The 60,948-nt window shown below is 38.6% G+C and overlaps 6 protein-coding genes across 6 annotated transcripts; all 6 read left to right on the forward strand.

Annotated features, from left to right (window-relative positions):
* The first annotated feature begins 4,375 nt into the window (after positions 1-4,375).
* On the forward strand, positions 4,376-5,329 carry LOC113704941 (probable LRR receptor-like serine/threonine-protein kinase At3g47570). Its single transcript, XM_027226807.1, has 3 exons — positions 4,376-4,580; positions 4,681-5,018; positions 5,198-5,329. Exons 1-3 carry the CDS (start codon positions 4,376-4,378, stop codon positions 5,327-5,329), a joined length of 675 nt encoding a protein of 224 aa, XP_027082608.1.
* A 2,929-nt stretch (positions 5,330-8,258) lies between these two features.
* Positions 8,259-13,183, forward strand: LOC113704942 (uncharacterized). Its single transcript, XM_072060881.1, has 5 exons — positions 8,259-9,114; positions 9,402-9,473; positions 10,087-10,230; positions 10,398-12,395; positions 12,498-13,183. The coding sequence occupies exons 1-5, from the start codon at positions 8,331-8,333 to the stop codon at positions 12,845-12,847; spliced, it is 3,348 nt and encodes a 1,115-aa protein (XP_071916982.1). The 5' UTR covers positions 8,259-8,330; the 3' UTR covers positions 12,848-13,183.
* Positions 13,184-32,350: 19,167 nt separating this feature from the next.
* Positions 32,351-33,514, forward strand: LOC140012822 (uncharacterized). Its single transcript, XM_072061143.1, has one exon. It carries the CDS (start codon positions 32,351-32,353, stop codon positions 33,512-33,514), a length of 1,164 nt encoding a protein of 387 aa, XP_071917244.1.
* A 566-nt stretch (positions 33,515-34,080) lies between these two features.
* On the forward strand, positions 34,081-34,691 carry LOC113704946 (uncharacterized). Its single transcript, XM_027226812.1, has 2 exons — positions 34,081-34,258; positions 34,402-34,691. The coding sequence occupies exons 1-2, from the start codon at positions 34,081-34,083 to the stop codon at positions 34,689-34,691; spliced, it is 468 nt and encodes a 155-aa protein (XP_027082613.1).
* A 5,138-nt stretch (positions 34,692-39,829) lies between these two features.
* Positions 39,830-42,513, forward strand: LOC113704947 (uncharacterized). The gene is made up of 6 exons (XM_027226813.1): positions 39,830-40,513; positions 40,682-40,852; positions 40,972-41,298; positions 41,423-41,621; positions 41,906-42,260; positions 42,354-42,513. The coding sequence occupies exons 1-6, from the start codon at positions 39,830-39,832 to the stop codon at positions 42,511-42,513; spliced, it is 1,896 nt and encodes a 631-aa protein (XP_027082614.1).
* A 16-nt stretch (positions 42,514-42,529) lies between these two features.
* On the forward strand, positions 42,530-43,486 carry LOC140012823 (uncharacterized). The gene has a single exon (XM_072061144.1). It carries the CDS (start codon positions 42,530-42,532, stop codon positions 43,484-43,486), a length of 957 nt encoding a protein of 318 aa, XP_071917245.1.
* The last annotated feature ends 17,462 nt before the right edge of the window (positions 43,487-60,948 follow it).

Raw genomic sequence — 60,948 nt, forward strand, 5'->3', positions numbered from 1 at the left:
AACCTACTCGAGAAAAATACAGATTTTGTATATAGCGGTGAGTAGGGTCGAATCCACAGGGACTGGGGATAATTCGTTTCTTCTAGAATCCAAAGTATGGGGGGTTCTTGGATTAAATGCTAACTAAAGAAATTAAATGCAGAAAATAATTAATTAGAAGAAATAACTTAGAGAAACTCTAGCCAAGGATACACTTCAGAAATGGTTCACGCACTGATCATTGATTCAAAGATAATTCCAACATTTATTACTAGAGTGGTTATAGTTGTCATACACGCGATAAACAACCAACCTTTCCTTACTTTCTCGATAGTTAAGGTACGACCGTTAACTATTTCTCTAACCCAAAAATAATCCTAGGTACGACCGTAGGATTTAATTTCTAGATTGCATTAATAATTAGAAAAGCCCAATCCTAACTAACAAACACGCTACGAGGGTTTGTTTAAGTTAGATCGTATGTTTCCCTGACATAAACCCAATTACGCCAGTTGCTACTGAGATAGAGATAACGAACAATTACGGATTCAATTACCCCTATTTAGCAAAATAGCCTATGTGAATAATTAAATATTGCGCACTAATCAATCATCCACACGAGCTATAACGGTTAAAAGCAGGAAACATATGAATACCAATAAATGAAGGAAGCAATTAAAATAAATTAGATCTCACAGTAATTGTTGAACCATATCTTCAGTTGTCCCCTTGACTAGAATTGAGAAGCTAGTTCTCCATTAATGGAGAACCAGCTGTGCAAAAGAGCTATTTGAAGTTTACAAGATTGTTCCTGGCCAAAATCGGCCAACTAGCCCCGGAATTAAAAAGTAATAAGAACAAAGCTCTTTTATTTCTGCCGTGAAAAGAAGATCCGAATTTGTTGCTGGCTGAAGTCTTTATCACGCGGGATCCGGCTCTTTCTCTTCTTTGTATTTCGTTCCTCCCAAATTAGCCAAAGCCCAAATACAAAGGTCCACCACCGTGGCTTTCTCTCGATGGTCCCCACCTAGCAAAGCCAAACGGAAATTCATGCCAAGCCAAGCAGACCTACTAGGAGTCTAATACTTCCCTCTTTTTCCTTTTGCTAGCCACGAAATTGAAGGAATTGATTTTCCTAATTTTTAGCTTTTTGAAACCAAATAGACTTCCTCCTACTGTTCCGTTAATAATCCACGTAGACTCCCTTTTGAATTAGAAAACTCTTGAAAAATCACATCTTTTATCTCTTTTTGCTCCACCTTCCTACAATTAGTACCAAATACCAAATATAAGTAAAATCAATCAATTAAAATAATGTTTGGCTAAAATCTAGGGAAAAATAATTATAAATTTAGCAACAAATTATGGCCTATCAATTTACCTAAATCATGCTTGTCCTCAAGCATGAAAACAACAAATCAAATAATCAAATTCAAACAATGGTATTATTCAAATCTTCTATTGCCAAGATACAATTAAAACACATGTTAAGTATTAGTGGCAATTTTCAAGAAATATCTCTCCAACTAGCTTTCAAGATCAAGGATTCTTTCAATTTATGACTAACTAATCTAAGAATATAAAATATTCAACCAGCATCCATAAGCAAATGGTTCAACTATTAAGCAAAATCTCAACATTAAAATCTTTTCGAAGGGCGGTTCGAAGGGGTCAATTACACTCCACTAGCTATCTGTGGTTTTATTCTCGATGATGTACGAAATCTTTTCTATCTGAAGTTCCCGAGAGTCTCTTGGGCCCTTCCGACATGGCATGCATTCTACGATTCCCTCGGTTCTCGTCGCGGTCAGGAGTCTTTCAGACTGGTCAAGTGGTCGAGGCCGCTAATGTGAGAGCTTAAACTCAACATGGATGGCTGCTCCAGGGGCAATCCAGGACGGGCAGGAGGTAGTGGTATCATACGGAATGGTGAGAGCAAGCTCCTGCTCGCCTTTTCCACATTTGTTGGGACCTGTACTAGCATCCAGGCTGAGGCAAGGGCCCTTCTCTTTGGGATAAACTTGTGCATTTCTTGTGGCTATGTGAGAGTGCACGTGGAGATGGATTATCTGGTTCTCGTTAAAATATTGCAGCAACAAATTCGATGCCCGTGGAGTATTGATATGGAAATCCGGTCCCTCCTTCAGCTGATGCCCCATGTCGCTAGCATCACTCATTGCTTCCGAGAGGGTAATCAAGTGGCTGATAGACTATCTAATATTGGTTGTGACGAAGGTTGTAACAGAACTTATCATCATCTTTCCGAGCTCCCTACTCAAGCCCGAGGGGCATTTAGACTAGACAAGTTTGGTCTCCCTTCCCTTCGAAAATGCTAGGTTCCCCATTCATTTATTACATGTAATGTCCTCTTGGGATGTTCGGTCTTTTCCCCCTCTAGAACTGGCAAATTGCTTGAAGGAATAAAATCAATATAAAAAAAAACTCCTTGACAGGTAAATACATCTTTTTTGTTGAAGTAAATCGAAATCGGTTAACTAAACGCTTACATCCATTCGATTTTTTTTTTTATTTATAATTAGTTTCTTCAGAGAATTTTACAGCCTAATGATTGATATGCTTCCTTTGAAAATGAAATCTGGTACGCAGGTACAATACCACCAGAGATGGGTAACCTTTACCAACTCGAGAATCTTCAGTTACCTTATAATGGCTTGAATGGCTCCATTCCCCCTGGGCTCTTCAACCTCTCAGCATTGCAGAATATTGACCTTGCATTTAATCTTCTATCAGGAAATCTTCCGCGGGATCTAGGATACAGACTGCCCAAGTTATTATTCATAGAGCTTGATGGGAATAACCTTGGTGGAGTTATACCGGTGTCCATTACAAATTGTTCCCAATTAAAAATTCTAGATTTTTCAATTAACGGATTCACTGGTTCCATTCCTGACGCCCTCGAGGACCTTAGGCTGCTGCGGTATATACTTCTGAACAGCAACAATTTAACAAGTGATCCTACATCTACGAAGCTGAGCTTCATCACTTCATTAACAAAATGCAAAAACTTGGTTTGTTTAGAGCTGGGCCCAAATCCGTTAAATGGACTTCTCCCGGCTTCCACTGGGAATCTCTTTGCTACTCTACAGAAATTGTATATAGGAACTAGTGGAATCAAAGGCACCATACCAAGTCAAACTGGCTGACCAATTTGATATTGCTTGCTCTACAATCGAATCAGTTGACTGGAGGCATCCCAGCAGCATTCAAAGATCAACAAAACATGCAAAATTTGGGTATGGAAGATAATAATCTAAATGGCACTTTAGAAAACCTTTGCAATTTGCAGAGGTTGGCTTATGCATACCTGACTGCGAACCGATTTTCCGGGTCCATACCAGAATGCTTTGGCAATATGACTTCTCTTCGGGATCTTGATCTAGGAAACAACTTTTTAGTCACTGCCATACCTAATAGTTTTTGGAACCTCAAAGATCTCTTGTAGTTGAACTTATACTCAAACTCCCTTAATGGTTCCTTACCACTTGAAGTTGGAAATTTGAAAGCTATTACATCTAAAGACGTATCAGCGAATCAATTCTCCGGTGACATTCCTAGCACAACAGGTGATTTACAATACCTGTTGATTTTAAATTTATCCCAAAACCAATTTCATGGATCTATCCCAGAGTCATTTGGCAATATGCTTAGCTTACAAGGACTTTACCTATCGCATAACAATCTTTCTGGCTTCGTACCAAAGTCATTGGAGGCACTTCAGTACCTTGAAGAGATTGACGTTTCTTATAACCATTTAAGTGGTGAAATTCCTTCTGGTGGTCGCTTTAGGAACTTTACCGCTGAATCTTTTCTGTTCAACGATGCATTGTGCGGGGATTCCAGGTTTCACGTGCCGCCTTGCCCAAGAACTAATTCAATTCACAGGTCCAGAACAAAAAAGGTGCTTCTATTTGTATTTGTTCCTCTGGGACTCGCTTCTGTGGTTGTCGCAGCCTTAGCAATTGTCTTCAGAAGATATTGGAAGAAATATCAGGATTCTAAAGGAACAAACATGGTATTGGTGCCAACGCAAGAAAGAGTTTCGTACTACGAACTTCTTCGAGCAACTGATGGGTACAGCGAAAGCAATTTGCTTGGCATTGGGTGTTTTGGATCTGTTTACAAGGGGATTCTGAATGATGGAAGGTCTATTGCTGTAAAGGTTTTCAATTTGGAACTGGAAGGAGTACTCAAGAGCTTTGATGTTGAGTGTGAAGTCCTGAAGAACCTTCGCCATCGAAATCTTGTGAAGGTCGTCAGCGGTTGTTGGAACCGGGATTTTAGGGCCTTGGTGCTTGAATACATGTGCAATGGAAGCCTTGAGAAGTGGTTGTATTCTGACAACTATTTCTTAGATACTCTATAGAGATTGAATGTAATGATAGATGTGGCAAGTGCAGTGCAATATCTCCACGAAGAATATTCGACGCCTGTGATTCACTGTGATTTGAAGCCCAATAATGTCTTACTTGATGTGGATATGGTTGCCCATGTCAGCGACTTTGGTATTGCAAAAATGCTGGAAAAGGAGGAAAGCTTTGCATGGACCAGGACCTTAGCTACAATTGGATACATTGCTCCAGGTAATGATTCTTCAATCTTAATCCTAAATGTTTGTATAGCATTTAGTTTCTTTTTGCCTTCTTTTATGTGATACTTGTTCAATTTGAATGTTGGTTGTAGAGTATGGATCTGAGGGTTTGATATCAGCAAAATGTGATGTTTACAGCTATGGAATCATGCTGATGGAAGTTTTTTCAAGAAGAAAGCCTAATGATGAAATGTTTGTGGGAAATTTGAACTTGAAGAGTTGGATAAATGATTCTCTGCCTAATTCGATTCTTCAAGTTATTGATGCTAAGTTGTTGAAGCATGAGGATGAAAATTTCACTGAGAAGTTGGAGGGTTTTACATCCATCTTGGAATTAGCCTTAAAATGCGTTCTTGAATCTCCAACTGATAGACTCAGTATGAAAGTTGTTCTTGAAACACTGAAGAAGATCAAACTCAAATTCTTGCAAGTAATGTAGGCTGATGAATAGTTCGGATCGAATATGTATCATCTTTTATAATCATCCGAAAAATTAGGGAAAAGAGGCAATTTGTTGATGCCAAATAAATCAAAGCACATGAGCTATGAAAGACGTTGTATTACTGCAAATCAAATTGTATGATTAAAATTTGGAATTTCTGAATGTAGAGAGAAGCAGGGAATGGAGCAGTGTTCAAACATAACCTCCTCAATGTCATGACGCTGCAGTTGTTTTCACTGATGATATCCGCTTCAATTCTTCGCCAGTTTCTTAGACACAGGAATCATATAGATCAGTGAAAACCATATCCCTTGCTTATGGCTTAGATTATAAAACAATTCCAAAAAAGACAATATCTGATTCATCCAACAATTTGGCTGACTAAAGTGCAGAGTTGGTTCATCCTTAGTGTAGGTGGAGGTTTCAAACTTGAAATCTCTCATTTACATTCTCTCCCTTCATACCATCCAACCCATCCCTTCTCCTGTTGACTGTAGAATTGAAAAAACGAAATAAAAAAAGGCACTTGATTGTATTCTAATATAAATCAATCTCTCAATCTAATTTTACCTCTAAGTTTCAAATATGTCCATCCTAAAAATACCATTGCGATTTTTCAAAATCTCAAGTATGTACACTTGAGTGAGTCTAAAAGAAAAGGATATAAACATCTTGTAATTTCTTAGAATCTCTAAATGAAAAGGATATAAATAAATTGTTAGGATGTCACAAATTTGTGTCTCATTGATCATGAAAATCTTTGGCTCGACCACTGTAGAACACCCCTCCAAAAATTGATTATGTGCACATGATACGATTCAAATCCTCTCGCATATACTAAAATAAAAAGGACATTGTTAACTGAAAAGTCCCATGAAGTCCTGTAAAGAAAAAGTATGGTTCTGCCAATAATAGAAGTCAATTGAAAATGCCTTGTACATCCTGACCCATTAATGGCTAGCGAAGAAAAAGTCTAAATATTAAACGTTCATATAGAATGGCTAACAAAATTTCCAACGTCCTTTGCACGCTGAAGACTTGGTGCATGCGGTTGTTGTCATCTCACTATCTCAGATGTTGTAGAACTATTAAGGGAAACTTGCAGAATAGATCCACATCAAATTAATGAAGGTGAGAAAAAAAGATTATTAGGACGTTCAGAAATTCATGACTTAGACTAGTACAAGATTGCGTGCACGAATACTCCCACTGTGAATCAGTTGGATCTTAATATTGCTTGACTGGATTACCACCTAGCAAAACTTACCTACCAAACTTCCCTATGTGTCTTCAGCGACTACAATGTTATGAATTCTTTGCAGATTGTTATTTGAGTTAAAGAGACAAACGATGTCAACAATAGGAAGCAAAATACGAACAAATTAGTGGAAAAGCTAAAAAGGTTCATGGATTTTTCAAAGGCAACGTTGGAATAACTTGGAGAGATAAATGCTAAAGTCTATCACCATATGCGGTCATTGGAACACGTAAAAGATTTATACATGACACTACACGTCTTTCCAAAAGATACTCCCTCTATCCCATTTTAATAGTTCTAATTTTTTTTCATACAGTTTAAGAAAAAGCAGTTAATTTTATTGGAAAAATAAATTTAGATTGCTATTTTTCTAAAATACCCTTAAATTAAATAGAGTACAACTTTATATTAATTATTTATGAAAACTTGAATTAATGGTTTATGAGAATTTGAATTGATGGTCAAGAAACAATCTACATTAAATAGAGTAGTTTTTACTAATAACAACCTACATTAAATAAAGGTCGTTTAGAGAAATTAAAAGATAATTATATTTTTCAATTAAAAAATGGACTACAATTTAGGATAGACGAAAAAAGAAAATAGAACTATCAAAGTAGGAAGGAGAGATCAGTATGATCTCACCCTCGGGTAAACAATATGTACATATACAATGTTGGACTAAGAACAGTCTAAACTGTTCACGGTCAACAAGACACAAATTTAAAATGTACTATTGAAACAATGTCATGTAACTCCGACAAAATAATTATGTATGTACTCATATGAACAGTAATTAAATAGTGCAACATTTATGTTACTATAAATTTGAACAAATCATTACCTTGAATTATATTATATTGAAGAGGAAAGACAGACCTCCCCGTATCATAATCTCATTCTCCATGCACGAGAGCTGATACAGAGGAATTGGGAGTGTCAATTGAACCGCATATGAAGGGAGGGAAATTAGTGTGCTGATTGGTTAGCTAAACACAGCTTCCATGCATGGCTCAGCAGATTATTGATGAAATCCCAGCATAGATGACAGAACTATTGATAGCTGATGTGTTTGGAGTTCCATTTACTCGTTCTATTGCAATTTAAGGGGTTATGATGACCTCCTCCAATGTATCCAAAAAAAAAAAAAAAAAATTACATCATATTCAAATGGTATTACACTGTTTAGAAGGAGTTGCATTTCCTCGCTTTGTTGCAATTTAAGGGGTTATGACCTCTTCCAATGTACCCAAAAAATTATATCATATTGAAACGGTAGTATACTATTAGGAATGGATTTCAATACAACTGTTTCTGTCCTATAAAAATATCGACATTGACTGTTTATTCTATGTCTTCTTATATTACTTTAATTTATATATAATCTCAAACAACTAAAATCAATAACTTTTGAAGCCGTTGATCCTAACAGGACGTAACCAATTTAAGTGAAACTGTTACTAATATCGTAGGTGATATAGTATTTTTTTTTTAATTTAATGTAACTTATGAGTCAAATGTTGGTACCTCACAATTTAGATTGAACGATTAATCAAATTACTAGATATTTGAATCTAGTCCTATTGGTACGAATGGATTTTGGTGACTAAACAAGCCAAACATGAAAAGCATGTTATATGTATAGTAAACTTTCAAACTCAACTCATCTTCAACTTGATTCAATTAGTAGTAAAACTTGAAATTTATCGATAGATTTTTCAACCTACATGTACAAAGCTCAAGCTCAATTTGACAAAAGCTCGTTTGAGTTTGACATAATAAATATCAAGTCAAACTTGGATAAAATTTTAAACTCATTAAAGTAAACAAACAAGTTTAAATACTGGAGTGTCGAGGTTGATTAAGTTCATTTACACCTCTAATCCCAACTAATATAATCTTAACCAACTTTGGGATTTGTCCACACAATAATGCTGTCTATAAAATCCCCACATTTAAGACGTATATATGCTTCTTACATTGGCGTCTAATTTCCTAGATCCATCACCAATTTGGACTATTGATCATATAGCTAGGTTGATATGAAGAAACACTTTTATTTCTACCCTATTGCAGTATTTGTTTTGCTGCACTATCTAATGATGACCAGTTGCACAGCCATGAAAAGATTAAGTTTAGGCACTGATCAATCTGCTCTTTTAGCCCTGAAAGCCCATATCACTTCAGAACAGCAAGAATTCTTGTCAAAAAACTGGTCTTCTACAGCTGCTGCATCCTCTGTCTGCGACTGGATAGGAGTCCAATGCAGCTCTCGACACCAAAGAGTGACTGCTTTAAATATTTCAAACATGGGACTCACCGGAACATTACCTCCGGATTTGGGAAACCTCTCCTTTCTTGTTTCTCTTGATCTGAGAAGTAACTCCTTCCACGGAAATCCGCCCGAAGAGTTGTCACATCTACGCCGCCTGAGGTTCATCTTGTTTTCCAACAACAGATTCACTGGGGAGATTTCAATGTGGTTTGGTCACTTTCCCGAACTCCGGTTCTTGTTTCTTGACAACAATGGTTTCGGTGGTTTTATTCCTTCTTCAATCTCAAACTCGTCAAAAGTGGAAGCTTTAACTCTAAGAGGCAATTTTCTGGAGGGTAATATTCCAGAAAAGATGGAAAATCTTTCAGTCCTCAAGGATCTGTCTCTATCTGGGAATTATTTAGTTGGTCAAATACCATTGAGTTTATGCAAGTTTTCTAAACTTCAATCGCTAGACTTGTCATTCAACAGGTTTAGCGGGTACATACCCAAAGAAATTGGAAATCTGGAGAAGCTTACGTATTTATCCCTCATGAATAACAACTTCACAGGTAATGCTTTTGCTTTGCCTTTTTGCATACGAACTGCAATCAATGGTCATTTTTCCCTGTTTGGAACTGGGATTCAACACTATGTACTGTTTTACCAGCATGGCTTCGATGGCTGGTTTTGTTTTTTTTTTTTTTTTTTTAGTTACTATTGTAACACCTCTGCTTCTTTATTCCAGAAAATTAAAAGCATAGTTACCAACACAAATTCCCGCTTTGCAAGTAAGATAGTTCTCAATATATCTCTAAAATGAATATGATTAGTTCTATCTTTGCATAAAATTGTTTAGGTGTAATTCCGCGAGAGATTGGCAAACTGCGTGGTTTGAAGGTTCTCGTGTTGGGCCGTAACAATTTGACAGGTAATCAGGTCTATGAATAGCTTCACCACTACTTATGGTCTATTTACAATCATGCAACTAGCAAATATTTGGAGCAAGTTCTGGGTGAAATGAATTCATGTCATGTCTATTTGAATGTCCATAAACTTAATCAGATACTCCTACTTACTATGGAAAACATCCACCCAAAAAAAAAAACAAAACTGGAAGTTTTGAAGAGTTATATATTCCTTGGATGTAACTAAAGGTATCAATAACAACTTGATTATGTTGATTCGCCCAAACGAGCATGCTAATAATCCGCCCATTAATTTTGAATAGATCTAAATAAGTATTCAATTAAATCCATCTAATTTGTGGATAATGGGTTGACTCGACTCACTCATTTATACTCATTTAAAAATAACCATACATTTTAACTCAACTTTTAGTGAGTATTAAGCAAACAAATTTGAATTTTTTACGAATTTAATAACAATAAAATACCGTTAATTTTTTTGTCAAACATCATGCAAAAAAATAGAGAAAAAAGAGAAGAATTTTAAGTGATTCATAAACGGATAATTGGGTATACCCAGACCCATTTAATTAATGGGTATAAATCTACTAGCCTACCTGCGTGTGTGATTGGCAGGTACAATTCCACAAGAGATAGGCAATCTACAGAACCTGCAGGGGCTCAATCTGGAATGGAATCAAATCACAGGAAGCATTCCAAAAGAAATCAGGAATTTGACGATGCTTACTGAGCTCTACTTCGCCAACAACTCCTTGACAGGTAAATGCATCTTTAAAGTACCATTTTTTGATGAAGTAAATTGAAATCGGTTAACTAAACGCTTACATCCATTCAAAAAAATTTTTTTAATTTATAATTGGTTTCTTCAGAGAATTTTACAGCCTAATGATAGATGTGCTTCCTTTGAAAATGAATTTGGTACGCAGGTACAATACCACGAGAGCTGGGTAACCTTTACCTACTCGAGAATCTTCAGTTACCTTATAATGGCTTGAATGGCTCCATTCCCCCTGGGCTCTTTAACCTCTCAGCATTGCGGAATATTGCACTTTCGTCTAATCTTCTATCAGGAAATCTTCCGCGGGATCTAGGATACAGACTGCCCAAGTTATTATTCATAGATCTAGCTGGGAATAACCTTGGTGGAGTTATACCAGTGTCCATTACAAATTGTTCCCAATTAAGAATACTAGAACTTTCAACTAACAGATTCACTGGTTCCATTCCTGACGCCCTCGGGGACCTTAGACTTCTGCAATATCTAGCTCTGTTCAGCAACAATTTAACAAGTGATCCTACATCTATGGAGCTGAGCTTCATCACTTCATTTACAAAATGCAAAAACTTGGTTTTTTTAGACCTGGGCTCAAATCCATTAAATGGGCTTCTTCCAGCTTCCATTGGGAATCTCTCTGCTACTCTACAGAAATTGTATATACGAAATAGTGAAATCAAGGGCACCATACCAAGTCAAACTGGCAACTTGACCAATTTGCTATTGCTTGATCTAGAGTCGAATCACTTGACCGGAGGTATTCCAACAGCATTCAAAGATCTACAAAACCTGCAAGGTTTGGCTGTGGGAGATAATAATCTTAATGACACCTTAGATAACCTTTGCAATTTGCATAGCTTGACTTTAATAGATCTGACCACAAACCAGTTTTCTGGGTCTTTACCACAATGCTTTGGTAATATGACTTCTCTTCGGGATCTTACACTAGGAAACAACTTTTTAGTCTCTGCCATACCTAATAGTTTTTGGAACCTCAAAGATCTCTTGCAGTTGAACTTATCCTCAAACTCCCTTAATGGTTCCTTGCCTCTTGAAGCTGGAACTCTGAAAGCTGTAACATCCATAGACATATCAGCGAATCAATTCTCAGGTGATATTCCTAGCACAACAGGTGGTTTGCAATACCTGTTGATTTTAAATTTATCCCAAAACCAATTTCATGGATCTATCCCAGAGTCATTTGGCAATATGCTCAGCTTACAAGGACTTTACCTATCACATAACAATCTTTCTGGCTTCGTACCAAAGTCATTGGAGGCACTTCGGTACCTTGAAGAGATTGACGTTTCTTATAACCATTTAAATGGTGAAATTCCTTCTGGTGGTCGCTTTAGGAACTTTACCGCTGAATCTTTTCTGTTCAACGATGCATTGTGCGGGGATTCCAGGTTTCACGTGCCGCCTTGCCCAAGAACTAATTCAATTCACAGGTCCAGAACAAAAAAGGTGCTTCTATTTGTATTTGTTCCTCTGGGACTCGCTTCTGTGGTTGTCGCAGCCTTAGCAATTGTCTTCAGAAGATATTGGAAGAAATATCAGGATTCTAAAGGAACAAACATGGTATTGGTGCCAACGCAAGAAAGAGTTTCGTACTATGAACTTCTTCGAGCAACTGATGGGTACAGTGAAAGCAATTTGCTTGGCATTGGGAGTTTTGGATCTGTTTACAAGGGGATCCTGAATGATGGAAGGTCTATTGCTGTAAAGGTTTTCAATTTGGAATTGGAAGGGGTACTCAAGAGCTTTGATGTTGAGTGTGAAGTCCTGAAGAACCTTCGCCATCGAAATCTTGTGAAGGTCATCAGCGGTTGTTGGAACCAGGATTTTAGGGCCTTGGTGCTTGAATACATGTGCAATGGAAGCCTTGAGAAGTGGCTGTATTCTGACAACTATTTCTTAGATACTCTACAGAGATTGAATATAATGATAGATGTGGCAAATGCAGTGCAATACCTGCACGAAGAATATTCGACGCCTGTGATTCACTGTGATTTGAAGCTCAGTAATATCTTACTTGATGAGGATATGGTTGCCCACGTCAGCGACTTTGGTATTGCAAAAATGCTGGAAAAGGAGGAAAGCTTTGCATGGACCAAGACCTTAGCTACAATTGGCTACATTGCTCCAGGTAATGATTCTTCAATCTAATCCCAAACGTTTGTATAGAATTAAGTTTCTTTTTTCTTTTTTTTCTTATGTGACACTTGTTCAATTTGAACGTTGTTTGTAGAGTATGGATCTGAGGGGTTGATATCCGCAAAATGCGATGTTTATAGCTATGGAATCATGCTGATGGAAGTTTTTTCAAGAAGAAAGCCTAATGATGAGATGTTTGCTGGAAATTTGAACTTGAAGAGTTGGATAAATGATTCTCTGCCTAATTCGATTCTTCAAGTTACTGATGCCAAGTTGTTGAAGCGTGAGAATGAAAATTTCACTGAGAAGCTGGAGGTTTTATTGTCAATCTTGGAATTGGCCTTAAAATGTGTCTGTGAATCTCCAAGTGAGAGAGTTAGTATGAAAGTTACGCTGGAGACACTGAAGAAGATCAAACTCAAATTCTTGCGGGTCGATTCGTAGTTTGGATTGAATAAATAGCATTTCTCATATCTTGAATCACTACTGGATATGTATTCCATAAATTCTATTCTGGTTCACAATTGGCTGATCGAAGGTCATTTCCATTCGAATGAAGGTATGGTCAGGCGAGAGAGACAGAGAAATTCTGCTATCACCATTCTTGAAATTCGTTGTGTGCACTGCTGTATAATGAGGACCAGTTTCATAATTCAGCATTGATCAATCCGCTTTTCATAATGCAGTTTATGATTTAACCGTATGCAAAGAAGCAAAAAGTGTTTAACAAATTCACCTGAAATTCTTGGCATTATAGTGAACTTTTCCTCAGAAAACGTCAATCAGTGGAAATGTTTCTTATCCATGATTTTGAATGTATAAATACAGAAGGACACGTTGAAATGGAAGCTTAGACAGCAAACTTGCCTTCATAATCTAAAACTTCAAAATCAATTATCCTACGAAATAAATTCGAAACTTCCACATTGTTTAGTTCAGAATGATTTACTCTTTTAAGGGTACATGGGTCCATAACACAGAAACCTCATATTAGCCGGAGATCTTGATTGAAGTTGTAACATTTCTCCATAAAATCCTCAGAGTGTGTCTCTATACAATTTTTCCTAGTCTATTATTGATAAATGCTTCAAAAATTAATTTAGGAGCCACGAAAGGTTATCCATTGATTTACATTTCAGCTGAAATATTTATTCACAAGTTTCCTGGTGAATGTACCATGTCGAAAAATCAAAATTTGGTCTTCGTAATTTGGAGTTTGGAGAAAGTGCTAGTTAGAAGCATATATGAATTTTAAGATGCCAAACTAAGAGATTTGAATTTTGTGAATGAAGCAAATGTCTCTGGCTCTATGAATTGTGTTCCTTCTCGATCCCCTAATCGTGTTTTCCACCTCATGAATTTTGAAATTATTACTATAAAAGACAAAAAGAAGTATACTAGCAAATTTTTCTTTTTTTCCCCAAAAACGACAACTATTGTATAATCTATCTATCCTAGACTATTGGGGAGGGGGAGCCTAAAGAGGTTTTGTATTAGAGGCTAGTAGGTATACAGACCTTACTAGACCAAGGGAGTGCAATGACACAACCTTCGGATTTTTTTTTTGTTGTAGGTGGGATTTGAACCCTCCACCTATAGCCCAAGCAGGGTCTTAAGACTCATCTTAGTTGCCACTGAGTTTAGCTCAGTGGTTGTATACTAGCAAATTTTCGTTTATGCAGTACCTCAAATTGCTTGTAAACTTGTCCAATATAAATTTTTGATTGGTGGGCTTGAGTTTTCTTTCATTGAGTGAATGGCTGCTTCCAACTACCTTTAGAGAGTTGACCACAGGAAAAGGTTTAAGGCTCTCTTTAGATGTAGGTCAAGGGATTCGATCTCTTGATTTGCATTCATTTTCAGAATTTTCTAAAAGTTTCACTCTCTGGTGCAAAGACACCCATTTGGTCCATTGGCGGTTCATCAGTCCTCTTAGTTCTCCCTTGACCTATTTGGTCCTACCCCCTCCCCTCAGAATATTTAGAATAGAATAGAAATAGGCATAAAATAGAAGCTGACACCCATTTAATTCGGTCATGATTCAATTCCCTCCGAATTCTTTCTTGACTTATTTGGATCCACCCCCTCTCCCTTAGGATACTTAGGATAGAGTAGAAGCAGATATAAAATAGAAACTATCGTGTTGACCACAAAAAAAAAAAACAAAGAGTGAATGGTGGCTTCAATTTTATTTGGTCCACTGAGTCAATGACAGTATTGCAATTTCCAACAACCCACTGGTACTTTAGGGATCTCTCTTGACTTTAGTCATCTTCCCATAATCAGAAGGAGCCTTGTGAATTGCCCCCAAAAGAAAATGAAAAAACAAGAGAGAATCATTCCAATCGTCCCCATATTCAACGTTGACGGCATAAGTAGGAAGAGAACCAGGGATTCAAGTTCAACATTGGTTACCAATGCAATGGATAGCTTATTGGGACATTGTAGGGCCAAGATATGATTTAAAAACAAAAAATTCAATAGGAGATGGGAAAATAGGCCAATTTGTTTATCTCAAATAAACCAAAGCACGCGAGCTTTGAAAGACGTCGTATTACTCCAAATCAAATTGTATGATTAAAATTTGGAATTTCTGAATGTAGAGAGAAGCAGGGAAAGGGCCAGGAAGCCTCTGTGTTCAAAAAATAACCTCCTCAATGTCATGACACTGTAGTTGTTTTCACTGATGATATCCACTTCAATTCTTTGCCAGTTTCTTAGACACAGGAATCATATAGATAAGTGGAAACCATATCCCTTGCTTATGGCTTAGATTATAAAACAATTCCCAAAAAAGACAATTTCTGATTCATCCAACAATTTTGGCAACCTGTAGCCTAGTCCCCAGAATTTCTCATATCTTGAATCACAGCATACTTACTCCATAGATTTTATTCAATTCTGGTTCACAATTGGCTGACTAAAGTGCCTTTCCAGTCAAATGAACGTATGGTTAAGCGAGAGAGGCAGCGAGAGAAAGAAATTCTGCTACCATCATTGTTGAAATGCTTTGTGTACACTATTGTATAATGGGGAGTGGTTTCATAATTCACCATTGATCAATCTGCTTTTCTAGCCCAATACTGGAAAAATTATATGCAGTTTATTGCTTAATCGTATTCTAAGCCAGAAATGTTGAGTTTAATTTTGTATTCCATATCGAAAGTTTTACAAAGAAATCTCTCCTCATACTAGTTATAAATGTAGTGGGTTTGAGTCAGTTTGAGTGTGCTAAGAGTACCAATCCAAATGCCATATGCACAAGTTCAAGAGAATTTTAGGGGACCCATGCTCCAGTTTAAGAGAACTTTTGGTTAGACATCAAACCAAAAGAATAAGTTATGGGCCTCTATACCGTTAAGTATTTTGTGTTATTTAGATTCTTTAAAAAACATCATCAGAAAAAAGAAATAAATTAAAGTTTTTTGAAACAGTAGAAAAGGAAATCTATTTTGTCATTTAGACAAAAAAAAAGGTATGATTCTTAAGAAGTCAATGGGAATTAGCCAAAGAAAGAACTGCCTATTACAGGATGAACCCAATCTGGAATATAAACAATAAAAGAAAACACCTATTAAGTCGGAATTATTTCTTAAAGTTTTGTACTCTTTTTCCGTTATAATAAATGTGTTACTCCTTCGCCCATGAACATAGATCAATTCGGTCGAATCACATAAAATTTTGTATCTTTCTATTTATTTTATTTGGTTTGTTATTGTATTTATTTGGTTGCCAAGAACTTTATTGTTCTCATTGGTTAATTTCCTAAAACCAGGCCTAACAAGAAAAACAAAGAAACAAAAAGTGTTTAACAAAATCACCTGAGCTTATCTAAATATTCTAACACGTAATTCTTGGCATTATAGTGAACTTTTCCTTGGAAAACGACAATGGAAATGCTTCTTATCCACGATTTCGACTAGGCATATCAATTGGATCCCTTTGATCCAGATCCAGACTCATTTAATTTAGTTAGATCCAAATCCAGATCCAAACCCTTTTGGGTCCGAAAAAGTAAGTTCATATCTAAACCCTTATGAGTCTGGATATTCAATGGGCATTCATGGGTGTTTTCTGAAAATACTAAAGTAAAAATGTATTAAAAAATATATAGTGTTCATAAATAATAGAAATACAATCCAATTTTTGTTTTCAAATAATAAAATTAACATTCAACAAATTGAATGCAATATTTTGAACTCAAAAAAAGAATTATTATTGGCTACTTCTATATATTTTTTAATATTCAACTGCATCCACATCAATATTTCATTTGTTTGCCTTTATCTTTTCTCCTTTTCTTGAAAAAGTTTGTACCAATTACAATGACAACTAGGATTAGTTTTGAAAAAAAAAAAACAACCATAACATATATAAATATTTAGTCTTATTAAAAAAATGTAATTTTGTACCTCTTTTTCTTATTTGAACCTCAATATTGGCAGATATCTCGTAATCCGGCATTAAAATAATGAATGAGATAAAAATCATTTGATTAAGGACCGATGGCAAATAAATAATAGAATAAGAAAATTTATAAACATTACTCATTTTTTCTTTGATTCAATATAATCATTAATAGTCACTAATGTTTCAACAACATTTAGAAGTAATTTGGCACAAATCTCATCAATCACCGAACCACGAATACGAAATGCAGATTCTGATGCCATAAAATGTTATTGTATTCGTTCCAATAACCATAAAATATTATATTATTTTATAAATTTTCTAATATATATTATTTAATTAAATATGTGTGGGTCTGGGTAAGATCTGATATGAGTCTGAATTTGGATATAGATTCTAGGAAATCAAACCCTACCCAGACCCACAACTCTCTCATAGGATTTAGATCTGGGTTTGGGTAGGGTCTGGATTTGAGAAATTAAATCCAAACCCTACCCACAATATATTGGGTTTGAATTGGATTTGGGTAATACCCAATCCATTTACATGCCTAATTTTGACTGTATAAATAGCGGACACGTTGATAAGGAAGCTTAGATAGGAAAATAGCCCTCACAATCAAAAACTTCAAAATCAATTAAAACGTACAATATCATTGTCCTACAAAAATCTGAAATAATCGTCTGAGTTGTAACATTGTCCTATAATCTGCATTGAAGTTGCAACATTTCTCCAAATAATCGTCTGAGTTTAACTCTATACAGTTTTTCCTAATTTGTTAGTGATAAATGCTTCAAAAATTAATTTAGAAGCCAAGAAAAATTATCCATTGATTTACGTTTGATGAAATTTCAGCTGAAATATTTATTCACAACTTTCCAGGTAAGTTGATTATGTCGGCACGCACAATGAAAAACCATAATATGGTCTTAGTTTGGAGTTTGGAGAAAGTTTTAGTTAGAAGCAAATATGAATTTTAAGGTGCCAAACTAAGAGAACTTAATCTTGCGAATAAAACTAAGAGAACTTAATCTCTGGCTCTCTGAATTATGTTAATTCTGGATCCCCTAATCGTGGTTTCCACTTCATGAATTTTGAACTTAATATAAAGACAAAAAGAAGTATACTAGCAAATTTTCATTTATGCAGTACCTCAAATTGCCTGTAAATGTGTCCAATATAAGTTTTTTATTCGTGGGCTTGAGTTTTTCTAATCGAGTAATTTAATTTGGTCCACTGAGTCAACGACTCTACTCCAATTTCCAACGACCCAGTGGCACTATAAGAGTCCCTCTTGACTTCAGTCATCTTCCTGTAATTGGAAGGAGACTAGGGAATTGACAGGAACCAGAGAGAATCATTCCATTTTGGTCAACGGCACCAAAAAGTGATTAAACCCTTTTGGACAGTTACACGGAGGAGGTTCGAATCTCACTTGCAGTAAACAAAATTTAAACAAGATGTCGGAGTATTCTTTGATCTAATTAGATTTATATACCTGCTAGTCTCTGATACAGTCTTTTTAGGCTTTCTCTCTCTATAAAATAGAATAGATTAATATTATACAAATGTTATCGTTATAAAAAAAAAAAAATCATTCCAATCATACTTTGCATGTTAAAGCACCCATGATCCTTCGATGAAATGAGCACTTGATATTTTTTCGATGGATTGGATTAGCTTGTATTTACATACACAAATTGCAAATACAGATCGAGATGCAAGAATTTTTCTTATATTATTATTAGTTCCCTTGTATTTTTGCTTCTTTCAAACATATGGAGATGCAAGAATTTTTCTTTAATTTAGAATACAACATTTACTAATATGACATAAATGGGAGTAAAACATAATTTTTCTAAGAAACTTTGGACTTTGGGAGTAAACTTATTGTTAAAACCGTAACCTTAGAATAAGTTCCGAGGCTAGAAAGAGATTATAAAAAGTGGTGTATTGTTTTTCAATGTTGAAGGGGTAGGTTGGGAGAGAACTGGGGATTCAACATTTTGTTAGCGATGGATGGTATTTGAAACATTTAATGGCCAAGATTTGGTAAATATGCAATTGTGGCTCAACCTTTGAATACAACAAATAGCGAATCTAATATTAATTTCAGGTAACGTTAATAACCCTTTTTTTTCGCCAAAAAATTGCTGCCTCATAAAGTTGGACCTACCTTGTTTGGAAAGTAATTTCTCTCCGAAAATTTTTTTACGTTTTCTATTAACACATTTTTCAATCAACTTTTCATTTCTAAATATACTCCAAACTGGCATCTACACTCCTTGTAAGTTTGAATTTGAAAAGAAAAAGAAAATAGATAGAAATCCATTTTATTATACTCCAAACTGGCGTCTATGTGCTAACCAATCTACAGCTTTTGAATAAAATAGCTAATCTTCGTATAAATTAACTTCGCATTGACTTGATGATGACAATCTATTTGTCAGGAAATTAGCAAGAGAGAATTTAAGTAGAAACCACAAAATGTCCTGGAGCAGCATCACTAGTGACCGAAATTTACATAATAAAGGGCAAGTGACGAAATCTCCTGGGGCAGCATCACTAGTGACTAGTGTCCACAAAATGTAGGGTCTCTATTCCCTTCATGACTTTGCTCGGAGACACATTCCTTAGTGTAGAACCCACTAACCAAATGTCACATTTAGTGTTGAACCCACTAACCCACCCACATTTAGTGTTTGCCCTAGAATACAGTCGTATCCATTCCCAAATTCACCCAACTAGAGAAGTCAACTCGGAGGAAGGGAAATTTATTTTTAAAAAGAAAAAGAGAGAGAGAGAGAGAAATAGACGGAAAAAGTGGAAAATTGATCAAAATTCAGCGAAAAAGGTTTATTAAGGCAAAGTTTGGATAACTGAGAGAGGAAAATGCTAAAATGTATTGCCTGTGGTCATTGGAACGTATAAAAGATGAAAGATCTACATGAAACTACACACACATATTTCCAAAACAATGACTATATAAATATACATAGAGGTTGGACGAATGAGAATATATCCCCGATTAGGACTATTGATTGATCATATAGGTCGATATGAAGAAACACTACTTTTACGTGTTCCCTCTTGCAGTACTTGTTTTGCTGCACTATCCAATGATGACCTGCTACACAGCCATGACAAGATTAAGTTTAGGCACTGATCAATCTGCTCTTTTAGCCCTGAAGGCCCATATCACTGCAGAACAGGAAGAATTCTTGTCAAAAAACTGGTCTTCTACAGCTGCTGCATCCTCTGTTTGCCACTGGATAGGAGTCCAATGCAGCTCTCGACGCCAGAGAGTCACTGCTTTAAATATTTCAAACATGGGACTCACCGGCACGATACCTCCGGATTTGGGAAACCTCTCCTTTCTTGTTTCTGTTGATCTGAGAAATTACTCCTTCCACGAAAATCTGCCCGAAGAGTTGTCACACCTACGCCGCCTGAGGTTCATCTTGTTTTCCAACAACAAATTCACTGGGGAGATTCCAATGTGGTTTGGTCACTTTCCCGAACTCCGGTTCTTGTTTCTTGACAACAATGGTTTCGGTGGCTTTATTCCTTCTTCAATCTCAAACTCGTCAAAAGTGGAAGCTTTAACTCTAAGAGGCAATTTTCTGGAGGGTAATATTCCAGAAAAGATGGGAAATCTTTCAGTCCTCAAGGATCTGTCTCTATCTGGGAATTATTGTTGTGGTACAGAACCAGAAATCTTGTAGGAATGGAAGTTGAATAAACATAACAAATTTTGAACACTCAGATTTGATCGGATTCAAGAAATAACACCTCTCCTTTTGTTGATGAACTTCAAATAAGTACAGAATAAGAATTGGCGGGAAGAGGAAGAAGGGGAAAAAGAATGCATGAAATTGAGAGAAAGACAACAGAGGGGTTATTCCCTCTCTGGATGCAATAACAAATCTTAACCAAATTCATAGCTAACCAATTACATGATCGTATCTTTTATAGAAGCTATTCTAACTAACTCCTTAAAGTAACTAATGAGGAATTGACACGTGTAAGTAGAATCTTCAAGCTCGATGGATTCCAGTTTCAGCAAGAACAGCATGAGCTCCAGTAAAGGCGTGATCGATGGAACGCGCTTTCACCTACTCTTCTGTGACTTCTCTTTTTCTGACTTCACGTCTTCTTCTTCCTTACACTGCTAACTGTTGGCTCTCATCAAATCACGACTTCTCTTGACATCTTCCTCCCATTGCCACGCCTTCCTTTGTCTTTCCTTCACGCCTTCCACTACTGAGCTGTCGACTTCATTACAATATCCCCCCCTTAATCAGTAAATCTTGTCCTCAAGATTGGAAGGTGGGAAACTGTTTCCCGATCTCCTCTGCATCCTCCCATGTAGCTTCTGCAGGATCTGTGCCCCACCAGTGGATTAACCACTGAGTTGTAGCAGCATTTCTTTTCTTTACCATCCTCCTACCAATCACTGCTGCTGGTTCTATCCTCCAATGCCCCTTCTCATTTGTTTCTGGTAGTTGGAGTGTAGGTGTGGCTTTGTCGCCAACCTTTTTCTTGAGCAATGACACATGGAAGACAGGGTGGACCTTTGAAGAAGTGGGTAGATTCAGTCTGTATGCTACCTCTCCTATCCTTTCTGTTATCTGGTATGGGCCAAAATACTTTGCTGAGAGTTTGGTGTTTTCCCGCAAGGCTACTGAGCTCTGTCTATATGGTTGTAGCCTTAGATATACCCAATCTCCTTCACTGAATTTCCTTTCACTCCTCTTCTCATCAGCATATTTCTTCATCCTTTCTTGTGCCTGTTTCAAGTTCTGCTTCAACATGTTATCCATCTGCTGCCTTTCCTTGATGTAATCTCCCACTGCAGCCACTCTAGTCTGAAAGTATGGTCCTAAAGCCAGTTGAGGAGGGGGGAGGCCATATAATTCCTCAAATGGAGTCATTTGAATGGCTGTGTGGTGCGAGGTGTTATACCACCACTCTGCCAAGGACAACCACTGGTTCCATCCCTTAGGTTCTATATGAGTCAGACACCTGAGATACATCTCTAGCACTTGATTGACCCTCTCAGTCTGACCATCAGTCTGAGGGTGATAAGTTGTACTGTAGTTCAGCTTAGCTCCCAACACACTGAACAATTCACCCCAGAATTGACTGACAAATATCCTATCCCTATCAGATAGCATGCTCTGAGGAATCCCATGTAATTTACTGACATTATCAATGAAAAGTCTGGCTACCTTTGGTGCATCAAAAGGATGTGTTAGACTGATGAAGTGGGCATATTTGGTGAATCTATCCACAATCACCATTATGGTATTCTTCCCTTCTGATTGAGGTAGTCCTTCAAGGAAATCCATGGTAACGTGGCTCCAGGAGTGTTGAGGGATAGGCAATGGTTGTAGCAGTCCTGGATAAGCCACATGTTCATCTTTACATTTCCTACAGGTGTCACATTCCAGGACCACCTTCTTGATTTCTTTGTACATTCCTGGCCAGTAGAACAACTGTTTGGCTCTCATGTAGCTGGCTTGAATACCTGAGTGACCTCGTAATTGAGAGTCATGTAGTGCAGTGATAAGCTTTTTCCTGGTGTTCCCTTGTCCTCCTACTACCAATCTTTTTTTGTACCTGAGAATACCATCCTGGTAAGTGTAGTCTGGGGCCTGTGTAGGAGACAGTAGTACCAGTGATATGGTCTTCTGAGTCCACTCGTCCCCCTCATAACTCTCTATTACTTCCCTAACCCAAGCAGGTACTGCGCAGGATATAGTGGTGCACTCCCCTATCCCCTCTCTGCCTTGTCTAGAGAGTGCGTCTGCAGCCACATTGTTTTTTCCCCTCTTGTAGTGAATTTCATAGCTCAGTCCCAGCAATTTAGTGAGCTACTTTTGTTGGAGAGGAGTAGTGATCCTTTGTTCCCGCAAGTACTTTAAACTCTGATGATCAGTGTGTATGATGAAGTGATGCCCTTCCAAGTAGTGTCTCCATTTGGTTACAGCAGTCACCAGTGCTAGCAGCTCTTTCTCATAGATTAACAGTCCTGTGTTCTTCTGTCCCAAGGCTTGACTAAGGTAGGAAATAAGCCTTTTGTTCTGCATCAGGACAGCACCTATGCCAGTATAGCATGCATCAGTCTCAATGATGAATGGTTGTGTGAAGTCAGGCACTGCTAGCACAGGGGTATGGCACATGGCTCCTTTTAGCTCCTGGAAAGCCCTTTCTGAGTCCTCATTCCAATAGAAATTGTCCTTCTTCAACAGATTCGTCAAAGGCCTTGCTATGGCTCCATATCCCTTGACAAAATCTTCTATAGTAGCCTGTCAGCCCCAGAAATCCTCTTAGCTGCTTGATATTAGTTGGTTTGGGCCAATTCTCCATGCATTCTATCTTCTTAGGATCAACTTGGACTCCTTCTGCTGATATTATGTGTCCCAAGTACTCCACCTGCAACTGAGCAAAAGAGCACTTGCTCATCTTGGCGTACAGTTGGTGTTGTCTCAGTAAGTTCATTACCTCAGCTACATGCTTCACATGCAATTCTAGTGTTGGACTGTACACTAGAATATCATCAAAAAATACTAGCACATGTTTCCTCATCTGATCTTGAAAAACTTGGTTCATTAGGCTCTGGAAAGTTGCTGGTGCGTTGGTCAAGCCAAATGGCATGACTTTGAATTCATAGAGTCCCTGGTGAGTTTTGAAAGCTGTTTTTGGGATATCCTCCTCCTTGACTCTGATCTGAAAGTATCCTACCCTCAGGTCAATTTTTGTGTAGTACCTGGCTCCATGTAGCTCATCTATCAACTCCTCAATCAGGGGCATGGGGAATTTGTTCTTTACTGTTAAATCATTCAGCTGTCTGTAATCCACACAGAACCTCCATGTTCCATCCTTCTTCTTAACTAGCAATACTGGGGAGGCAAAAGGACTACTGCTAGGCTGTATGATGCCTATTTCCAGCATTTCCTTTACCAGTTTCTCAATCTCTGCCTTCTGTACGTAGGGGCACCTGTATGGCCTCATCTGGAAGGGCTTGGCTCCCTCTTTTAGAATAATCTGGTGGTCATGGCTCCTGGTTGGAGGCATTCCTTTGGGTTCTTCAAATCCATCCTTGTATTGATCTAGCACCTGACTGACTTCAGCAGGTATCTGTTCTGTTCCATCTTCCTCTTTTATTGCCACCAGTTGTGCTACCACCCCATATGCCTGTTTCCTCAACCACCTATCCAACCTGCCTCCTTTGATCATCTTTAATCTGGTGCTAGAATCGTCTCCCTTCAGTACTACCTCTTGTTCCCCCTTATGGATTATCATGCTGAGCTCCTTGAAATTGAATTCTATGGGGCTGTGTTTGGCCAGCCAATCTACTCCAAGGATCATGTCACAGCCTCCTAATCTCAAGGTGTTAAAGGCATGATGGAACTGATAACCTTGCATTTCCCACTGCAGCGGTTTAACCAGTCCCTTGGATTCCACATTTTCACCATTAGCCACATGGACCATTAGGCTAGGTCCCTGTGTGCTCAGCTTCAACTCCTTTGCCAGTTGTTCATCCAGGAAACAGTGTGTACTACCACTGTCTATTAGTGCAGTAACCTGTCTCCTGTCAACCAGGCCCTTCAGCTTAATGGTCTTGTGCCCTGCTCCCCCAGCCAAGGCATGTACAGATACCTCAATATGCTCATCTACCACCTCCCCATTAATACAGTCACAATAGACCTCATCTTCCTGCTCCTTGCTCCCTTCTGTAGTCTCAGCTCCTTCGGCCAACAAGTAATGAATATGGGACTGTTTGCATGTATGTCCTAAAGTATATGGCTCAGCACATTTATAGCACAATCCTTTCTCTCTCCTCAGGTTAAATTCTGCAGGGGATATCTTCTTGAATTGATTTTGGTTGTTGCATTTTGATTGGGGGGTCTAGGGGAGTGTTTGACATTGTCTTGGTTCTATCTGGTATGAGGGGGCATTTTAATATGGCTTTTCTGACTGCTAAAACTAGTAGGAACAGCTTTGTGTAACTTCTGGATAGCTTTTAAGTTCTTTTCTTGTAACTTTTCTACTTCAATGGCATCAGCTAAGGTTTCTGGTTTTGACATTTTCACCATATTGACAATTTCTTCTTTCAATCCACTCATGAAGCATGCTTTATAATAGTAATCAGATAAATGTGGTAAGGTTGGCATTACCAGTGCTTTGAGCATTTCAAATTTTTCCAGGTAGTCAGCTACTGATCCAGTCTGTACTAGCTTGTTGAACTCCTCAATTGCTTCCTCAGGTTTTCCTTCCCCAAATCTGATGCAGAGAGCAGTGGTTAGCTCCTCCCACGGTATAGCTTCCTTTCCATGAAAGACTCCATGGAACCAGATGTCTGCTCTATCCCTAAAGTAAAGCTCTGCTACCTCAGCCTTCATTTCATCTTCTATTCCATGTATTTTGAAATACTTGTTAGCCTTTCTGATCCATTCCCTCGGATTGTCCCCATCGAAGATAGGTAGATCCATTTTAGGCAGCTTGTTGATGGTCTTGAACTCTCTCCTTCCAGCTACTTCCTTTGGTGGTTCCAACTTAGATCCCTCAGGTTGGGCCACCCCCTTAGAACTGCTGCTTCCTTCTAATTCTTTCCCTCTGTCGTTCATTTTAGACATTAGTTGAGCCATCATATTCATCATACCTTCATACTTCTGATCTAACCCTTTCAGTAATTTTTCAGTAGCATCCTGCCTGAATTCCATTGATCTGATCGTCTGCTCCATTCCTTCATTTTTGTTGGTGAAGGTTCTGACCACACTACCAAGTTCCACTACCTCTCTTCTCAAAGCTTCATCCTGATTTTTTGTCATCCCTATGGCTCGTAAAACTAGCTCTGATACCACTGTTGTGGTACAGAACCAGAAATCTTGTAGGAATGGAAGTTGAATAAACAGAACAAATTTTGAACACTCAGATTTGATCGGATTCAAGAAATAACGCCCCTCTCCTTTTATTGATGAACTTCAAATAAGTACAGAATAAGAATTGGCGGGAAGAGGAAGAAGGGGAAAAAGAATGCAGGAAATTGAGAGAAAGACAACAGAGGGGTTATTCCCTCTCTGGATACAATAACAAATCTTAACCAAATTCATAGCTAACCAATTACATGATCGTATCTTTTATAGAAGCTATTCTAACTAACTCCTTAAAGTAACTAATGAGGAATTGACACGTGTAAGTAGAATCTTCAAGCTCGATGGATTCCAGTTTCAGCAAGAACAGCATGAGCTCCAGTAAAGGCGTGATCGATGGAAAGCGCTTTCACCTACTCTTCTGCGACTTCTCTTTTCCTGACTTCACGTCTTCTTCTTCCTTACACTGCTAACTGTTGGCTCTCATCAGATCACGACTTCTCTTGACATCTTCCTCCCATTGCATTGCGACGCCTTCCTTTGTCTTTCCTTCACGCCTTCCACTACTGAGCTGTCGACTTCATTACAATTATTTAGTTGGTCAAATACCATTGAGTTTATGCAAGTTTTCTCAACTTCAATCGCTAGACTTGTCATCCAACAGGTTTAGGGGGCACATACCTAAAGAAATTGGAAATGTGGAGAAGCTTACGTATTTATCCCTCATGAATAACAACTTCACAGGTAATGCTTTTGCTTTGCCTCTTTGCATGCGAACGAGGCCAAACTGCAATTAAGACAGTTCTCAATATATCTCTGAAATGAATATGATTAGTTCTGTCTTTGCGTAAAATTGTTAGGTGTAATTCCCCGAGAGATTGGCAAACTGCATGGTTTGAAGGTTCTCATGTTAGGGTGTAACAACTTGACAGGTAATCAGGTCTATGAATAGCTTCACCACTACTTATGGTTCCATTCCTGACGTCCTCGGGGACCTTACACTTCTGCAATTTCTAGCTCTGTATGGCAACAATTTAACAAGTGATCCTACATCTATGGAGCTGAGCTTCATCACTTCATTGACAAAATGCAAAAATTTGGTTTATTTAGACCTGGGTCGAAACCCCTTAAAGGGACTTCTTCCAGCTTCCGTTGGGAATCTCTCTGCTTCGTTAGAGATGTTGATATTACATTCATGTGAAATCAAGGGCACCATACCAAGTCAAACTAGCAACTTGACCAATTTGCTATTGCTTGATCTACAATCGAATCACTTGACCGGAGGTATTCCAACAGCGTTCAAAAATCTACAAAACCTGCAAGGTTTGGCTGTGGGAGATAATAATCTTAACGGCACCTTAGATAGCCTTTGCAATTTGCGTAGCTTGACTTTAATAGGTCTGGCCACAAACCAGTTTTCTGGGTCTTTACCAGAATGCTTCGGTAATATGACTTCTCTTCGGGATCTTACACTAGGAAACAACTTTTTAGTTTCTGCCACACCTAATAGTTTTTGGAAACTCAAAGATCTCTTGCAGTTGAACTTATCCTCAAACTCCCTAAATGGTTCCTTGCCCCTTGAACTTGGAACTCTGAAAGCTGTAACATTTATAGACGTATTAGCGAATCAATTCTCTGGTGACATTCCCAGAACAACAGGTGATTTGCAAAACCTGTTGATTTTAAATTTATCCCAAAACCAATTTCATGGATCTATCCCAGAGTCATTCGGCAAGATGCTCAGCTTGCAAGGACTTTACTTATCGCACAACAATCTTTCTGGCTTCATACCAAAGTCAATGGAGGCACTTCGGGACCTCCAAGAGCTTGACGTTTCTTATAACCATTTAAGTGGTGAAATTCCTTCTGGTGGTCGCTTTAGGAACTTTACCACTGAATCTTTTCTCTTCAATGATGCATTGTGCAGAGATTCCAGGTTTCATGTGCCGCCTTGCCCAATAACTAATTCAATTCACAGGTCAAGAACCAAAAAGGTGCTTCTATATGTATTTGCTCCTCTGGGAATCGTTTCTGTGGTTGTCGCAGCCTTAGCAATTGTCTTCAGAAGATATTGGAAGAATTATCGGGATTCTAAAGGAACAAACATGGTATTAGTGCCAACGCAAGAAAGAGTTTCGTACTATGATCTTCTTCGAGCAACTGGTGGGTACAGTGAAAGCAATGTGCTTGGCATTGGGAGTTTTGGATCTGTTTACAAGGGGATTCTCAATAATGGAAGGTCTATTGCTGTAAAGGTTTTCAATTTGGAACTGGAAGGAGTGCTCAAGAGCTTTGATGTAGAGTGTGAAGTCCTGAAGAACCATCGCCATCGAAATCTTTTGAAGGTCATCAGCGGTTATTGGAACCAGGATTTTAGGGCCTTGGTGCTTGAATACATGTGCAATGGAAGCCTTGAGAAGCGGCTGCATTCTGACAACTATTTCTTGGATACTCTACAGAGATTGAATATAATGATAGATGTGGCAAGTGCAGTGCAATATCTCCACGAAGAATATTTGACGCCTGTGATTCACTGTGATTTGAAGCCCAGTAATGTCTTACTTGATGAGGATATGGTTGCCCACGTCAGCGACTTTGGTATTGCAAAAATGCTGGAAAAGGATGAAAGCTTTGCATGGACCAAGACCTTAGCTACAATTGGCTACATTGCTCCAGGTAATGATTCTTCAATCTTAATCCTAAATGTTTGTACAGCATTTAGTTTCTTTTTGCCTTCTTTTATGTGATACTTGTTCAATTTGAATGTTGGTTGTAGAGTATGGATCTGAGGGTTTGATATCAGCAAAATGCGATGTTTATAGCTATGGAATCATGCTGATGGAAGTTTTTTCAAGAAGAAAGCCTAACGATGAAATGTTTGTGGGAAATTTGAACTTGAAGAGTTGGATAAATGATTCTCTGCCTGATTCGATTCTTCAAGTTATTGATGCTAAGTTGTTGAAGCATGAGGATGAAAATTTCACTGAGAAGTTGGAGTGTTTTTCATCCATCATGGAATTGGCCTTAAAATGTGTTCGTGAATCTCCAACTGACAGACTCAGTATGAAAGTTGTTCTTGAAACAGTGAAGAAGATCAAACTCAAATTCTTGCGGGTAAATTAATAGTTCGGATCGAATATGTATCATCTTTTATAATCATCCGAAATATTACGAAATACATGCCAATCTGTTCACTTTAAATAAACCGAAAGCACATGTAATCTTTGTTAATTCTTCCTTGCATCTGTTGAACGTTTGTTGTATTTTCTGCCATTAGTGCAGATCTTATGAGTTGAAATGAAATTGTTGTGTTGTATGACTGCAAGTCAACATGTATTATTAACTCGTGGAATTTTTTAATGTGGTTTTTCAAAATCAACCCTTGAATGTGAATGTGTAGTTTTCACTAATGATATCTGATTCAATTATTTGTCAATTTCTTAAACGTTAGGGAATCATAAAGCATATCCCTTGCTTCTGGCTTAGATTATAAAACAATTCCCAGAAAAGTCTATTTCCAATTCATCCAACAATTTTGGAAGCTGTAGCATAGTTTCCAAAATTTCTCATATCTTGAATCAATGCATATGTATTCCATAAATTTTATTCCGTTTCATAACTGGCTGATGGAAGGTCATTTCCATTTGAATGAAGGTGTGGTCAGGCGAGAGAGAGAGATTCTGCCATCACCATTCTTGAAATTCTTTGTGTGCATTACTGTATAATGAGGACTAGTTTCATGATTCAGCATTGATCAACTATATAATACTGGAAAAACTTATGTGCAGTCTATGACTTTATTGTATGCAAAGAAACAAAAAGTGTTTAGCAAATATTCTTCACGAAATTCTTGGCATTTTAGTGAACTTTTCCTCGGAAAACTTCAGTTGGTGGAAATGTTTCTTATCCATGATTTGGAACGTATAAATACAGAAGGACACGTTGAAATGGAAGCTTAGACAGCAAAATTGCCTTCATAATCTAAAACTACAAAATCAATTAAAACGTACAATATCATTATCCTACGAAATAAATTCGAAACTTCCACATTGTTTAGTTCAGGATAATTTACTATGAACCCACGTTCTGTGATTTCACATAATTTACTATCCATATAAATACTTGGGCATGGTGTTGTCAATCACTGGCCTTAAAGTTTGCTGTGTGCAAAAACAAAGAGAATCTGGGAACGAAGAGAAAGCATGCTATTCCTCTTTTAAGGGTACATGGGTCCATAACACAGAAACCTCATATGAGTGGGAGATCTTGATTGAAGTTTTAACATTTCTCCATATAATCCTCAGAGTGTAACTCTATTATTGATAAATGCTTCAAAATTAATTTAGCAGCCACGAAAAATTATCCATTGATTTACATTTGATGACATTTCAACTGACATCAACCTGCAATCATGATTATCGAAGATAATATGAAATACAGGTCTGCAATGTCATTCCTCTCTCTAGTGGAGGCATTTCTCTCTCTAAAGAGAGCTTTCCCTCCCTGTGGTGGGAGCTTCAGACAAGCTTCAAAAAGCTAAATTTGGAAGGTTTCACTTTCAACGCATTCAAGGAACTCTGCTATTGGTGCACTTATTTCTGCCACTACCTGTCTTTTTGGACTTCTTTCAGCAGCTTAGGAATTTAAAGGCTGTCGGATCTACAACTGCTGACCAGCACCAACAACCCTTATATCTGGCTCGAGTGCGGTAACAACTGGCGGACAAAATCCACTGTCGGAGACAAAAACAAAACCTCGAGTCACTAAGAATTTGTACGTATCGAAACAGAGGAAGGAGCAGGCGAAGCTGAAGCGATAGGAGGAAGATGCAAAATAACAAAATAAAAATAAAAAAAAGGAAAAAAAAAACAAACTCTCAAGTCTCTTTAACCGCAGATCTGCTTTACTGCATCCAGACCCCTTGGAAACCAATACGAGATGGGACAGGTAATTTCATATCCATATTCTGCTTTCCCAAGCTATCATCTTTTAGTTTATCTTAGCTCTTCTTTTCCTTTTTAGCTTTGTTCTGGTAGTATATAGTAGATCCGCCCTTTTTGGTTTACATCTAGGTTAGCTTTCTTACCCGAAGGGAAGTGTGTGGAATACCATTTGATTTATCTTCCCCATGGCGGAGGAACTGGCTGAGATTTTGCAAAACTTTGATCTCTCAAGTGCAGAGCTCCAAACCACTACCCTAGGACATGAGGAAATAGGTGGGGGGTTCAAGAGTGTAGAAGTAGCTTGATTGGGAAGGTCGTGGGAGAGAAAGTATCGAACTATACTGGAATCAAGAACTTTGTGATAGCTGCGTGGAGCTTCCCAAGAGAACTACAAGTGGTGGAGCTAGGACCCAATCTGTTCCAATTCATCTTACCTTCAGCAAATGATAGACACAGGATTCTGACTGGTGGACCGTGGATAGTGGACAACCAAGTGCTGGTGCTAAGCGAGTGGTATGAAGGGATTGAGGAGGATGCTGAGGCGTTCAGGTCAGTTCCCTTATGGGTACAGGTATGCAATTTGCCAATCCATTGGATGTCAAAGGAAGCTGGGAGAAGGCTTGGTTCAAACTTTCAGTCGGTAAGAGAGGTAATTGTCCCTCAAACTGGTGGGAAAGAAGGAAGACACCTGAAACTTTTGGTGGTGGCAGACATCTCACAGCCACTACTGCGAGGTACCATTGTCAAGGTGGGTGAACAAACTAAATGGGCTAGTTTCAAATATGAGAGGTGCCCGGATTTTTGTTATAAGTGTGGTATCATTGGACACAGTAAGAGAAATTGTCAGAGGCAAGATGACAAGGGGGTGGGGAAAAAGGATAACCAATATGGCCCTTGGCTAAGGATAGGCAATGTGAGGAGTTCCCAGCACAAGCAACAAGTTGGTACGGTGTACAACCCCCAAAAACATCACTGGAGACTTCAAGATGGGGAGTGGAGGGAGCAAAGGCAATCAGAGGGCCTAGAAAAAGCCTTGGAATCTCAACTTGACAATGAAAGTGGTCTAGCTAGGAAGCTTGTGGCTGATACGGGGTTGGTGACAAGCAGTGGCAGGGGCCAGGATGGCCAGGGGAGTGGTTCGATAGGAGATGTGAGAGTACACTCAGAGAAGCTTAATGAATCTGGTAGCAAAGTGGGTTCGGAGTTAACGGAAATTCTACACATAGGACAATCAAAGGGGGTAATCTCGAACCCAAATTGCCGAGCTCAGATGCAGGGATATCTCAACCAGAAGAACAGCTCTCAGTCAAACCAGCCTCTGAAGGTCCAATGATAGAGGATGAACAAGTTAACTTGATAATCCAAATCCCATGGGATGAAGAACAGAAGGATGCAACACCAGGTGTTGCAACTACAAATATAACTGTTGAGGGTGGACCAAAGATCAAAGAAGCTTTAGTTAAACAGTCCAGATGAATCCAGAGAACCCTAAGATCCCCAAGAACACCTAAGCAACCAGAGGAAACAGTGAACATCAACACAGTTAGGGAAAGGAAAACTAGGAAAAGAAAAGGGTTCAAGAGGGAACTTGATATGGATATTGATGAGGACATCATACAGGAGGGTAAGAGGAGCAAGGTGGATCTTATGGATAACTTGATCGCTCCTATGGAGGAGGGGGAGGGGTCCAACCCTTTATAGACCCCAATGGCTAAATGAGAGTCCTGCTATGGAATTATCAAGGAGTGGGGAGCCCCTTGACAATTCCCCAGTTGAGAGAGGTGAACAACCTCTCCTCTCCGGACATAGTGTTCTTATGTGAAACCAAAAATAGAAGTAAGTATTTGGAAAAAGTCAAAAATATTTTGAGATTTGATGAAGCTGTCATCGTGGATGCCATGAACAAGGCAGGAGGGATGGCATTTCTTTGGAGGGAGGAGATTAGGATAAAACAAGTGCTCAAGACTGGCTTTACAATTGAAGCTCAGATTGAGGATAAGAAAAGTAGATGGGATTGGTGGTTTATTGGTATATATGCGAGCAGTGATGATCAAGTTAGGAAACAGCAATGGCAAGTACTCCAAGCTAGGAAAGTTTTGTGGGGAGAAAGATGGATTATGGCCGGTGACTTTAATGACATTGTCTCGAATGAAGAAAAATGGGGTGGAACCTGGAGGGACGAAGGCAGCTTCATGGCATTCAAAAACCTTATCAATGATAATCAATTGATGGATGTTGGTTTTGAGGGTCATCCTTGGACCTGGTGTAATAATTGGGCAGGTGCGGGTGAGATAAAACAAAGACTGGATAGAGATTTATGTAGCTATCCTTGGCTCCAAATTTTTGATAAGGTTAAGTGTAAACACTTGGATTCATTTGCGTCAGATCATAGTATGCTGATTATAGAGACAAATCCAACACAAATCAGGAGAAAGAAGAGGTTCTATTTTAATAAAAGGTGGCTCCAGCGAGATAAAGTTTGGGATATTGTCAAACTGGCGTGGGACCAAAGGGACAATGGCTCAAGGATGTTCAAGGTTGTGCAAAAAGTGAAAAGGAGTAGAGTTAATCTACTGAAATGGAACAGTAAAATCCAAGGCAATTCAAAACAAAAGATAGAGCAAATCAAGGGCCAACTGCAGCAACTAAATCTGTGTGATACTGAGGCGAAGCGAGTGAGGAAGAAGAGTCTTAAGAATGAATTGAAAGAGGCTTATAGAGACGAAGAGATCTACTGGGGTCAAAAAGCAAGGGTGCAATGGCTCAAGGCAGGAGACAAAAATAGCAGATTGTGGAGGGGAGAAGGAGGAGGAATAAAGTGGTCAACATCCAGAGAGAGGATGGCACATGGACTAAGAATGAAGATGAGCTCAGTGTAGAGATTGCTAGCTATTATAGAGAACTCTTCAAGACTTCAGACGCAAATGATATGGAGGAAGTGTTAAATGGTATTCCACACACAATCTCAGGTAGTATGAATGATAACCTAACAAAACCTGTAGATGAAGAGGAGATTAGATCAGCTCTCTTTTCTATGAATCTTGATAAAGCTCCGGGTGTAGATGGAATGCCTTCCATTTTTTTCCAAAAGTTTTGGAACATAGTTAAAAAGGATTTGGTAGGTGCTGTCCAAACATTCTTCCACACTAGTCATCTGCTCAAGTCTGTAAATCATACAGTCATTTCTCTCATTCCTAAAATTTTGATTCCCACATCCCTTAAGCACTATAGACCTATTAGCTTGTGCACGACTGTATATAAAATCATAGCAAAGATTCTAGCTAATAGGTTGAAACAGGTTCTTCATTTCTGTATCAGTAAAACTCAGTCAGTTTTGGTTCCTGGGAGGCAAATCTTAGACAATATTATGATTTCCCATGAGTTTTTACGCTATCTCAAAAACAAAGGGCAAGGAAAAGAATGATTTATGACTGTGAAATTAGATATGTCTAAAGCTTATGACAGGGTGGAATGGAGGTTCCTGGAAGTTGTAATGCGGAAAATGGGGTTCAATGACAAATGGAGAAGCTGGATCATGGAGTGCATTTCTACTGCTTCTTACTCGTTCCTGGTTAATGGCGAAGTCAAGAAGTATGTGGTGCCACAAAGGGGCATTAGGCAGGGTGATTCACTGTCACCCTACTTATTCCTCCTATGCTCGGAAGGCTTTTCCAATCTCCTCCAAAAGCCTGGGACTGCGAAAAAAAATTGAAGGCATGAGAATCAGCAGGCAGGGACCAAGACTAACCCATTTAATTTTTTGCAGATGACTCTTTGATATTTTGTAAAACTGATTCCCAGAATGCAGCAGAGCTCAAAAGGTTACTTAACGTATATGAAAGAGGAACATGCCAGCTGATTAACCTGGAAAAATCCTCAGTCATATTCAGCAACAATATGCAGCAGCAAAGGAAGGTGGAAGTCAGCCAAGCTCTAGGAAATATCCATGTTGTAAGCCAAGGAAAATACTTGGGTCTCCCAATGGTGGTAACAAGATCTAAACAGCAGCTGTTCGGATACATTAAATCCAGTATTCAACAGAGACTAAAAAAGTGAAAAAATAAACTTTTGAGTGCAGCAGGTAAAGAGATTATGCTCAAGTCTGTGGCATTGACACTGCCAACATACACAATGTCTTGCTTCAAGCTACCTAAAAAATTGTGCAAGGAGATTAACTCCACAATGGCCAACTATTGGTGGGGTGAGGAGAATGGGAAGAACAAGATGCACTGGAAAGCTTGGAACAAGATATCGCGGGACAAGCAAGCAGGTGGCTTAGGCTTCAAGGATTTAGAGGCTTTCAATCTAGCCTTATTGGGAAAGCAGATTTGGAGGCAACTCACTCAACCAAATTTGCTGGTCAGCAGAGTGCTAAAGTCCAGATATCACCCAAAGCAATCTATATTCAAGTGTAAAGTTGCTGGGAATGCTTCATGGATTTGGAAAGGACTGATGCGAGCTAGGCTGATGGTTGAAGAAGGAACTCGAAAAAGGATTGGTAATGGCCTGAGTACTAACATTTGGGAGGACAGCTGGATTCCTATGACACCAAATGGAAGAGTGACAACACAGCAGCCACAAGGAGTTAATTTGGTTAAGGTGGCAGACTTGATCGTCCAGAAAAAATGGAACAAGAACCTTCTCTTTAGGAATTTCACCCCCATGGAGGTAGAAGGAATACTAAGCATCCCCATTAGCTTACTCGACAAAGAGGACAGCAACTTCTGGATTCACAATTCAAATGGGCATTATTCAATGCGATCAGCCTACAGGGTCCAAACTAAATGGCTGAAGGCTTACGAGTAGGAGGTCAGGGGGCCAGCTAGTACTAGTTCGAGTATCCAAGGTCAGAAAATTTGGAGGCACCTGTGGAAACTGAATATTAAGCATAAAGTGAAGCTTTTCTTATGGAAATGTCTCAACCAAGCATTACCTGTAAGACACCTCATTCACAGTAGAACACAACAAGGTGATCCTACATGTAGAGTGTGTGGAGAAGATTGTGAAATGGTTGAACATGCGTTACTTAATTGTAATCATGTTAAACTGGTGTGGAGAATGGCACCTATCCAATGGGAGGGAATTACAAATCTGCAAGGTTGTTTTAGTTCGTGGTGGACCTCGGTAATGGAGGCGAGGTCGAGAAGTGAGGGATATGAACACATTTCTCTCACGGCTAACATTCTTTGGTAGATCTGGAAAAGCAGAAACGTGAAGGAATTTGAAAGTAAGCAGCATCCCCCACTACGAATAGTGCAGAAAGCTCAGGAGGAATGGTTGGAATATGGTGAAGCTACGGTCATAGCCTTAAAGATGAGTACAGAAGAAACAGGAGAACAACCGCAACCCCCCCAGCAACAAGAAGAAACAGAAAGCATTCTGAGATTAAGGTTTGCTATAGAAAAGAGCAAGGACAGCCCCCAAATAGGGACTGGAGCAACTGTCTCTTTAGATAATCAACAACTGATGAGAGGATGGGCTTTACAGGAAAGATGTTCTGGCCATAAGCTAATTGATGAACTAACTGCAATTAAGCTACTAATGTGTAAAGCTACTGTACAGAAGTTGGAGAGGTTAGAAGTTCATGTCCAGAATAAGCAGACACTCCACCTCATCCAGCAGACAAAATCTTCAGATATGCGAGTGGTAACATTGCTGGAGGATATACATAGCCTTAAGTACCTGTTTCGCATGTGCTCCTTTTGCCTAGTTAATAGGGATATTAACCATATTATTCATAGAATTTGCACTCATGCGCTAGACTTTTTTGTTGACCAGGAATTTTGGATTCCTCAGTGATAGTTAGCACTGACTGTGTAGTTCCCTCAAGTCTTTACTTGAAATTGTAAAGTTTTTGGTCTTCTATAAAATCACTTATCGTTTCGGAAAAAAAAAAAGAAGATAATACGAAACACAAAAAAGAGCAATTTTTGAAGTTAATTTAATTTGGTCCACTAAGTCAACTGATACGGCACATACAGAAGCTCCTGGAGCAGCATGACTAGTGACTACTGTCCACAAAATGTAGGGTCTCCAGTCCCTTCATGACTTTGCTCGGAGACTAGTTAACTTTGAAACTCATTCTTTAGTATTGAACCCACTAACCACATATCATTTAGTTTTTCTTCAAATTTTACAAGATGCCATTTAGCATTAAAAAAGAAAAGTAAAGGAAAACATGCCGATTAAAAGCTACCTATAAATGAAATCATAGTACGTTGTTGAAAACTGGTAAACACTCAATGAATTAGGTGAGTAAAGGTTAGTTTAGCACTTCACTAAATAATCCCTCAATTGCTGCTGGTTGAGCATATATATATATATATATATATATATATATATCAGTAGTGATTTCCATGATGACAATTTCGGGTGCTTATTGTTTGAGCCTTTAAGGGAGCATTGTCTTTACTTACTACTCAATTAAAAAGAATTTAGTTACAGCATAATAAAACAGGCTGAAGAATATATATAATAGGTTGGAATCATTACTATTAATCAATCATATTAGTGCGTTATAGTACGTATTAGCATTTGGTATCTACAATAGAACTAAACGTAGAAAACACATGTAGAGTATTTGTTGTTAATTTTCTTTTCCCTTGGTTATTGATTATAAAATTGGTTGTGATTAACTTTGGAAGATTTGATTTAACGTAATGGGCAGGCATAGTTTGAATATTCTATACACAGATGGAGATAATGTTGTAAATAATGCGCATGCTCTTTTTATTTCGAATGTGCATGTATTTGGGTTTGTTTACGTATAATTTTCTTAGTTCAAGTAAAAATCTATATCTATATGTATTCAAGAAGGGGTTTTTAGCAGAAACCCTCTCAATGGCTTCTAAACTTCTCATTCTTTTTTCTAAATTTTTGTATTTATTTTAATACATAAAAAGTAGTGGGTCATAACCCACCTTATCACCAATCAAATTTAAATTTAAAATATTCTCACTATCTATTAATTCATCCTACAACCACTCTTACAAATCCTCTAATCATCATCCCACGTTTCTCCCTACATTTCCTCCCACGTTTCTCACTCCAATTAAGAGTCCACTCCAACTATCTCTTAATTCATCCTACAACCACTCCTACAAATCCTCTAATCATCATCCCACGTTTCCCCTACATTTCCTCCCACGTTTCCCACTCCAATTAAGAGTCCTCCAATTTAAGAATTCCACCCAAATTAAAACTCCTCCAAAGAATTCCATCCCCAATTCCCCCACCCTCTCTCTCAGTTTCTTATTTGTTTTTGGTTCTCTATTGATTTTGTAAATGTATTGATTTTGCTTCTTTTGTGAGCAGTTATGGATGAGATTATGTGTAGAAACTTCAGCGGAAATCAACCTTCTTGCGGAGAACTAGAAGTATATTCTTGCCGACTTAATTTTCTAGGTCAGTCCCCTCTGCCCCTCTGCCTTTTAAGTATGTTTTGCTTTTGATTTGCTTTTTGTCATGAATGATATTGCATTGATTTTCTGATCATCCATTATTTCTGAAATTTTTTTACAAAATCCTATGAACGGTCGTTTGCTTATTGTTACACCGTAAAGCAAAGATACTCAACAGTGGGATAAAGTATAAACACAAAATCACAAGCACATGCTCCAAAAGACCCATTAAAGGCATGATTTATGCATCGACCATGCTGTTGCTACTTAAACAGCAGCAATTTAGCGAAAATGGAAAGTGGAAACGATGTGTGTGAAATCAAATGCTTAGTATTTGTAAGTATTTCATTTTAACAACATTCACATTCATTTGAAGAAATATATCATTCCCTTTTTTAATATAAATTTTTATTTTTTTTTTCAGGATCCATTTTCCAAAAAAAGACAATTCTTGAATGATATACACATTCTATTATATTTCAAACTATTGTTAAACATATATTACATTTTAATTTTGTTGGTACAATTTTTTCACCTTTATTTGTTCACCATTTTATTTTTATTTTTTTCAATAATGTCGGCACCGTGCGTAGCACGGGTATTCACACTAGTCTATATGTATTGCAGAGAGGGTTTTTAGCAGAGACTCTCTCAATGACTTCCAAACTTCCCATTCTTTTTTCTAGATTTTTGTATTTATTTTAATACATAAAATCTAATTAAAAACTCTAAAATAGTGGGTTATAACTAATCCTATCACTAGTCAAATTTAAAATTTAAAACTTTTCCACTATCTCCTTCATAAACCGTTTATAGTTTGTTATTTATACTTTAAGTCCTTTTGATTCCTTAATTAAATAAAATACATTTGTCAAGCCAAAATTCTCAGGGATAATTGGTTAGTCTCATTTTAAAATTATTCACCCTATTATATCTTTATCACTTTAGCCCCTTTTATTCCTTCATTAAAGAGGATAAATTTATCTAGCCAAATCCTCGAGATAATGTGATTAGTCCTATTTTTCAGTTATTGCTTTCCTTCTGAGTACAATAATCATTTGTCAACATTTTCTAATGATATACTTGATTACTCTTATGTTTTATTAATTTATGTTACAATTTTATTGCAGTCTTAAACTTATCATTTTTCTTTTATATTCAACAAGTTTAGGGAACTCTAATAGGTTTACTTTTTATAATTTTTATGTTGGATTTTATTCAGTAGGTTTGTTTTTTAAAGTTTTAAAATTTGAGTGTTGAAATTATACTCTAACATTAAATTGGAGTATGTAAATAACAATTATGATATTTTATTTGCACTTAGAATAAACTCAATATTAATATCGTGCAAGCATCTAGATGACTTTTCATTTAGCACATGTACACCAAAAAGTGCATGTAAAGAAAAATTTATTTATGAATTTTAAATTAATAAAGGTGTATCTAGAAGGTTACTTTTGGTGGTATTTTAGCAGAATTTTGATGATAAAAAGGTTGTATTTCACCAAATTTACATCCGAAAGTTTACTTTTTCTCGATGATTGCAATTCTAGCTTTTTAGATTAAAAACACTTAAAAATGAGGCAGCAACTTGGAAAAATAATTCTAACTTTTTATATGTCCAAAAACACTTAAAAAGTGAGATGATGAATCCTAAGTAGTGAAAGGATTAGAAAGATAGGACTGTAGGGTTAAAGAAGGTAAAGATTAAGGAAGAGTTATCAAATTAGATGATTTATGTGAGTTTGAGCAAGTTATAATTAGGCTCACGAGTTGGGGGACCAGTTGGTACATATGGAGATTTCTTGGGTAGGTTACTCTCTCCAGGTGTCGGCGGTGTATGCCAAATGTACAAGAGTGGGTCGGCGGAGCTTATGGCAAGCAATGGAGGATGTCCGTGAGAGGTTTCCAGGTCCATGGCTAATGGCGGGAGACTTTACTGTGGTTTCTAATGCCAGCGAACGGTTTGGCGGGGCCCCACCAAACAGGCGCAATATGGATGATTTTAACGAGGCCATTTTCTCTTGTGGGCTTGTTGATGGCCCCCTGTTCTCCTGGACCAACGGTAGGCAGTGTTTGGATCGGGCTATTGCGAACACAGCCTGGATGGACACTTTTGATGTGACGAAAGTGTCCCACCTAGTGCGAGGTAGATCTGACCATGCTCCTCTCTTTGTCAAATGTGGCTTGCACAAGGCACATAGCTCATCTTTCCGTTTCCTTAATGTCTGGACCAAACATTCGAGCTTCATGGGTGTGGTCCGGGACGCTTGGCAAGTTCCTGTTCACGCTGGGGGTATGCTCGGTTTCTACCAACGGCTGTCGAATGTTAAAAGTAAACTCCGCGGCTGGAGCAGGCAGTCGTTTGGAGATATCTTTCAGGCAGTACATGTGGCTGAGGAAAACTTGTTGTATCATCAGGAGATGTTTGACGCGACTCGCGATGACATCTCTCGGATGCAGTTGGGGGAGGCTCAGGCACAATACGCCCGAGCGTTAGGCGTAGAATGTGAGTACTGGAGGTAGAAATCGGCAATTAAGTGGATTCAGCAGGGCGATGCCAATACCAAGTTCTTTCACTCGATCTTGAAGCAGCGACGGAGTGTCAATTTTGTCTCAATGGTGAGGGACGATGCGGGTCACTAGCTAGAAGATGAGGAGGAGATCAGAGTTTCGACAGTGCAATACTTTGAGAAGCTGCTCACGTCGGACCGGGAGGACCGGACTACCCCAAGCTTGGACTTCCCGCTCCCCTCACTGACAGATGAGGACAATTTGATGTTTCAGCAGTTGCCGTTCCTGCAGGATGTAAAAGAGGTAGTTTTCTCGATGTCAAAAGATAGTGCGTCGGGGCCAGACGGATTCGGGGCAGGTTTCTACCAAGAGTATTGGCCAATAATCCAGCGTGACAGCGTGAGCTTCTCGAAGCGGTTCAGGAGTTCTTCAAGGGGGCCCCTCAACCCAGAGGCTTCTCTAGTGCATTGATTGTGTTAATCCCAAAGGTACCGGGGGTGACTAAATGGCAGGAGTTCAGACCGATCAGCTTGTGTAATCAAAGCTCCAAGATTATCTCCAAAGTGCTGACAAACCGCCTCAACCTTCTGCTCCCTAAACTTATCTCACCATGGCAATCAGGTTTTGTCCCAGGCAGGAGTATTGCTGATAATATCCTTGTGGCACAGAAACTGGCACTGGATATTGATAGGAAGCTGCGATGCCCAAACCTGATGCTGAAACTAGATATGGAGAAGGCGTATGACAGGGTAGAATGGAGTTTTCTTATATTTATGCTCCGACAGTTTGGGTTTCAGGAGTGGGGGGTAGATCTCCTCTTTCGGACGCTATCAAACAATTGGTTCTCGATGCTAATCAATGGATCCTCGGCAGGATTCTTCAAATCCTCTAGGGGGGTTCGACAAGGCGACCCGCTCTCTCCACTGTCAAGATGAGAGTCATTTCTTCATCTCCCCTGGGTTGCGGGTCCCTTACTTGGCGTTTGCGGATGATACCCTGGTCTTCACCCGGTGCTCTGAGGAGGGGTTGGCTTCTCTCAAGACGTTCTTTGACTCTTACCAGGCTTTCTCGGGTCAGAAGACTTCATTTTGTCTACCCGGGCATCCCCTACACATAGGACAGTCGTGGCCTCAACGTTGCACTTCCAGCAACAGTTCCTGCCGTTCACGTATCTGGGGGCCCCAGTCTTCAAGGGAAGAATGACGTGCGTTTGACTCCCTTGTGGCTAAGGTGCAGGCCCGTCTAACCTATTGGAGCTCGCGGTTACTCTCGTCAGGAGGTAAATTGGTGCTACTGCGGCATGTTCTTACCTCGATGCCTATGTACCTGCTGCAAGTGTTGGACCCCCCCGGGCAGTTTTGCTCAAGCTGGGAAAGTTGTGTAATGCTTTTCTCTGGGATAAGCCCACTGGAGTGAGGGGCATCCATTGGACTTCTTGGGGAAAGATCTGCTACCCGGTTTCTGAGGGTGGCTTGGGTTTTCGCTCCTTTGAAGACATGAGCTCTGCCTTCGCCGGTAAGCTATGGTGGCGGTTGAGGAAAAACGAATCGTTATGGGCGCACTTCATGCAGGCCAAATATGTTAGAGGCAAGCACCCGCTCCAAGTGCAGGTGGTCAGGCCTTCGGCTGCATGGAGGCGGTTGGAGGGAATTAGACGGGTAGCAGAGAGTCACATCAGGTGGTGCGTGGGTAAAGGATTTGTAGATCTGTGGTATGATCGTTGACTATTTGATGTCCCTCTGGTCGACCTCCTTTCCATTAATGACCCGCCACACATGCTGCTCGCAGAGTTCTTTGATGACAGGGGTTGTAATGTAGCGAGACTAGAGCAATGGGTGCCTGCTCAGCTGGTTAATCAGATCCAGAATTCGGCACAAACGCAACACCTCGCTACTAGACGGGCTCCTTTGGACAAGCATAGTGCCACTGAAGTTATCATTCTTCGCATGGAAGGTTTTACGTAGCCTGGTCCCCGTGGAGATGGTTCTGAAACGACGTGGAGTTCCCCTGGCATCACGCTGCCCATGTTGCCTGTTGGAAGAAGAGTCACTAGTTCATCTCTTCGTAACTGGCCCTGTAGCAAGGGAGGTTTGGAGCTCATTTTGTCAGAGGTTTGGGATTATTGATCCTCGCTCCTCATCGGTATCTGTGATGGTCTTGACATGGCTCAGCTCGACTTCGCTGGTATCTCGTGATCATATCAGGACCGTCGTTCCTTTAGTAATACTATGGTTCCTATGGAAGGCTAGGAACAGGGCGCTCTTCAAGGGTGAGATATTTGAGGCTCGTAGGGTGGTGTCTTCGGTCGACGGATTTGTGAAGCAGTTGGAAGCGGCAACAAAACTTTTGGCATGTCATTTTCGGGGAGACATGAGAGACCCATGGGTCGGACTGTGCACCCGACCAATGAAACGGAAAACTGCACAGGCGGTGTCTTGGAAACGCCCTCCGTTGCACCATGTCAAATTGAATACGGATGCTAGTGTCTCTCACAAGCGTGCGTATGGGGGTGGGTTGCTTCGCGACTCGGACGGCCGCTTAATTTTTGCCTTTTACAAGGAGTTCGGGGAATTGGACGTCCTGATGGCAGAAAGTTCATTGTTGCTGCATGGCCTTCAGCATTGTAGGGACCTAGTCAGGGGGCCCCTGCTGGTGGAGGTGGACTCTAAGAGCCTGGTTGATCTACTCAATGCGGGAGCAATGTCTCGTTGGCCTCTGTGTAACACATTGCGTCGCATCCAAGCGCTGCTTTCCTCACTTTCGGCAACGGTATCCCACGTCTTTAGAGAGGCAAACGCTTCGGCGGACGCGCTCACCGGGTTGCGGTTGCCGTCAAAATTATTTTGCACTTCACTCCCTCAGCTTCCGCATTTAGTACGGGCTACGGTATACTTAGACAGCCGCGAGTTCCCCTCCTTGCGATGGCAACCCGGATAGGTGTCTTGAATTTGCGGGTGGCTGAAATTATGTATTTCATCGTTTTATCATAGCATGTACTTCTCCGGTTCCAATCAATAAAATAAGGTATTTTTTTAAAATAAAAATAAAAAAAAAGTTATAATTAGGCTAACCTATATATTCCTATTTAGTGAATGGTTCAAAATAGACGAGTCGTCAATGAATATAGTTTTATATGGGTTTGGATTATCCAATCACCCATTCTCGGCCCACTACTAAATTTTATTTACTTTTTCATCCACATTTTGTTTAACAACAAAATAGTAAATCATATCAATATATCAAGTTAATAAATCAATTTTTACCTAAAGAAAGAGAAAAAAACAAAAAAAATTACTTAGAGGAGCCTAAAATGGTCATCATAGTGAGTTTTAAATTTTGTCACTTTACGACAATCTAAAAATAATTTAGGTATTAATGCAAACAATCAATTAACAGTCACAAAATTTATTAAACTTTTATGAAAGAAATGGAGGAAGTAGGATAAATTTTAAAAAATAAAATAATAGAAATTAAAGACGAGAAAAAATGATGAATACATCTTTGCAAAATTTAGAATATAATTATTAGAGTAATTTAGATTTACCCAGAAATGATTGAGTTTGAATCTACGTCTAGTTTAATTAAGTCAAAATAAGTGATCCAAATTTGTCCATTTCATACCCACTAATTAATGGGTTAATTTGATCACCCATTTGAATCCAATTAAATTACATATGCAAACTCATTTGTTAATAGGTGAGCCAAGTAAATAGGTTACCATTTACACTTAAAAATGGATGAAAATAGTAGTAGAATAGGAGACAAGTGGCTGTAAAATTGGGTAAGAGATAGGGTAATTGGGTGGGAGCGAGATAGAGCAAAGAGAAAATAGGATTTGGTGGAACAAGAAAGGGTTGTAGGGATACAAGAAAATTGGATAGGAAATGAAGGAACGAAAGAAGGTTGTAGGGATACGAAAAAATTGGATTCAGAAAGTGAAAATAATAGTAGTGGAAAGTAGGAGGAACATCGAAAAGAGAGGAGGAGAGAGGAGAGAATGTTGTGTTTGGCCATATTTTTTCCTCCGTCCTATATAAAGCTGTGCAACGCACAGGTCAAAATACTAGTTTTTATGCAAAGTAGTACACAAAATTTTGGAGGCATATGGCCAATCGTGGAGTTGGAAAACCAAAAAAAAAGAAAAAAACACTTAATAGTGTTATAATATAAATCAATCTCTCAATTTCATTCTGACTTTATTTCTAAATTTTAGACATACCCACCCCTAAAAAGAGAAGACTGTTGCAAAACTTAAAATTTCAAGCGTTCACACTTGTGTGAGTGTGAATATATGAATAGGATATGATAGGGTGTTAATTGTTGGTTATTTTATTATTAATTTCCCCTTTGTCCTTGCCAAATATTGTTTTAATTATTAATATTTACTTATATTTTGTATTTGGATTTAATTTCAGGGAATGGAACAGAAACTACAAAAAAGGAAGGGCTTTCTGAGCAATTTACTGCACACATGGGAGTCTTCTGCAAGGCTCACTCAACGTGGCCCACAAGAGAGGAAACAATTGGATTTCCCTTTGGCCCTTATTGAGCTGATGAAGAAAGGGCTATGAGAGCCCTAGGAACCAAGGAAACAAAAAGAAAATTGAGCCGCAGCTTTTGTATTCTTTCCTTGGCTTTCAATTTCGGTGGGGACCACGAGAGGAGAAAAGGCTTTTTCTTCATTTGGCCTTTAAGAGAAGTAACGTACAGAGATGGGAAACAAGAAGCAATTTGGCAGGACCCACCTTGTGGATTTGGTTTTCTCTCAATTCGGCAGAGTTTCCTTCTTGGACTTTGACTCTCAATTCGGCGGGATCCACGCACTAGGAGAGGCATTAGTCCTCTTTGGCTTTAAAAACAAGTACACGGATGGAGATGAGGGGATGAATACTTTTTATCTTTAGTTCTTATCGAAGCTTTAGGATAGTTTTAGTTTTTTCGTTTCTTTCTTGGCTCTTTTGATGGCCTGGATCTCAATGGAATTACTTGAAGATTTTCTCATGAGACGTGGCTAAGTTTGTCTAGTCAAGAACAACGGAGGATTTGGTTCTACTAAATTTGTGAGATCGAATTAGTTTTTATTTATTCCCATTATTCACTGGTATTTGTCTATCTTCTGCTTTATGTTCATATGGTTGTTTATTATTCGATTATCCAGGGCCCGGATTCTAGATTAATTCAATAACCTGAAGCCAATTAGGGTAGTTAAATCCGTAATTGTTTAATTATTCTAAACTGGTGGCAACTGGCATGATTGGGTTTGTGTCAGGGAGATAGGCAGGCTAACTTAAAGAGACCCTCGTAGCGTGTTGATTGGTTAGAATTAGCCTCTTCTAATTATTCATGCAATTAGGGAATTGAACTTCTATGGTCGTACCTAGGATTATTTCCTGATTAGAGAAATAGTCAACGGTCGTACCTTGGCTATCGACAAATTGAGGAAGAGTTGGTTGTTTATCGCGTGTATGACAACTATAACTAATTTATCAGATAGTAACTGGAATAATCCTTGCATCTGTGATCGAATTAAGTGAACCATTTCCGAAGTTGTCTCTTGGCTAGAGTTCGTCCATTATTATTTTTATTGTGATAATTAGTTATTTGAGTTGTAGTTATTTTATTTTAATTAATTTATTCCAAGTAATTTAGTTACTATCATTTTCAAAACCCCCCATATCTGGAACTTGAGAAGAAATTAAATTATCTCCAGTCCCTGTGGATTCGACCCTGCTTACCGCTATATACAGAATTTGTATTTTATTTAAGCAGGTATTTATTATTGCACAGGTTCGGCACCTGTCAATTTTTGGCGCTGTTGCCGGGGACTGGTGCCAGATTAATTTGTTTCTTTTTGAGTTCATCTTGTTTTTATTTTTTATTTTTTATTTATTTTTCTCTTATTTTTTTTATTATAGTTTATGGCTTCTAACACTCCGTATTTTGGTGATAGACTGGATTTTGTTTCCGGGGAAGGCGATGAGACTAGTTTTTTTGCTAAGTTTGCATATTCAGAGGCAGTAAACTCTATTAGAGAAAGAATGGCTGCTGCAACCTGTAAAATTTGTTATGCCAGGGATCATTCGACCGGTATGTGCCCCGAATATCAAGATAATCTGAGTGTCCCACTCAATAATTATGGAGATTTTTCACCATGGTCTCAAACGTGGTATAACCCTAATCCAAACGGGTATGATCAAGCATGGTGGGATAACTCCAGTTATAATTATACAACAGGGCCACTAGATTTTCAACAGCTAGAGTCTCAAGAACCGTCATCCATGTCAGGTATGTCTCTTGAAGAAATGGTTGAATTAATAGCCACTAACACATATCAAATTCAACAGGAGGTACATCAACTTCAACAGGAGACACAAAAAATGAGTGAAGAGATGAAAGAAGCAAGGCTTGAATGGGCATTTAAAACGAGCAAATTGATTTCTCCAGTTTATGAAGAATTGTCCTCACCGACTATTATCGACCATGAGGAAGATGAGAGTGCAATTATTCTGACAAATGACATGGTACTGCAAGAGTCTCGAGAAGAAGAATCTAAAGATGTAGTTGAAAAGAAAGTTGAAGAGCAAGAATTGAGACCCCAACATCAAATGGTTCAAGTGAATGAATCCAGTGAACTATCTCCAAATGCGGTGACATCTCCTCCATTCCTTGATCAATATTTTCCTGACTCTTATTCTTTAATTCCTGTTAGTGAGATTGATTTTATTATACCAGACGATTTTGAATTTCATGCCAGGAATAAATTAAGAGTCATGATGGCAAAATATCTCGAACCAATAAGTGCTCTTGATGGAGGAGTGAGTGAAGATTTAAGATCATCACTTGTTTGTTTGGTGCCATTTACTAGTCCATGGAAGCCCGTAGCTCGTGTGCCCAAGAATTACTCTATTTACGAGGGCTATCAGGATTACATAGAAGATGAAGCACTGAAACGAGCCACAAGATTTTATCCTCCATGAATACACATGAAAATGTCTAGCCAAAGACATTAAAGAAAGGCGCTACTTGGGAGACAACCCAAGACTATTTGTTTCAGTTTTCATGCATTTTTGAAGTTTTAGTTAGGTGTTGGTAGCAATTAATAGTTTGATTGGTGACAGGGAATTGGCATTTAGGCGTGCCCACGCCAGGTGGTCACGTCTGGGGAAAAGGGTTGGAAGGCGAGAATCTGTGGACTCTAAGGCAGTTAGACGTGCCCACGCTAGGTGGTCACGCCTGAGAGAAAAAAATTTTCGTTCAGGATCTGCGGACTCTATAGCAGTTAGACGTGCCCACGCCAGGTGGTCATGCCTGAGGGAAAGAAATTTTCGTCCAGGATCTGCGGACTCTATAGCAGTTAGGCGTGCCCACGCCTAAGCCAGAGGTTCCTTGAAAAAAAAAATCAAAAATTCAAAATAAAAACATTTTCCGTTTTACACCTTCAGTGTTGGTTATCACAATTCGAGTTTTGAAATTTGAGTGTGCAATAAAAAAAAAATTTTCTTTTTCTTTCTTTCTTTTCTTCTTTTTTTTTCTTTCTTTCTTTTTTCTTTCTTCCTTCTTCCCCGCTGCCTCTGTTTTCCCCTTTTTCTTCTTGTCCTTCATTCGTCCAGCTCACCTCGCGGCTCCATTGAGCACAGCCCACGCAGCTCGCGGCCAAGCCGCGCCTCTCCTCCACTCTCACCTTCCAGGAGCGCCACCCCCTCAGCTTAGCTCGCCGCTATCCAGACCGCCAACCCAGCTCCCTTTTCTCCTCTGCCTTGCGCGCAGCTCGCGGCCAGCGACCCCAGCGCCCGCCTCACCTCTGCAGTCGCGTGGCCTCAGCCGCGCCTCTCTCCACCTCGCGGCCACCGTCAGCTCTTCCCTCTCTCTCTACCTCACGGTCCACCACCAGCTCGCGCCACTCTACCCTCAACTCAACCCAGCCACTCTTCACACGCCGCCGCCTGCTTCAGTGCGTCCCCAGTCGCGCGCCGCCAACACCCCATCTCTCTCTCTCCTCGCGCGGCTGCCCACCTCTACCAGCCTGCAAGCCACCACTCTGTCCTCCAGCTCAGCTCAACCCCCTCCAGCCCACCGCCAAGCTCCGAGCTCCACCGCCAGTCCACCAGCAGCTTCCTCCGCGCGCGACCAGAACAGCGCCTCCAGCAGCACAGCGCGCGGTCACCAGGGCAGCAGCTCGCACACAGGCGAGCCCAGGCGCGACTTCACAGCCGCGTTTCCTCCTCGCGCGAGTAGACCAGGCGCGCGTGCGACGCCCGCGCGGTGAATTCCTCCACCTCTTTGCTGCCCCTGCTCTCTTCACTAGCACCCACTGCCTACTCCAAACATCTGGTGAATTCTTTTTTTTTTTTTTTTTTTCAGTCGCTAAGTAGCTGAGGCCAGAGTACTAGTTTTTCATTAGCTGATGCCAGATTTTTGATTTGCTAGCTGAGGACAGAAATTTTGTGCTTGTTTGGGTGTTGTGGTATATCTGTGGTTGGTTGTTGATTATTTGGTAAATTTTGTGCTCAACCGGTGGTATTTGGGGAGAATCTTTACTCTAGTTGCCTGTTTATTTAGTTTTTGAGGGGTTTTTGCTCTGTTTATTTGCTTAATTATTTTCTGGGGTTAATTTTGGGTGGAATTCAATTTATTTGCTACCCCATTTGGGGGTGCTCTCTGGCATTGATTATATTGTTGAATATTATTTGGGTTTTGACTACTTGAGATTTCTATTGCATCTGGGGGATAAAATTTGATGACTTTTGTGCCAGTTTATTTGTTTGGAAATTGTTGGGGGTAATTTGGGAGTTACTTGTCAATTGGGTCCCGTGGTACTCTCTGCCATTCAGTGGTACTGATTGGTGTGTTTGGCTTTATCACATGTCTTGGGTTGGCCATTTGATTTCAATTTTCCTTTTGCATGCACCAGTGGTACTGGTGAGGGTAGTACCCAAAAATATTTGTTACTCCTGTGTTATTGGTTGCCTAATCGACTACTGGGCATTTGTGGTTGAGTTGTTTCTGTCCAACTTCTGAACTGTTGTTGCTGGAGTTGCCATTTTCTTGGGTCACTTGCTGATTTTAGCAGGCTGAAGTGGGTAATTGACTGTCCAATTGGAGACAGTTGTTACGATATTGGGTCCGATTGTGTCTAATTGCTGAAAGTTGTTGATTTATTAAGACACTAGCACAGTTCCTAGTTTGTTTGAGTTGCTGTTCTGTTGCATTATTGGGAGCTGTGCTCTAGTATTGTGGCTACTTTCCTGTGTTTATTTGTCGAATTGGGATATGAATGCGCCGTTTGCATTTGCTTGTTGAAGTCGGTTGCCTTTAATTGACTTGCTTGGGGTATTTGGAGCAGTTGTTGCACTTTGGACGGCCTTAATTCTGAATTTGACTACATGGGGTCCATAAGTACTTATTGATTGCATTTGCTATAAGTGTTGGGGTCTGGTTTAATCTGTGGGAGATTGAATTGTGCATTTTGCTCATTGAGATGGCTTTAAAAATTGTTATTGCTTTGAATTTTTGGCTTCCATTATTTGTTGGCAATTGTAGTCTCTTGTTGCTTAGAGTGATATTTAGAGTCCATGGTGAAGCCACGAATGGCACCAGCTCCAGATGTGAGTTGCTCCGCAATTTCCACCTGAACCGCCCCTATTTTGATGACTTCAGGGAAGTACCGTTGCCCCTCTCCTTCCTTCTGCTCTTACATTATCACATTGAGGGCAATGTGTGAATTAGGTGGGGGGGATCATAGTGGTGCTAGTATTCTCAGTTTTTAGGTTCCGGAGGTTTTTCCTTTGTTTTTAGTTTGATATTTATCTTCTTTTTCGTTTATTTCCTTTTCTTTTTTTTTTTTTAGTGGTCAGCTCTTCTATGACTACCAAGTTTGACGCTGGATTGTTGCCTCTAATTATGTTATTGCCAAGTTTTATTAATAAAAGGGTATCAAGTTAATGTGGTTGAATTCAGGAATATCTCTTTGGTGAATATCGGTAATTGCTTGACTTTTCCAATTTTTGGTTAACTTTTCTAGGCATAGGGAATGATTGTTGGCATTTTCATGTGAATTGGTCCAGTTATTAATTTTAGTTCTCCATATTTGGAAATTTGAGGCTGGCTGCTGTTCTTTTGTGTCATTTTTAGTTATTGTGCTATATGATTGTAAATAAGAGATGACTGTACTCCGCTAGTTATTACTACTGAGTAACCGGGGATCTTCACCTAAAATGTCGATTCTCGCGTCAAAAGGTAGTAATTGCTATGAGTGCGTGATCCCGTAGCAATTGGAGCTGAGTAACCGGGCTCCTCCATCTATCAAATGTTGGAGTTCGCGTCAAAAGGCTCTAATGGCTAGGAACTAAGTCTTTTGTTATTATTGAAAAAGAAAAAAAATAAAAATAAAAAAATATATATATAAAAAAAAAGCGTGATAAAAAAAAAGTGAAGGTTGTGTAAGTGTGTGTCTAAAGTCAGCTTACCGATCTATGAGTTAATGTTGAGATTTGGATTAATAGTTGGACCATTTGCTGATAAATGTGAGCAACCATTCCTTTTCCTTAGATTAGTTTGCTTTAAATTGGAGAAGTTGGTGGTTGAGAAGCTAACCGGAGTGGTTTTTCTTGGATCTTAACTGTGATGCTTGATATATGATTTTCTTGGTGTCTTGGCAATACGGTAGTTGGAGCAATAGTCATTGTCGAATTTTTGGTATTCAATTGATGTTCCCATGCTTGAGGGCAAGCATGATTTAGGTATGGGGGGAATTGATAGGGTGTTAATTGTTGGTTATTTTATTATTAATTTCCCCTTTGTCCTTGCCAAATATTGTTTTAATTATTAATATTTACTTATATTTGGTATTTGGATTTAATTTCAGGGAATGGAACAGAAACTACAAAAAAGGAAGGGCTTTCTGAGCAATTTACTGCACACATGGGAGTCTTCTGCAAGGCTCACTCAACGTGGCCCACAAGAGAGGAAACAATTGGATTTCCCTTTGGCCCTTATTGAGCTGATGAAGAAAGGGCTATGAGAGCCCTAGGAACCGAGGAAACAAAAAGAAAATTGAGCCGCAGCTTTTGTATTCTTTCCTTGGCTTTCAATTTCGGTGGGGACCACGAGAGGAGAAAAGGCTTTTTCTTCATTTGGCCTTTAAGAGAAGTAACGTACAGAGATGGGAAACAAGAAACAATTTGGCAGGACCCACCTTGTGGATTTGGTTTTCTCTCAATTCGGCAGAGTTTCCTTCTTGGACTTTGACTCTCAATTCGGCGGGATCCACGCACTAGGAGAGGCATTAGTCCTCTTTGGCTTTAAAAACAAGTACACGGATGGAGATGAGGGGATGAATACTTTTTATCTTTAGTTCTTATCGAAGCTTTAGGATAGTTTTAGTTTTTTCATTTCTTTCTTGGCTCTTTTGATGGCCTGGATCTCAATGGAATTACTTGAAGATTTTCTCACGAGACGTGGCTAAGTTTGTCTAGTCAAGAACAACGGAGGATTTGGTTCTACTAAATTTGTGAGATCGAATTAGTTTTTATTTATTCCCATTATTCACTGGTATTTGTCTATCTTCTGCTTTATGTTCATATGGTTGTTTATTATTCGATTATCCAGGGCCCGGATTCTAGATTAATTCAATAACCTGAAGCCAATTAGGGTAGTTAAATCCGTAATTATTTAATTATTCTAAACTGGTGGCAACTGGCATGATTGGGTTTGTGTCAGGGAGATAGGCAGGCTAACTTAAAGAGACCCTCGTAGCGTGTTGATTGGTTAGAATTAGGCTCTTCTAATTATTCATGCAATTAGGGAATTGAACTTCTATGGTCGTACCTAGGGTTATTTCCTGATTAGAGAAATAGTCAACGGTCGTACCTTGGCTATCGACAAATTGAGGAAGAGTTGGTTGTTTATCGCGCGTATGACAACTATAACTAATTTATCAGATAGTAACTGGAATAATCCTTGCATCTGTGATCGAATTAAGTGAACCATTTCCGAAGTTGTCTCTTGGCTAGAGTTCATCCATTATTATTTTTATTGTGATAATTAGTTATTTGAGTTGTAGTTATTTTATTTTAATTAATTTATTCCAAGTAATTTAGTTACTATCATTTTCAAAACCCCCCATATCTGGAACTTGAGAAGAAATTAAATTATCCCCACTCCCTGTGGATTCGACCCTGCTTACCGCTATATACAGAATTTGTATTTTATTTAAGCAGGTATTTATTATTGCACAGGTTCGGCACCTGTCAGGATATAATCATATTAGGGAAAATGACATGTTTCATCCCTCACATTTCGTAAAAAAATTCTTTTCGTCCCTCACATTTAAAACGAAACAAATTGGTCCCTCACATTTAAAAACCCAAGCTTTTACATCCTAGAAATCAACTCTCAGCTGTGAATCAAACCATCTAACAACCCGATTATAAATTTTAGGGGTAGAATTGGTAGATCACTCTCAAAAATATATTTCTAACAAATAAATTAAACAATTAAAAAACCTGAACAGTCCATTCCTCCTTCAAATCCAACAATCCATCTTCATCCCCGCCAAACTCATCCCCGAACACTTCAAAAATTTTCACTCCATTCTCATGTTTAAATACTGTCCTTTCCCAAGCCGCAAATCATCACAATCTTCAAGAAATCTCTTTCAGCTCAGGCATTTTCACAAACATATACGACTCAGACTCGAATCTTTCCATCATGGCCAGAACCAAGCAAACAGCCCGCAAATCCACTGGAGGCAAGGCCCCGAGAAAGCAACTGGCCACAAAGGCTGCCAGGAAATCCGCCCCAGCTACCGGCGGAGTGAAGAAACCCCACAGATTCCGTCCCGGAACTGTAGCCCTGCGAGAAATCAGGAAGTACCAGAAGAGCACTGAACTTGTTATCCGGAAGCTCCCGTTTCAGAGGCTTGTGAGGGAGATTGCTCAAGATTTCAAGACTGATTTGAGGTTCCAGAGCAGTGCTGTTGCGGCTGATTTACTTGGAGGAAATCAGTGAAATGCTGAGATGGGCTGATTGTATTTTCTTCTGCCTTGTGGCCTGTTTTTGTAATGAAAATTTGGTGGTCAAATGAATGAAAATCTTATGATGTTTGTTTCAGTCTTTTAGTACTGCTACTCTATAATAACAATTTGATATAATTGATGCTGTAATTTGTAGCTTCAATCTTTGCATGGCTGTTTTTGGAGTTGTTCCAAAAGAACTTACAGAAAGATTATTGTGTCAAATAAATTCAATTTAAATTTTGATACGATGGTTGGCCTGTACCAGTTGCTGCACCTGCTTTCTTGCCACTAAATTTTGCAGAAAACTTAATAAATGGCCAAAGAAGCTTTTGCAGAAAACTTGAAAGAAACTTAGCCGAAGCTGGAATAAGCTGGACTGAATTACCAAATTTGCAAAAGATAAGGTGGAATGAAGTTCTAACGTTGCACAATAAAGTAGCAGTAATTGATTACAAACCAAAATGCCAAAGAAAACTGGGTTCAAGCTGAAAAATTACAAAGGATAAGCTGGAATGAACTTCTAGTGTTGCACAATAAAGTAGCAGTACTTGATTATTAACCAAAATGCCAAAGAAACTAGGTCCAAAACATCTTTCTTAGGACAGTAGCAAAAGTGAAACTAAAACAGGAGTAGCAGTCAAAAAAATTGCTTCAATGACACTAGCTTAGTGGGAACACTATGTGAAGTCCAACTGCACAACTGATATTCTTTCAATAAAGTGCATTCCTATAAAGAGCAGCAACGGTGGAAGGACATATGCACCTTGTATGGCCGACTCTGCGACACACTCCACACTTGTAGTTCTTTTCACCATTCGATTCCTGGGCAAGAAAAGCAATAGAAAAAGGTTAGTCTATTGAAAATGAATACGATACTACAAAATTACGTTGAAATAATTACAAAATTGAATTTACTGAACTGGAACATGGTTTCTATTTTCGGAGACTTGATTGGATGTAAATAAAGTTGATGTATTCTGGCTTGCCATTGGTGCTTCTGGCATAAATCCTTCATGAGAAGATGCGCTGCTGGCAGGCACACCAGTGGCATTTTTATTTTTCTTGTTTGAAACAAAAGCAGTCTCTCTAGTATGAACTTGACTCCCTTCATTTATTTCAACCATCATGCATTTTCGACTATTGTGACCAGCCATCTTGCATTTCCTGCACTTGTAAGACATCAGGCCTGTTCTACTCAACTTCTGCACCTGCTTTGAATTCTTCTTAGGAGCTGGTACTTCATCTGGCTCCCTCCTTCTTACTTTCTTAGGTCTTCCAGGCAACTTGATTTTTTCCGGAGGAAGCAAAGGACCCTTGTTTGCCTTTGGCCATAATTCTTCTCCATCCATAGGGCCTATAACTGGAGAGTAGGCCCTCATATAGGCTTCCTTTGAGTAACAATCATGAACAAAAGTTTCAGGTTCTTCATCTGTCAAAGTGATGGCACTATATGCATGTGAACAAGGTATTCCACTGAGGTCCCATTTTCTGCAACTACAAGTTCTACTTACCAAATCCACAGTATATCTATCCCCATACATGCATCTAACTTCATATTTCCACACTCCAGCTGCAGTAGCAATACATGTCTGAGCATCATCTTTAATTTTTTCAAACTTTTTCTGTATCTTAGGACACAACTGACCTTTTTGCTTCTTCATCCACTCTCTTTTTTTCTCCATCCTAACCATCAAATAGAATCTGATGGTCTCTAACATACCAATTATTGGTTGTTCCCTAGCATCCAGAATTATAGAGTTGAAACTCTCACATAAGTTATTCAGAAGGATGTCACACTTGGAAAGTATCCTAAAGTGTGATCTGGTCCACTCCTTTGGTGTTGTATGTTTCACTAGCCAATTGAATGCTTCTACATCGAACTCCTTCAATGATTCCATTTCACTAGCAAATCTGCTTTCATAGGAAGCTCTTGCAGCAGACCATATTCTATCTTTTAATGCAAGTCCAGGATGCTCTTTCTTGAAGTTATTGTACATGTGTCTCACACACATGCGGTGTTCCACACCAGGCAGTAGCTCATGTATTGCTTGAATGAGTCCCTAAAAATGGGTTATTGTCATTAATTAATTAAGCAAGAAAATATAATTATCCAATTCATAAGAGAAACTATAACTAACATTTTGCTTATCAGTCATGAAAGTCCACGTTCTTTCATTTGTGATCTGAAGATCATGCTTCAATTCTGTGAGAAACCATCTCCATGTGTGCTTGTTTTCTATTTCAACAACTGCATAAATCACGGGGAATAATTGGTTGTTTGGATCTATCCCTAAAGCAGTAAGGAGAACTCCTTTGTGTGGCCCTCTGAGATGGCAGCCGTCAAGTCCTACAACAGGCCTGCAACCATCCAAAAACCCTCTCCTACAAGCATCAATGCACACATATAATCTTTCAAATTGATCATCACCCTCATCATTTTCTGTAGTAGTCATAAAAACATTAGAGCCAGGATTTTTTTCCTCAATTGCAAGGCAGTAGTCCCATAGCTTGTTGTATTGCTCTGTGTACTTTCCCTCTATCAATTCCTTTGCTTTTGCTTTGGTTATATATGCTACATTCCTAGTGATAGTTGCATTGACATCAGTATGAACTTTATTTACAAAGTCATCTGGTTTGTAATTGGGGTTCACCCTGAAGTCCTCCAAGTACTTGTCACATAAAAACTTAATATTTGCCATCCCATGATCTGATGTTCTTCCACAAGTGTGAGTTGTCATCATTGTCTTTATTATAAAGTCCCCAGTTTTATCTAATTTAGATGCATATACAAACCAATTGCACCCTTTTCCCTTGCAATATGCTCTCACCCGTATCAAATCATCTTTTTTGAATCTGATTTTTCTACCCCACTTGACTCCATGTGCTCTGCATGCTTTTTTGAACAGCTGTTTATCAGTAAAAACAAGTTTCAATTTGAACTTTGGGTCATCCATGTCAGTTTTAGGATTAAACCTCTCATATTTTCCTGATTTAGAACAAATTCCCCCTTCATTATCACTTGAACTTGAGTTGCTGTCGAATTCCTTATCTGTTGAAGAATCTGTCTCCTCAGCACTATCAGAAGAAGCTTCTTCTATACCATTATATTTTTCATGTCCAGCTTCAAGGTTGCTTTTATTCACCCTAAATTGATCAGCAATTTTAACCCAATCATTTTCCCCTTTACTAAAAGTCCTGTAAAATTCATCTTCATCACTAAAATCATAATCACTATCGTGGAACTTCTCCCCTCCACTTGATTCATCATCTTCCACTAAATGGTCTAACTTTCTTTTACTGATTTTTTTGCTATGACAAATTTTTTTACCATTCCTTCTCGTCTTCATTGCTACACTAGCGTGTTTGCCTCTAGCACAATTAATAGGTGTACCATTAGTTTCACCTTCATTATTAGTAGTAGTAGTTTCATCTCTGCTAATCGCCCCATCAGCTTCACACTCGGGATTTTTAACTTCACCACCATAACCGTCTTTATCATGGTCAACATGAGCTTCTTCTTGGGCATTACCATCAAGAAATGCTGTTTGCCTATGCACAAAAAAAACATCAACCATCTTTTTCCACTCCCCAATCCTTGCCAACTCCGTTGCATCCTCTTCAGAGAACATGTAAAGCAAGCCATCTTGCATTCTTTGACCAGGTAGCAAGTAGTAGTACCTAATAGAATGTTCTTCATATCCAAGCTCCTCTGCAATCTTATCTAGGGAACACAAAGACCATCTCTCTGAGTTACAATAGTGATAAACTGCAACCAAACCCCCTGCGTATGCTCTCTCATGCGTAACTTCAAGCTTACCTCCATGATGGACCCTAATAGAAAAAAAATTGGTGTTTGTTCCTGCCAATAATTATTGAGGCCATTAAAAACTTGGGACCACAATAGGTGAACATGTTCACATGCTATAACCATTAATTTATAACTCTAATTTGTCTCATCTTCAATAAATTATCAACATCAAAACAAAAATTGGATTTTTTTACTCCCTAAATATTCCATTGCATATAGATAAAAAAAAAAAAATCATTCATTTGCGACCACAACAACATATTAGAAGACCCTAGTTTCTTGTTCTTCATTTAAATATACACCATAATCAGGATTACCACACAATCATTCAATAATTGTTGTATTTTATTGCACCACAACCTATTTAACGTAAATCAACAAAATTTTTGCAGATAAACATAAAAACTTACCATAGTCTGGTGCCTGCCGCCCTGTTTCTTCCCCTTCGTTGCCTTCCATGAAAAGTTTTCTTCCCCTTGTTTGCTTGGTTCCGGCCATGATGGAAAGATTCAAGTCTGAGTCGTATATGTTTGTGAAAATGCCTGAACTGAAAGAGATTTCGTGAAGATTGTGATGATTTGCGGCTTGGGGAAGGACAGTATTTAAACATGAGAATGGAGTGAAAATTTTTGAAGTGTTCGGGGATGAGTTTGGCGGGGGTGAAAATGGATTGTTGGATTTGAAGGAGGAATGGACTGTTCAGATTTTTTAATTGTTTAATTTATTTGTTAGAAATATATTTTTGAGAGTGATCTACCAATTCTACCCCTAAAATTTATAATCGGGTTGTTAGATGGTTTGATTCACAGCTGAGAGTTGATTTCTAGGATGTAAAAGCTTGGGTTTTTAAATGTGAGGGACCAATTTGTTTCGTTTTAAATGTGAGGGATGAAAAGAATTTTTTTACGAAATGTGAGGGATGAAACAGGTCATTTTCCCATCATATTATTAGGATGTAACAAAATTGTGTCCCACTAATCAAGAAAATCTTTGGCTGCAGGATATCCTTCCAACAATTGCTTAACAACCGCTGAAGCGAAGTAAACTTCACTTGGCATTGTCTAAGTGGAAAGTCCCATGAAGTCCTGTTGCTAGGGATGTTGAGAGGAAAAGAAAATTTGGTTCTTCTACTACAGAAGTCAATTGAAATGAACCCTTCGTTTGGGTTAAGAAATTTGACGAAGAATTTGAAATCCATCTAAATTGGTCTAATTATTTAAATTGCTTAATTAAGAGATATTTGGGTATGGTGTAATACATCAGCTATTAAAAAAATATTTAAATACTAAAATAATTGATAGTTTACAAATTCAAATATCTCTTAAATAATGCGAACAACTAAAGAAATTTGAGAGGATTTTGAATCTTTGGCCAAATACCTCAATCAATCGAAAGGCAATCTTAAACGATAGAATTTGCCGTGTACATCCTGACTTAGGAAAAGCTTATGGAAGAAAAGTTCTAAATATCAAGCGGTCTAATACGGAACGGTCTTTACACTCTAAAGAAAAGTTGCTGATATGTCACAATGTTGAAATTTGTTAGATTAGAATTATTAACAGAAACTTGCAGAATAGATCAGCATCAAAGCTAGGCGAGAAAACTGATGATAATTAAGTAGGTTCAGAAATTCGTCGGTTAGACTAGTACAAGTTTGTGTACAAATATATATTCTTTCATTTATATTTCTGAATGTCACACATTGCGGAAATATCCTAATTAAGTTTGAGTTAAAGAGACAAAATTATATCAACATTAGGAATCAAAATACGAACACATCAGTTGGAAAAAGGTAAAGAAATATTTAATCCCACATAAACACCTAACAGGAATTGGCTCGCATGGGGAAATTGATGAAGAATGTTAGATATGTCGTAGCTTCTTGGCCGTTTGAGATGACGGAATTAGGGGTAATACCAACCAAGCCAAAAAAATCAATCCACGAAAACAGCCTAAAAGATTTATGACTAGAGAAGATGAAAGATGAAAGAAAATGAAGAAACATTAAACTCCATCTTATTAATTGATTTAATATATATATGTATATAGTTGGTTTTTAATCAAATCGTGGGTTGATTTTTCTGTTTGATTGGTTTTGCCCCTAATTCCGTTATATTTAACACTCAAAATTGATGAAGTACTTAAACCGAACAAATTTTTTTTTTTGGATCAAGGGCTTATATACAGCAATTTATAGTTACGGGATTAAAACCGTACAAAATGAATAGTTTTGGGACCTGCCGAAAAAGTTTCCTCTGTGTTGTGTGAGTCTCCTGTGGGCTTGCTTCTGGTCGGTCAGTTATATTACGCAAATAATTTCCTGCTCCAAATTGGAGCAGTCCAACTCAGGTGGTCAATTGAGTGTACATTAATTGGCGCTGGACTGGACTGCAGGTATATATCTCCCGCTAAAGTCTAGACTACAGTCTTGATCATCCCCAAGTTCCGGGAACTAGAGGAGTCAATTGGACTCGACTCGGAGGAAGGGAAATTTATTCAAAAAAGGAAAAAAAATTCAGCGGAAAAGGTTTTATAAGGCTAATTTTGGATAACTAGAGAGATACTAAATGCTAAAATCTATTGTATATGGTCATTAAAACATGTAAAAGATTTACACGGCACTACATATATTTCCACAAGAAGGTTATAAACAAGTTAAGAATATATGGTATAACCGGCGGGTAAACCATATATATATATATATATATATATATATATATAGAATTGGCCTAAGGTCACAGAGTTAGTGACGATTCACAACCCTCTCAAACTGTTTATGGTTCAAAGTATGTCAACAAGACACATATGTAAATTAAAAAATCGAGACAATACTACATAATTCTAACATAATAAATATGTATTCAATAAAGTTTCAACTCAAATTGACTTTGACTAAATTAGTATAATATGTAAAAATTTTAACCTACTCGTGCTAGGGTCAAGCTCAATTTGATAAAAGTTTCGAGCTCAATTTGATAAAAGCTTATTTAGATTTGACACGATAAATAACAAGCTTGAGTACTATAGTGTCGAGGTTGATTAAGGTCATTTACACGTCTAATCCCAATTCCCAACTAATTTAATCTTAAACAAATAACAATTTAAGAACTTTATACTATACTTACTCCTAACTTTTCCTTGACTAGGTAATATCACTATTTATATGTGGTTGTGCTCCATATTTCGTTGTTTAAATTCTAGTAATTGAATGTTGGTTGAAAATTCAAGGAGAATTGAATCATAGCTCTTACTAAACATTAATAATCTCCAATCGAACTAAACATTAATAATAATAAACAAGTATGCAGTTTTTGTTGTTATTTTCTTTTCTCTTGGATATTAATTAAAAGTTGGTCGTAATTGACTTTGGAAGATTTAATTCGAATGTGCATGTATTTGGGTTTGTTTACGTATAATTTTCATACTACAAGTAACAATTATTTTAATTGTAAAATTGCACATTAAATGTTGGAGACATATAGCTAATTGCGAGTTGAAAAAATGAAAAAAGAAAAAGAAAAAAAGGACATTGCTAACTCGAAAGTCCCTTGAAGTCCCATCGTTGGCGATGTTGA

This window comes from Coffea arabica, chromosome 8e (genome assembly GCF_036785885.1).
Source record: "Coffea arabica cultivar ET-39 chromosome 8e, Coffea Arabica ET-39 HiFi, whole genome shotgun sequence".
NCBI classification, from domain to species: Eukaryota; Viridiplantae; Streptophyta; class Magnoliopsida; order Gentianales; family Rubiaceae; genus Coffea; species Coffea arabica.

Coding starts and splice junctions, on each gene's coding strand:
- LOC113704942 (XM_072060881.1), top strand. CDS start 8,331: ATGAAGAAACACTTTTATTTCTACCCTATTGCAGTATTTGTTTTGCTG. Junction 9,474..10,086: donor GGGCCGTAACAATTTGACAG/GTAATCAGGTCT, acceptor TGTGATTGGCAG/GTACAATTCCACAAGAGATA. Junction 12,396..12,497: donor AATTGGCTACATTGCTCCAG/GTAATGATTCTT, acceptor CGTTGTTTGTAG/AGTATGGATCTGAGGGGTTG.
- LOC140012823 (XM_072061144.1), top strand. CDS start 42,530: ATGGTTCTGAAACGACGTGGAGTTCCCCTGGCATCACGCTGCCCATGT.
- LOC113704947 (XM_027226813.1), top strand. CDS start 39,830: ATGGAGATTTCTTGGGTAGGTTACTCTCTCCAGGTGTCGGCGGTGTAT. Junction 40,514..40,681: donor TGCAGTTGGGGGAGGCTCAG/GCACAATACGCC, acceptor GCGGGTCACTAG/CTAGAAGATGAGGAGGAGAT. Junction 41,622..41,905: donor CTCTTACCAGGCTTTCTCGG/GTCAGAAGACTT, acceptor CCCCCCGGGCAG/TTTTGCTCAAGCTGGGAAAG.
- LOC140012822 (XM_072061143.1), top strand. CDS start 32,351: ATGAGAGTCCTGCTATGGAATTATCAAGGAGTGGGGAGCCCCTTGACA.
- LOC113704941 (XM_027226807.1), top strand. CDS start 4,376: ATGATAGATGTGGCAAGTGCAGTGCAATATCTCCACGAAGAATATTCG. Junction 4,581..4,680: donor AATTGGATACATTGCTCCAG/GTAATGATTCTT, acceptor TGTTGGTTGTAG/AGTATGGATCTGAGGGTTTG. Junction 5,019..5,197: donor TCAAACTCAAATTCTTGCAA/GTAATGTAGGCT, acceptor TTCTGAATGTAG/AGAGAAGCAGGGAATGGAGC.
- LOC113704946 (XM_027226812.1), top strand. CDS start 34,081: ATGTCTAAAGCTTATGACAGGGTGGAATGGAGGTTCCTGGAAGTTGTA. Junction 34,259..34,401: donor ACAAAGGGGCATTAGGCAGG/GTGATTCACTGT, acceptor AATTTTTTGCAG/ATGACTCTTTGATATTTTGT.